This window comes from Phycodurus eques, chromosome 1, assembly GCF_024500275.1.
Source record: "Phycodurus eques isolate BA_2022a chromosome 1, UOR_Pequ_1.1, whole genome shotgun sequence".
Lineage (NCBI taxonomy): Eukaryota > Metazoa > Chordata > Actinopteri > Syngnathiformes > Syngnathidae > Phycodurus > Phycodurus eques.
Genome location: NC_084525.1, coordinates 11,324,717 through 11,395,125, shown reverse-complemented (window position 1 = coordinate 11,395,125; position 70,409 = coordinate 11,324,717). Strand labels below are relative to the sequence as shown.

The window sequence follows — 70,409 nt, the reverse complement described above, 5'->3', positions numbered from 1 at the left end:
ATTCAGATCATTTCAGACGGCAGCTGCAGGAGCAGTGCCGCCACCGCAGGAACCCAAGGCAGGATAGCAGGTGCTGCCAATTGGGAGCGGACCACCCTGCATGCCTTGCTCCAGATCCAATTGGACAATATCCCACACAGTCCCCATTCACAGAGATGTGAATGAGTGTGTGAAAACAAGGATCAATGCTTGTTTGAGCTCCGTTCCGCCACGCAGAAGTTGGTGTTCAATATTTGCTTCACTCTTCACTAATTAAAATGTCATGTCACGTTTGCCCTCAGTTTGTTTTCTTGTGTGAGTTATGGTTTCCCCCTCTGACTTAACACATGAAGCTCTTACATCACTTGGAAACAGCTGACCTCTGGGACCCCCTTATTGCACATTATTCATTTTTCAGTTATTTTCTCTCATGAATCTGCCACAAAGGATATTCCCCCTCCCCAATGCAAGTGTCTACTGGGCCAAAACCTTCCTCCCTTGTGATACCGACTTGTGAGAATTTGACTTTTTAAGTCTCAAGAAAGCTTTGGGAACTGTAGTATCAGCACTTTTCCAGTAATTTGGGCCAGTGCATTTGGTCCAGCACATGTTTGTGCAATAAAAAAAATAAATGACCAATGATGCAGTCAGGATTGAAACTGAAGGAAGAACAAACTTTATTTAATGCAGTTGTATGTTGGTGGTATCATAAGTTTGATGGTTACGTCCGAATTGAGGGGAATTTTCATGTTCTCCCCGTGCTTGTTTGTGTTTTCTTCGGGTACTCTGACTTCCCCTCATATTCCAAAAAACATCAATGTTAGGTTCATTGAAGACTGTAAATTGTCCTTAGGTGGAAATGTGAATAGTTGCTTGTTTCAATGTGATTGGCTGGCAACCAGTTCAGGGTGTAATCCTGACTCACGCCTAAAGTCAATTGGGATAGGCTCCAGTTTACCTGTGAACCCTAATGAGGATGAGCGTCATAGAAAATGGATGGATGGATTGATGGATGGATGGATATACATAGGATTGTTTTAATATTGAATCCACCTTTGCACATACTGTATTTACTATGCGAAATAGTTAAATTTTTTGTTCAATTTATGTTCAGAAGGACTTTGGTGGGTGGGAAAAGGCTTGTACTATATGTTAAAAGTTTAAATGTTAGCCCTGATTTTCTGCCAAATGGGGAAAAAAATCCATTTATCAAGATACATAAAGTAGTCACACTATTTGCTTTAGTAGGCCACATCTAATGATGTGCCGTGCCGGACTCTTGCCTGACTCTTGACTCTTTTGTTGTCGGTGCGAAATCTCTGCAATGTTCTAACTTTGTCTGTTTTCTGCTTCCCTGTAGAGCACAGCAGTTTGTCTCTACTCCAGCTAATTGGAGATCCGCCACCTGATGAGATAGGTCGGGTCATCGGGCCGAGCGGGACCCCGGCCTACATCTTCACTTCTGCCGGTGTGTCGGGCCAACCGGCTCTGGCCCACGTACCCAACCCATTCTACCGCCACTTTTCCCTCCTCTTTCACATCAAGCCGTCCACTTCGGCCGCCTCCGTCCTCTTCGCCGTCACCGATGGGCCCCAGAGGCTTATGTATGTGGCGGTCAAGCTCAGCGCCGTGCAGTGGGGCCGGCAGAGGGTGCGGTTTTTCTACACCGAGCCAGATTCTGAGGCGTCGTACGAGGCCGCCAGCTTCGATGTGACGAGCCTGGTGGGCAAATGGTCTCGATTCTCGCTGTCTGTCTTTGAGGAGCAAGTGACCTTCTACCAGGACTGTGATTCAGCGCCACGGGTGGTAAAGTTTGAGCGGTCCCCGGACCCCATGGAGCTTGATGCAGGGGCCGGGATCTTTGTCGCTCAGGCTGGGGGGGCCGACCTGGACAAGTTTCAGGTTAGCGGTCCAAATTTCACATGTTCATTGAATGTGTAATGGACACTGTTGCCACAGTTATCTTGAAAAAGTAACTTAGTTACTTTACTGATTACTTGATTTCAGAAGTACCTGTTAGAAAAAAGTAACTTTTTAGTTACTTTCAGCAGCTGCCAAGTGGCAGGAATATCACTTATCCACAGTACAAAAAAAGCACGAGCTTAACTGTACCCATTACTTGGTAATGTACACCACACAAGTTACAGAATGATGTCATCAACATGAGCCAATAACTGAAATATTAGTGGAGTTGAAGCCACATTAAATAAGCAACTTAGTGCAGACTTGACTTGCAAAATACAGTAAGTACATTAACTTGGAAACAAGCACACCATTCTCAGTACACTTCTCTAAAGACTATTAACAGATGGATGGATGGATGGATGCCGATTGTGGTCCATAAAGGCAACAACTGTGTGCGTGCGTTTGTGCGTGCCTGTATATTGGGCCTAGAGACACAACACACCATTGCTCCCACCATCATAATTTTGATGCGAAGAGCGAGAAAAGGTGACAAGATTATCCAGCTGTTTAACACGCAAAGATGTGGGTGATTGAAGGGGGAGAAGCGCTTAATTACGTGATGTCAGCCGTGCAGCGCATTAAACCAGCTCACAGTACAGACGACGTTGAAGTTGAAAGTTCTCACTTTTTATTGTAAATATTTAAGCTAAGTATTGTAAGCCAGTGAGCCAGTCCTTATTGTATGACGATTTATGACCGCACACTTCGGTATGAATAATTAACCCACAATGCATTGCACGCTTAACACACCGGTAAAGCTGTATTCTTAATGTGTAAATAAAAAGGTAACAACAATCAAATACAGTTTTTACTAAGGATATTAACAAAAATAGTGTGGCGACAGTGAAATTGTGCATTTCTTTGCACTTTTATGGTACTGTACCATCACTGTGCATTGTAGAATCAACAATCACCTCCCAATTGCTTCATTGGGTTTAATGAATAATGAGCGGTTTGCGTGATTGCTAAAATGTTTATGAACTGCTAGCCTGCTCTTTGTACGAGTCACCATCCATAAATTTGAACTTGGGGAGAGATCTATATGACTCAAAAATAACTATTGTTGTTATGAAGAAGTAACTGAAGTCTGACTACTTTCTTGGGAAAAGTAACGCATTACTTTGCTCGTTACTCAAAATGGCAGCATTTTGGAATAACGCGTGACCGGCATCACTGGTAATGGACCTGCAAAAGTCCGAATGGTGTTTGACCTCTAGGGTGGCTCAAATATTTCTTAACGTTCTTAAATATTACTTTGGGCCAATTAAAAAAAAAATACTCTAATTTGTTACATCTGAATTTATGAGCTTGTCTAAAATTAAATTTATGATTTTGTTCAATTCTTAAATTTTGATTCGATCGCAATCAATAATATCACCTTGCCTTAGTCATAAATGTATATTAACACAAAGTAAAAATAGAATTTATTCTAAAGACTGCAGTGAAGCGATAAGATGAAATATTTTTTAATTTTTTAACATAAAAACATCACATTCAAGCTATTAAGTACTAGCCAATACATGGCGGTCAGGTAATTCTAATTAACCTCAAATAAAGTATATATGATCTAGTTGGGCGGCACGGTGGACGACTGGTTAGAGCGTCAGCCTCACAGTTCTGAGGACCTTGGTTCAATCCTCGGTCCCGACTGTGTGGAGTTTGCATGTTCTCCCCGTGCCTGCGTGGGTTTTCTCCGGGCACTGCGGTTTCCTCCCACATCCCAAAAACATGCATTAATTGGAGACTCTAAATTGCCCGTAGGTGTGAATGTTAGTGCGAATGGTTGTTTGTTTGTATGTGCCCTGCGATTGGCTGGCAGCCAGTTCAGGGTGTAGCCCGCCTCTTGCCCGATGACAGCTGGGATAGGCTCCAGCACGCCCGCGACCCTAGTGAGGAGAAGCGGCTCAGAAAATGGATGGATGGTTGGATGTTTTTTCATTCCTTCTTTTTCACTTCTAACTTCTTTCTTCCTTTTTTCTTTCCTTGATCCCTTTCTTCCCTCCTGACATACCTTCACGTCCTTCTTTTTCCTTCCTTCCATTACTTTCTGTCTTGCTTCCCGAGACGGGATTCAAACACAGAACCTAGAACTGCGAGGCAGACGTGAGAACCGCTTGATTAGCTTACTGTCCCCATTTTCCTATGCTTTACATCACTGATTCCTTTTTAAATTCCTTTTTCCTTGATACCTTTGTTCCCTTCTGCCCTACCTAATTGTCTTTCTTTTCCCTTCCTTTCTTCCTCCTTTCTTTCTTCTGTCATCTTGCTTCTTTTTTTACTTTCTTTCTATGCTTCCTTCCAAAATACAAAAGCAGCCTATAAAGCATTTGTCCATCCTACCAGTAACTGTACATGAGAACAAAAAAGACATTTACCCACTTGAAACAAAGAAATGTCGCCATACGGGATTCCACGATGGACCTAGTATGACATCACATGGTCATGTCACACAAAAACCTTTGGTTTGAACGTAAAAATGCTGTTGCATTTAATTCGGTTCGAAGGGAGACACATTTGCTTTGCTTTTTATTATTTTTATAAAACTAATGTAAAATGCACTTCAGATGAATGGCACAATTGTTTCACTTTTCTCTCTATCAATCTATCTATCTATCAAAGAGTGAGAGTTACTTCTTCCCAATAAATCCTGAGTAGTGTTATATTATCATTAATTATTGCCTACACGTGGGCTCATACAGTATATTTGTCTGTCTTTAGGGTGAAATTGCTGAGCTGAGGCTTGTGGGAAACTCTCGGGCTGCCGAGCGCTTATGTGACGACATCGACGACGACTCCGACGCTGTGAGTATTTGTGCGTTTCCCCCAGGTGAGACTTGACGTCTGAATGCTCAAATGCTACCTGCCTGTCTCTCAGGCCTCTGGCGACTTTGGCAGCGGTGAAGGCGTCAGGAGGCAGACGGGAGGCAAAGTAAAGGTCAGCCATTTGGTGAACAATATTGTTGTTTGCTCTACCTATTGTTATTTGATGTGCCGTAAGTAGTCAAGTAGAAGAATTGATCCGTTTTGAATGCATTATATTCCACCCCCAGACCACACCTGCATCTTTCAGGCCAGTGCCCGAGCCCCCATTGATAGCCTCAAAAGGAGGCAGACTTAAAGAAACAGGTAACTTGAGCTTGGTTGTTATTGCAGAAGAGATGAATGGTGAAATGGCTCCCTCTGTTGAGATGCTTGCACTGCTTCCATTGTTTAATAAGTGAGTTCTTTGGAGGAATTGCTCAATTATATGACAATTGTTTTTCACGGTATTGTTACCTTATTGAAAGGGGGTTAATTATTGATAATATAACACTATTGAGGATTCAGTGGGAAGATGTGAATAGATAGATAGATATATAGATAGATAGACAGACAGACAAAAACAACAGAGAAAAAAAACAGCAGATTAAGATGTTGCATGTTGGTATGTGGTAAGTAATTAACGTTGTCCAATTATGCCATGGTAATATTTGTATTACAGTAAATGTGTGTGAAAAGTTGGAAGTATAATAATATGGACAATGATATATGATACAATGATAAATTACAATACACCTAATATGTACAGTGTATGCACTATGCAACTGTTGATTTGCACAATATGTACGCATAATATTACACATTGTCACTCGTCTTTCAGGTTTAAGTGGTGCTAAAGGAGAGAAAGGTGACAGAGGAGAGAAGGGCACCCTGGGGGACAGAGGCCATGCGGGGCCAAAGGGAGACCCTGGTTCAGGCTTTTCCTCACAAGCTGGAGGTGTTGGCCAAAAGGTGGAATATCACCGTATGCATGTTCGTTATCTGATAGACATTTCCACTGATATAACTACATCAAACAATGTGTCTTTTTAGGGAGAAAAGGGAGATAAGGTCTGTGAAATTTGTCCGATGTTCCCTATATTCAACATTTTTTTTTAAAATGGAAGCATAAGAAAAGTGACATAAACATGCTTCTATGAACTCATGATCACCAGGGTAGTACAGCGTTTGGAAGTAAGGGAGAGCGTGGCGCACAGGGCCTCCCGGGTCCCCCCGGGCCTCCTGGAGCTGCAGCCGAGGTAGTCCGGATTGGGGATGGCTCTTTAAAGCAGCAGGTGGCTGGACCCCTTGGAACTCCGGGCCGAGATGGATTGCCTGGTCCACCAGGAGCTGATGGATTGCCTGTAAGAGAATTTCAGAAATATGATGAATTTCAGCTTTTATTTCTTTATAAATGCAACTCATTGATTGTGAATGCTGTTCTAGGGGGATCCAGGAGAGGATGGGAAAACTGTAAGTGTGTACACTATGTTTTAATAGACACACTGTATGCACAAAAACTTTGACAGAGTAAATTGTGTTTCATGCGTCTCTTTTAAGGGTCCCGCGGGGCCGCAAGGATTCCCAGGAACTCCTGGAAGTCCTGGTCCCAAAGGAGAAGAGGTTCAATTATGTTTGAATTATGATAGAACTTTTCTTTGAAATTGTATCAAACAACATTGATTTTTTGATCTCTGAACTTCAGGGTGAGCGGGGCGAAGGTCAACCTGGACCCAGAGGTCCCCCAGGGCTTCCAGGACCTCCTGGACCAGGAACTGGAAATCGACCAGTATGTCACATCCTCTTACTCACTATATCAGTGTTTCCCAACCTTTATTGTAACAATTCTCACTGTAAATCACCAAACAAAAATCTCACAAAAGTGGATACTCAGGTTAATTATGTACCTTCTGCCATCTAGTAGAAGAGGATTTCATTCTTCTGCCTGTCACAATATGTCACTGGCATCGAGAGTTGAACAAAGATACAATAATTTCTCGCGCCACACCAAAACAGCTCTCAGAGCACACAAATGTTTCATGGCACAGTGGTTATTTGGGAGTCACTGCACTATTACACAGTTTTGCTGTATTTAATTGTTTTCTACCACAGACATTTGTTGACATGGAGGGCTCAGGAGTCCCAGAATGGGAGAAGATCCGGGTATGCAGAAACATTGTCAAACTCGGGGTGCACTCACACTAGCCAATTTGTACTATGCTTGGCCACAGTTGACACCTAAAATCTGGTTCTTTTGACTAGTATCCGTTGGAAGAAGTGGGCCTGGGCATGTCACGATTGCTCATGCACAAAGGGGAGGAGGTGGGAGATTACGAGGGGACGGTAACCTTCCCGAAGCACAGTACAATAAAACTGGACTAGTGGGACTGCACCCTAAATCATAGGATATGGAAGGATTTTGGAATTGATCATCATTGTGGTTTGTTATTCAGGGTCTTGTTGGTCCTCCAGGGCCCCCAGGCCCTCCGGGCCTTCCTGGGGTCCCTGGTACATCAGTTGCACTTGGATCCAATGATCTAGTTGCCTTTGGACCACCTGGAAGGGATGGGGTCCCAGGTCCACCTGTGTGTATCTACCTGTGCTTTGGTTTGAAAACTATCATTCAGAATCAGTTTAGGTTAACATGGCAGGGTAGTGATGTTGAGCTGTACTTTTTCCAGCTGTTTGATTCCGTATACTGTTTCAGGGTTCTCCTGGGGATCGTGGTCTACCAGGTCAACCTGGGCTCAGAGGAGAAAAGGTTCTATAAGAATAGCAAGCATGTGGTCATTTTCTGTATCATAATATAAACCTATTCCATTTTATCTCCAAAGGGCGACAATGGTGAGCTCAACTCTCAGGGAAGAGCTGGCGAGAAGGTGGGTTATGTAAACCTGCAGCCCTTTGAAAAAAATCAATAAAGGAATTCCTTTTTGGAAAGTTTATCCTTTGCTAATACTAGTGTCTCTCTGGTTGTTGTGGTTTACTCTCTTTTTCCCATGTTGGTAATTCCATCATGGGACGAATAAATCCATATTTATCGATCTATACTGCACTCAAAACGTTAGGCATATTGGGCTTTCAGGTGATGAACCTAAAATGCACTTTAACCTTTACATTTTAAACGAATTTGATCTTCTCCAAAGTCCAACTGTTAATTTTTTTAGTAGTTTTTGCACCACTTTCTGTTCCTGTTGGTCACAGCAGGGGTTTGATCCAGGAAATGACAAATAAATTGCCCGGTTCAATTCCAATTGATATTGAAACAGTGCTCTTCATTATGCGGTTCACATTTTGACATCATGAGACCAAGACGACACCTGAAGTGACCACTGAGCTGAGAGTGTCACAGAGTGTTATCAGTGGGTTGCATCATAGATACAGAGAGACTGGAAGAGTCACAGAAGGGCATGAAGATGGACATCCTTGGAAATGTAGTGGTTGAGTCATGGATCAAACACCTCTTGTGAATTTTGCCATTCAGCAATTTTTGCCAAAAGTACTGAAACAATGAACGGCTGGTCATCAAAAGTTTAGAGAAGGTCAAATAAAGTTTACCAGTAAAAGTTATAGTGCATTTTAGGTTCATCCTGAAATCTCACCCCAAAGCCGGAAAGCCTTAAATTTTTGTGAGTGAACATGTCTAACAGGATGTGAGTAACACTTGTTGTTTACCCAAGGGTTCTCGTGGTAACCCAGGACTGCCGGGAACACCAGGACAGACTGGGCTAGCAGGGCTTCCAGGTCCCATGGGCCCAGTTGGACCCCCAGGGCAACCAGGGCCACCTGGGCCGCCATACCCCTTTGGCTCTGTGAGTATAGAGTCAACATTCTCATTTTGTTACTTAGATACGCCAACATGAGGTAACTTCATGCAGTCTTATTTGAGAAACACAAGTAAAAAGTGACTAATAAATTTAAGAGTGCACTCAACAAGGCAATTCATGCACATGTACAGGCTGACCAGGAAGACTTTGAGGGAAATGGTGGATCACGGAGACTCAGTGGCCCACCAGGACCACAGGTACTGAATCATGCCTAAGCCTTCAGTCGCCTCCCTCAAAAACACCATCAATAAATGTTCATTGTAACATGTTTTCCAGGGTCCTCCAGGTAATTTAGGTCTACCGGTAAGTCGTTTTGTCATCTCTTTTTCTCTCTTGAGTCAATAATAAAGTTGTTTTAGGAATTTTCTTAATGAGTTCTACAATTCCAACTTCAGTCGTCTGATGGATTTTCAGGGCAGACCAGGTTTACCAGGAACCAATGGCAACAAAGGAGCAGAGGGAACAAGAGGTCCACCTGGAATTCCAGGTCTGGATGGATTTCCAGGACACCTAGTAAGTTGTCAGATGAATTCCATATTTTTGTTCAGATGCTTTAGTCTACATGAGTAAAAATCCACCAAAACAAAAAACTGAGTGAAATCAACAAATATCTGGCTGTTTTTTTTTTTTTTTTTAATTCAGGGGCAGAAGGGAGATAGAGGAGACAAGGGGGAACAAGTAAGTCAATGATATACTGTACTTTTCAACAATCACATAGAGATGTAAAAGTGGCATATGTTGGTTCACATCACAGGGTCTGCCAGGGCGCGACGGTGGGCCAGCTGGTCCTCCAGGGCCTCCGGGACCTCCAGGACGAATCATTTATCGGAATGGGGATGTGAGTCAGTTCAAAGTGTAATCGTATGACAACACATCATTAACCCTCTTGTATCGCTTAACCCCGTTACTAACCACCACACCTTTGCTTCATTGTGTTTTCACCTTCATACTCACTAACCCAAACATGTCTTGCTGTAGTCTGACAACCTTTATTGGAGTGAAGGGTTGCAGGTGAGTGGATGCAGCCATTGTCCAAGAAACAACGTTGCAAGGTCAACAGGCATTCACACCTTTTTCTTTCTGTCTCTGTCAGACGGGAGCAGGAATTCCAGGCCAAGCTGGATTCCCTGTGAGTTAACCTGCAATCACACCAGACTATATCAGATGTACGAAAACAGAGGTGAGTCCATATGACATGTGTTGTGATTTATTTTAGGGGCCCATCGGACCGAAAGGGGAAAAGGGGGACACAGCTCTGCCAGGATTTGCCCCTAAGGTAAGAAAATCCATCAATTCATAAATTAGGGCTATTCAGCTTTTGGGTACAATTTTGGGATGGACTTAAATGCTCTATTTACCTTTACAGGGGAACTGAATTTGATCTTCTCTAAACCTTTGAATGCACATCCAACTGTTTGTTTCAGTACATTTTTTCCAGAACTTGCTGCTCTTTAACAAGGACAAGAACGGCAAAATTAACAAATCAATAAAAATGGACGTTCACTTTGCCTTTCGGTGACTCTCGTTGCGGTTTTGAAAATCGTTGATGACATTTTGTGATATGCTAAGCTCAGTGGCCACTTTCTGTATGAGGCCTTTTACTGTTGATCAATTGTTAGGTGTTGTCTTGGTCTTATCATGTCAAAATGTGAATAGCATGATGAAGAGGAGTGTTTAAATTCCAATTCTAATTGAACCAAGAAATGTATTGGTCCATCCATGGACCAAACACCTGTTGGGAATTTTGCCGTTCCGCTCCTTGTTAGAGAACTGCATATTGGGCAAAAAGTTCAGAAAAACTGTCCATTTAAAACTTTAGTGAAAGTCAAATGAAGTTCCCCTGTAAAATGGATCGTGCTTTTTAGGTTCATCATGAAATTTCACTTATAAAAACAATATCCTCAACATTTTGTGAGTTGTGTATACTGTATATAAATAAACATGTGATGTGTTCAGGGTGAAAAAGGAGAACCCGGTGTCATCATGGGTCCAGATGGGCGGCCTTTGTACCTGGGGGGCCTGACAGGGAAACCAGTAACTATGACATCATGTGTTCTTCTTTTACATTCAATACTAACACATTCATAGAGGGCTACATGATGTAAATATCATTGTGTGTCTGTTCACAGGGAGATATAGGACCCCCAGGCCCAGTTGGACCTCCAGTATGTATATAGACATACTTACTATACACATTGTTACCTACAGTAATGGCTTTGAATTCTCATGAGTGGCACAAACCTGTATAATCTTTTTTTCGGCAGGGCTCTTATGGTCCTCTAGGTCAAAAAGGAGAATTTGGACTTCCAGGTAGACCAGTGAGTAGTTATTCTGCTTTTAATTGCTTTTTTTAAATGATCACCAACATACAGTATCTCACAAAAGAGACACGATTCACATTTTTGTAAAATATTTTATTTGGATCTTTTCACGGAACCACACTGAAGAAGTTACACTTTGCTAGAATATGTAGTTAGTCTTGTATTAGAGTGTAAATTCCCATTCCCATCAAAATAACACTAATACAAAGCTCCAAACGGGGGCCAAAATAGACATTTTTCCCTCCCAGGTGTCATGTAACTCATTAGGATTACAAGGTCTCAGGTAGGAATGGGGAGCTGGTGTATTAAATGTGGTGCTCTTACACTCTGTCAGACTGATCACTGGAAGTTCACTATGGCACCTGTCCCTTAAAAAGATACAAGAAAATATTTACAAAAATGTGAGGGGTGTATTTACCTTTGTGAGATACTGTACATACGGTCTGTCACTGTGGAATTTATTTTATTTTGTAGGGTCGACCGGGACTGAACGGCATCCAAGGACAAAAAGGAGAGCCAGGCGGTGGGTCTGGAGCCACATACTATGTGAGTATATGTTCAAAAGGTAATTCGGGAGAAGTGGAACTTTGTCGACTTCAGTAACCACACCATGTTTTGATGTAGGGTCCCCCAGGTCCACCGGGCCCACCTGGACCCCCTGGACCACCATCCAGAGTGAGTCAAGATGTAAAACATTGTTGAAGTTGGAACATTCTTCAATATTCCTCATCTACAGTAGACTTATTTTGATTTAAATAGAACGATGTGAGAAATGTAAACATTAAAATCCCTCTCAATGCTATTCTTTTGTCATTCTAGGGGTATGATGACTACTCCAGGTATTATCAAGGTGAGTGTGCGACATATTAGCTCGTTGCCTGAAACAATGGTTTCTTTCGATATATCGTCATCGTTCATCATTCTGTCGTAGCTACTAAAGGAGAGAAAGGTGACTCTGGAGCACCAGGTTTACCCGGCCTACCAGGTAAAGCAGCTTCCACTGGACTTCAAACATTTTCTTTGTGTGTTTGGACCAAGTATAAACTAAACATCTTGCTTGGGATTCAGATGGTGGGTCAGACCGTGACATTTACGCATTTAAGGTAAGCCTCCTCTGTTGACTGTGTCAACACAAAAATGCTTTGACGGTCCACATCAACAATGGGAGTTCCACAATGATTCCGTGTCCAGAATGAGTTGAAGGGTGAAACGGGAGATCCTGGCTCGAAAGGAGAGAAAGGAGAACCAGGTGGGGGATATTACGACCCACGATATGGAGGGAGAGCGGTAGGAGTGCCGGGAGTCCCCGGACCTCAAGTGAGATCATGTTACTGTGATGTTAATTACGTCTGAATTAGGAACAACGCTGTCAACATTAAAATATCCGCAGTGGAGCGATAAGATGAAATATTTTTTAATTTTTTAACATAAAAACATCACATTCAAGCTATTAAGTACTAGCCAATACATGGCGGTCAGGTAATTGTGATTAACCTCAAATAAAGTATAGATGATCTAGTTGGGCGGCACGGTGGCCGACTGGTTAGAGCGTCAACCTCACAGTTCTGAGGACCCGGGTTCAATCCCCGGCCCTGCCTGTGTGGAGTTTGCATGTTCTCCCCGTGCCTGCGTGGGTTTTCTCCGGGCACTCCGGTTTCCTCCCACATCCCAAAAACATGCATTAATTAGAGACTCTAAATTGCCCGTAGGCATGACTGTGAGTGCGAATGGTTGTTTGTTTCTATGTGCCCTGCGATTGGCTGGCAACCAGTTAAGGGTGTACCCCGCCTCCTGCCCGATGACAGCTGGGATAGGCTCCAGCACGCCCGCGACCCTAGTGAGGAGAAGCGGCTCAGGAAATGGATGGATGGATGGATGGTCTCGTTGGATTTTCTGATGTGCTACAAACGAATCAAAGGGTTCTTTAACAAATTATTAGTTACAGTGTGCACACTTAAGGAACCCAATCTGGGGCTTTGTCTTTATCCCAATTGAATTCTACTGTACAAATTGTCGGATTATTTTGGATAGCAGTTCTGAAATTATTCATATTGATTATTTCTATGGCACAAAAAACCTTATTACAAGGCTTTGTAGACTTAACATCAAATTTACCACTTTACATTAAAATATAATGTCCCACCAGGGCCCCAAAGGGGACTCCATTGCTGGCCCACCGGGTCCCCAAGGGCCAACTGGTCCACCAGGAAGAGGCTATGATGGCCGACCTGGACCACCAGGGCCACCTGGACCCCCTGGTGTCCCTTCCTTCCCTGGACCTCATAGGGGCACACACAGTAAGTTGAATAACATAAAATACTGTATTTGTCAATTTCATTAGATCAGTGTAGAGGTAATTCTGCCCTTTGCTTCTTGAATAACAGCTATCAGTATTCCTGGACCACCCGGGCCACCTGGAACACCTGGAATACCAGGACACTCTTCCGGGGTGAGAAATTCCAAAAAAGAATTAAACAAAGCCAGGAGTCTGGTTGCAATCCCAGAGTCTACAAATTCCTAGGACCCCCTTCTATACTGGTCACTGATGGTGTAGTGGTGCATAGGCCTGACTTCAGTGCAGACAGCGTGGATTCAGTTGCAGCTCAGTGACACTGTGAATGTGTCTGCGAATGGTATTCCCTCTCTATGTGCCTTGTGATTGACTGATGACAAGTCCAGGGTGTAGTTTGCCTTTTGTCCGAACTCAGCTGGCTCCTTAGTTAATTTCTTTGCTTGATGTGGCTATCAGTGTGAGCCTTCTGAAGAAGTAACATCTTTTCATGCATTAATTTAGTTCCTTTCAAACTCTATCATAGTGATCACACTCAAATGGAGACTGAGAAAACGGAGCCTCACTGGCTTAACTTCCGTTCAGGTGACAGTGTTGCAGTCCTATGATATCATGACAGCCACTGCTAGAAGACAACCTGAGGGCTCGCTGGTCTACGTCATAGACCGGACAGATCTTTATCTACGAGTCAGAGACGGGGTTCGTCAAGTCCAGGTAAGAACTAGCACTTCGCTTTGAAAAAGAACCAGAGAAACAACTTTTTAATTAACTTGTTCCCTTTAACCTTTTTCAGCTTGGTGGCTATATTCCATTGCCACGTGAGGATGTGAGTGTGCTGCATGTTTTTCTAAAGTTCCTATCTCCCAAATATGGTCGCGTGTGAATATATGATGAACACTATTCACAGGCTAATGAGGTTGTAGCAGCGGAGCCCCCACCGGTCGTTCCGTACTCCCCATACCACATCTCCAATGACTCTCACAGTCATGCAGAGAGGCCGGACCAAGTGAATCCGGACAGTTTTTCTCAGCCTGACCCACGTCAGTCCAGCCAGCTGTACCCTCCATACCAAACAAACCCTGATGGCAGAAACCAAAACCTTCCTGATCCCAGATTATACCACCCTGACACTCGACATACATCTCAGCCAGATCCCCGATACCCTGCCCCAACAGACCCCAGATACCCCAGTTACACAGACCGGGTGAATAACCCAGATGATCGATACCCAGTCCATCCAGCCCATGAACACCCACCTTACTACGCTGTAACTCCTCAGCGAAGGCCTCCCCCACCTGTGGCCCAGACTCCGCCCCACCATCACACATCAGGGCCAGGGGTAAGAGAAGCTGCGGCTTGTCAGCTGCCACTTGCAGCTGTTCTTATTGTTTTGGACATACAGTAACAGCATGTTTTGGGGTTTCTCCAGCTCCACCTTATCGCCTTGAACCAGCCCCAGACTGGATCCATGTGGGGCATCCGAGGTGCTGACTTTTTGTGCTTCACTCAGGCTCAAAGCATCGGAATGAAGGGAACATTCCGAGCCTTCTTGTCCTCAAAACTCCAAGATCTCCACAGCATTGTCCGCAAAGCCGACAGAGAACATATGCCTATAGTCAACTTGAAGGTAGATAAAAAACAAAAGTTATATATATATATATATATATATATATATATATATATATATATATATATATATATATATATATATATATATATGTATATATAAGTGAGAGAGAGATATAAATAGATATACATAGATATTCAATGACAACTTATGACTTGCTTTGTATATTTCAGTGTGTATTAATCGTGCCTGTGCTTTTTAAACGTTAAACATTTTCCTCCCCAAATTGATTGTTTTGTCTCATCAGGATGAGGTTTTGTTTGACAACTGGGAGGCCATTTTTAACGATGGCACAATGAAGGAGAATGTCCCTATCTACTCTTTTGATGGTAAAGATGTTCTCCGCGACAGCACATGGTATGTCCAGTCAGCAAAATCATGCAATTTAACACTTGACAACAAATTTCCTTGATTATAAATAAGAAATACTGACAATTAATCAGCTATCGATTAACCGGTTCAGGGTTACCGGGAAGTTAAATGTCATAATAATTTGGTGTAATTTCATTACATACTTAAAACGTTCTTTTTCCAGGTTGGAATGCTTATAAAATGTACATCAGTGATTTTCAAAAAGAATTTGTTTTTGTATTTTCTCTCATCCACCCAGTGTCAAAATTATGTATACAGTTAAATATGTAGATGCATATTTTCACCTAACTCTTTTGATAAAAGGTGCTGAAGGTTCTGAAGTCTTTTAACTTGACAAGGCCAAGCCGCTTGCAATGTCACATTAGTGATCAAGAGTGATTGGAGCTGGTAGTTTCTTTTTGCCAACATAAAAATTATTTCTTTGACAGCACTCATTGGCTTCACTTAAAGTAACAACAATTGGAAAGTTCAAGTAACTCTGTGATGTTCTCAGAAGGAGAATAGTTTATTTACATGAGTTGGGAAAGTCTATCGGAGGCATTTCTCAATGGCTACAGAATCCAAGTTCATCAGTTCAAACAATTTTATATAAAGTTATATGGATGTTTCACCACTTTGCCATGGTCTGGAAGCAGACACACTATCACCCTCAGATGTAAGGAAACTGGTTAAGATGTTCAGGAACAACTCATTAACCACTAAGGCTCCTCCCAGCCTGCTATGAATTGGAAAGTTCATTGAACCAAGTTTTACATTGACATAGACTGAGAGGGCGCTGACCAAGAAAGAAGCTCCTGCTTACCTCAGTTTTTGCCGCTGCTCTCATGACCGAGCCAAATGCCTTCTGGACAAATGTATCATGGTCAGATGAGACAAAGATTAAGCTGCCTGGCCACAATGTCAAAACATATTGTATGTTTGGAGGATTGAGTCTATGTAAGGCTTTTAAACCAAAGAACACTGTACTAGCTGTCAAGCACGGTGTTGGTAGCATCATGCTCTGGCACTGATTCACTGCACCAAGTGGATGGAGTATGAAGAAAGTGGAATACCTCTAAATTCTTCAAATTCAACTCAAATCAACAGCTAGACAACTGAACCTTGGACAAAACTGGGTGTTCGAACAGGTCAATGATCCAAAACAAATATCAAAATTGGATAAAGCAGATTAATAAACTTCTGAAGTGACCTTCACAAAGGTCCAAACTCAGCACTATTGAACATTTGCAGACTATGCTTAAAGGCCAGGTCCGTGACAGGAAACCAGCAAATTTTAATGGGCTAATTCTGCCAAGAAGAGTTGTCAAGTATCCAGCTAGAATTACGCTTAAAGCTTGTTGGTGGCTACAAAAAAAAAACGCCTGATCAAGGTCAAACATCGACATTTGCTCAGGGGATATTTAGCTGTTAGTGGGGGTGTAAGTACAGTAGATACAATATTTGCTAGTACCTTAACAGAAAATAACTTTGTAGAATATTACTTGAGTGAAAGTTTAGTATCTTGCATTCGCTGTGCTTACGTATCAAGAGTATTTTTCTAACATTAAATGTACTTTACTATTGAGAGTAAAATTACAAGTATTTTAAAAAGCTGATCATTTTGAATTTTGATAAATATATATTTTTTTATTTCTTTAGTTTAGTTCATTGGTGTACACCAATTAAAGTTCTGCGTGTTGGATAATGAGTGAAGTTAGCTAAGCCATCTTAGCCTGGTCACCACATTCACCGTATGCCGAAACAACCTCACGATAACTAAAAGAACATTGACATTTTGTCTGGATTAATATACAGTATATTTATTTACCTAACCTCAATGTGCTTCTTCAGGTTGGATGGGGAGTTTTTGAATGCCAATATTTCCGTCACTTTAGGTAGATATAAGAGGCACTGCATCCAGTGTAGAAAAGGCATTCCATGAAATACGCACACGGGTGTGTACCGTAATCCTTGTTGTGTTATCACTCTCTCGGAGTTCACCATATAGTCGTTTGGGTTGCCATCTGTTGCTGGAGATGCACCCGAGTCAAAAGTTGTCAGATCTCTGCATGGGTAAAATGCGTGACACAATTTCTTGTAATTAATTTTTTGCAGTAACAAAGATGGGCAAATATAGTGGAGTAAAAGTATACATTTCATTTAGGTAATGTAGTGATATACATTTTATTTTGAAAATGTAGTGGAGTAAAAGTGAAACTTGCCAGAAATATAAACAATGACGTAAAATACAAATGTGTGAAAATTCTAATTAAGTGGAGTAATGAAGTATTTGTACTCTGTTACATTACAGGACTTTAGTTTCTTCTGCGACCTGTTTAGGGACTATTTGGCCAGAATTTCACCAAATGCTGACATGTTTAATCGGTTAAATTCCACTTGATCAACAAATTTCTTAATGAATGAAATCAATTATGTAACTGTGATGTTGTATTTTGTGTGTGCGTGTGTGTGTGTGTGTGTGTGTGTGCGCGCGTGTGTGTGTGTGTGTGTGTAGGCCTGAGAAGATGATGTGGCACGGCTCTGCCACCAACGGTCAGCGGCAGGTTGACGGTTTCTGCGAGTCATGGCGCATGAGCAACCACATACTAAGCGGCAAGGCGTCCCCGCTGCACAGCGGCAGTCTGCTCCAGCAGACCTCCAGCAGCTGCTCCAGCTCCTACGTAGTGCTGTGCGTGGAGAACAGCTATATTGGCTATGGCAGGAGATAAACACACACATGGGATTGATAGAAACCTGCTTGGGACTATAAACATGGTTCAATTGTTTCCTTGCAAATACATGACTTTTTATTTTTATTTTTATTTTACGGTGCGACACAAGGTGATCTTATACTGTATATGAAACAGAAGTTTCATGCGGCTCCGAAGAGAAGATTTAAACGTACAGTTTAAGCAAGGAATTGGATGAACAAATAACTGAACAAGAAAGTCAATTTGTATGACTTAACAATAACAGGGCTTATTTACTTTTTTAAAAATGTTTTTTATTTTTAATAAGCGTGCCTTTTCTTTTTTACTGTTGTCTTTTTACAAAAGAACTCTAAATGTATCCAGCTAAAGTTCAGACATTAGCCAGGTTGACATGATTAAAGTTTGCGCACATAAAAAAAAAGAAAAGAAAAAAGATATAACAAAAACACCTGAAAGCTTTTCTCTCTGTCATGGGAACAGTAAATACAGTGCAGTTAGCAACACATTGTAGCCTTTGTCACATACACATGCGATAACTGCACTTGCACATCAGACAATCAACTAATTTAAAAAAAAAACTGTAAAAAAGTAATATCTAGTTTGGCACCTAGGTTTCAAAAGAGGGAACAGAAGAGCTGCTGTCAAAAAAGTGCTTGGCACGAGAATTTAATCCTCATGACAAATATTTTTTTCATTTGCCACTTATCAAACAGCATTGTTGCTATCATGATATAATTAAAGCCCAATTGTCCAGAAAATGTGATGCAATTATTCTGACTATTTGCCCCAACTCTTGTGCTTCTTTAATGAAAAAAAGAGTTGAAATATGTTTATCAACCACTGGCCTGCCCCCTCCACTCTTCTAAAGCAAAGGATCTGTTTGCTCTCGGTCTGCAAGAAGCCTCTACTCCAGCTGCAGCTGCCAACAGGTATGGCCTCTTCTTGGCTTTTCTCTGCTTTGCTTCACACTGGAGAAAGGGATGAGCACATCCTTTTTGATGAGGTGCAGTTTGCAGGTGGGATGTTAGAATTCAAATGACCTCAATATTATCTCTGAAACCTGGGTAAGCTTTAAGATGATTTTATATTCTTTCAAGAAGGAACAACAACTATACAGTAAAAAACAGCATGCACAGTGGTTATTCAAAGAATACTTCTCTGAGCTTCTCGTTCATATATTTCTAAGTCGCAACTATTATCTTCACTAAACATGGACTGTGCTCTTACTGACCATGTGTCTTCTCACAGCCTAGGATGTTGATACCGTCTGACTTTGTCATCCTCTGATTTGATCAAACAGGACATCGGCCCCAATCCCAAACATATACTCCTCAATAGGTCATGTCAGCAATATGAAGCAGACAGTTATCTATGATTGTATACATTTACCATCATGGGGCCAAACAATTAAGAAGTGACTTCTTTTTTTACACATAATTTTGTTACCTTGCTTCTAATTGTCACATTTCCTGTTCATGTCAATAATGACAATTGAAATGAAAGAAGTCGTAGTTATAACTTCACTGCTTTGCTGAAATTTTAATTAACATTTCCATGAAGATGGCTGAGCCTCGCAAATGTAGCGAGTGTCAAGTGTCCCTTTATGGGCAAAAATTTATCCTGAAGGCAGAAATCCCACACTGCATAAAATGCTACGAGACACTGTGCTGTAACAACTGCATCGCATGCGTCCAGCTCATTTGCTGTACAAGTAAGGTAAGTTTCCCACCGTGTACATGACTTCAGCACCAACTGCTTACCTGTCCCCCTCGATCAGGATGTGTCATTCAAAGGCCAACACTGGCATAGTGAATGCTTCCTCTGCAAAAGATGCAACCAGTCTCTGATGGAGCAGCCTTTTGCCACCAGGGATGACGTGCTGATGTGCTCAGATTGCTACAGCAACGAGTTATCAGCAAAGTGCAATGCATGCCTGAAGAATATAATGCCATGTAAATGTGCCTCTTTACTTTTTTTCTTTTTCTTTTTTAAAGCAACAAATATCAATAAGCTTGCAATTTAGAATTTTTTGGGGGGCAGTTATAACAAAAATCAATACCAAACGATTGAGATGTCACCGGATGGTGAACAGAAATACAGCTTTATAATGGCAAAAACAGGAAGAACATTTTCTTTTTTTCCAAGTACTACACAGCTCAAATGTTTGGGGACATCACTATATTTTTTTCATTGTTTTTTCCCCCAATTGATTAAAATATTGCAGAAAATATGAAGTATTAAAAAGTGACTATTTTATCTTCATCTCTCTTGTGTAGGGTGCAATAACACACCTTTATTTAAGTTCTACAGTAACAAAATGTGTTATAAATGTTCAATTGTTCCTTTAAAACATGCTCTACCAGATGCTTGGGCTGAAATCTATGGGAAAAGCATCTATGGTCCTTTAAATGGGGTATTTGCTTCCTTTAATGTGCTCTACTGATTGGTATTATATATTCATTGCGTGTTACAAACCATTTCCTCGAAGGCTCTAAGAAGATGGAGCATAAGGGCAGCAGTTGGCATGAGTGTTGCTTCACTTGCAAAAGTTGCCAGCAGCTCATCGGCACCAGGAGCTTCATCCAGAAGGTTGCCAACAACTACTGTCTGTGCTGCTATGAGAAGCACTTTGCTCTGCAATGCATCCACTGTAAGAAGTTAGGACGTATTACGATTTATATGCCAATTACAGCGGTACCTCAACTTAACAGTGCCCCAATTTACGATTTTTTTTTAAAGTTATGAGCCTATGCTTGGTCAATTTTATTTAATTTTTTTGGTTTGTGTTTTGAGCCAAATTTTCAGTCACAAGTGAGTTTCGAAGTATCGAAGGACAAAATCTGCTGCTGCCTTCTGTTTTGTTTTTTAACTATTATTATTTTATTTTATAGGAACCAGTCTTGTGTTGAATTGTTTGTATATGTTCAGTAAAGTTCATTAAAAAAAATTAAAACAAATAGTCAGCGTTTCCGCTCAGCTGACCCCCAATATGTGGTAGTGTCTTTAAAAAAGTTGAATGTTTCAACAACTGAATGAACTTGTCCACTTTGTAGTGTGGTAATCTTTCAGCCAATCAACATTGGAGGGGTCAACATCCACGACAAGCCCTGGCATAAAGAATGCTTTTGTTTGCACTGGATGCAAGCAGCAACTAGGCAGGCCAACGATTCACTTCTCGAGATGATCTTGCCTACTGCTTCGACTGTTTCTGCAACCTGTTTGCAAAGAAATATGTTTATTGTACCAACCATATCAGCGGTGAAGGTCTTCTGTGCGCAACAAATAATATAATTAATGTTCTGCAATAGTAGCTATGATTTTATTTATTTTTTTGAAATTATTGCTGTAACAGTGATTTCAATTAACCAATTAGATCACTGCCTCCTGCCTGTGACACATGCTTCCGTTTGATTCAAAAATATTCAATTACAACAAGCTCATACCGCTCCACAAATTTGCTTTTGTTCCACGCAGGTCTTAAAGGCAGCAAGTACATCTCGTTCCGGGAGCGCCAATGGCACAACGACTGCTTCAACTGCAGCATGTGCGTGTCCCTGGTGGGCCGAGATTTCCTGACTTGCAATGATGACGTCTTCTGCTCGGACTGTGGCAAAGACGTCTGATGGAGCGGTTGTGAAACAAACATAAGCCAAAAGTCTTCGACCCTTATATTTGCATTTATTACTGTGTGCTATTGCTTTCTTTCACATTAAGGCCTGATGACTTGACCTGCATGCATCGACAGAGGTCAATATAAAAAGACGTGTTTTGTTGCAAGTTCCTTTTTAGATTATAATCAGGATGTTTATTATGTTCTCTGAAATTATAAACCAGATATAAACTACGGTGTTCTATTCATTATATAATTGTACGGTGTTCAACTGCATGCAGCACAATGTGGCAGCATCCTTGGTCTTTTGGTTTTCCATCCATACATGCGCTGACCACTTTGACCTCCCCAGTTTATCGTCACCATCGACATGGAGCTCAAAAGTGCAGGGACCTACGCGAAGATCCTGTTCGTGGACTTCAGCTCAGCGTTCAACACCATCATCCCTGAACTCCTTTCAACCAAGCTTCTCCAGCTCAGCGTCTCACCTGCCATCTGCCAGTGGATTTACAGCTTTCTGACGGGCAGGACACAGCAGGTCGGGCTGGGGGAGGCCACCTCATCCACACGCAGCATCAGCACTGGGGCGCCCCAAGGTTGTGTCCTCGCTCCGCTGCTCTTCTCTCTCTACACGACTGCACCTCAGTGAACCCGACTGTCAAGCTCCTGAAGTTTGCAGATGACACCACTGTCATCGGCCTCATCAAGGACGGTGACGAGTCTGCATATCGACAGGAAGCGGAGCGGCTGGAGCTGTGGTGCGGCTGACACAACCTGGAGCTGAACACGCTCAAGACTGTAGAGATGATCGTGGACTTCAGGAGGTATCCTTCGCCACAGCTGCCTCTCACGTTGTCCAGCTGCCTTGTGTCAACCGTCGAGACCTTCAAGTTCCTGGGAATTACAATCTCTCAGGACCTGAAGTGGGCGACCAACATTAACTCCGTCCTTAAAAAGGCCCAGCAGAGGATGTACTTCCTGCGGCTTCTGAGAAAGCACGGCCTGCCACCGGAGCTGCTGAGACAGTTCTACACAGCGGTCATCGAATCAGTCCTGTGTTCTTCCATCACAGTCTGGTTTGGTGCTGCTACAAAAAAGGACAAACTCCTACTGCAACGGACAATCAAAACTGCTGAACCCCCTACCCACCATTGAGGACTTGCACGCTGCCAGAACTAAGACAAGGGCGTGCAAAATCCTCTCGGACCGTCTGGACCCCGGTCACCAGCTCTTCCAGCTCCTTCCCTCAGGTAGGCGCTACCGATCAACGCAAACTAGAACTAGTAGACATTCCAACAGCTTCTTCCCTCTTGCGATCAACTTCTTAAACACCTAACCTATAATTCCATTACAATAAGCTGGCAATTTTTTGACTTGAGTTCGTTGTCACATTTCTGTGGGGCCAATTATGTATCACTCGTGCACTCACTGTAGTTGTCTCGCCATGCTGCACTATTTGCATATACTGGCCACTCATGCCACAGTAGCATCTGCTCCATTTGCACACTGATTGAGGAGTATCTGTAACATTTGCACAACCAACATTGTCCCAGATGATCGCACTACTCGTCACTTTAAACCGCATACACTCCTTGAAGTTACAGCGCCCTTTGCACAATGGTCATTGCACCGGACTATTGCAATATTAGTCATTCGAACTATTCTAAGTGCTAGAGGACTCTGCATCTTTTTGCATAATTGTTTTTTTGTCAATGTCTTTATGTCTCCAAAGTGTTCTGTAAATTGACTGTCTATTGTACTAGAGCGGCTCCAACTACCGGAGACAAATTCCTTGTGTGTTTTGGACATACTTGGCAAATAAAGATGATTCTGATTCTGATTCTGATTCTGAAAATGCGTGTGTCATATCTACCTATGCATACCTGTGGTGCCTCTTGTCTCACAGAACTATGTCGTCCGGGAGGTTGTGCCCTTAGTGGCCGCCAGGCTGACTTCCATTACGTGGCAGCATTTCTCTCTCGCAGTTGTTTTGGGAATTTTTTGTGTTTTGTGTTTGCAGCATTTTTCTTTTACTGTTGTTTTCTGTGATTTTATCTTTTATCTTGCAGCATTGTTCTTTTGCAGTTGCTTTCTGTGATTGCAGCATTTTTGTTTTGCAGCATTTTTCTTTTACTGTTGCTTTCTGTGATTGCAGCATTTTTGTTCTGCTGTTGTTTTCTGTGATTGCAGCATTTATTATTATTATTATTTTTTTATCTTGCACCGTTTTTCTTTTGCACTTGTTTTATGTTTTTCGTCTTGCTATGCAGCATATGGCCGTTTGCAGCGCATTTGGCCCTGTTGGCCACCACTATAACGTGCTAATTTCACTATGGCAGGGAAACTTGCTGTAAAAATGTCAGTACTGTAATTGTTGATACTAATTTCCAAATGTACTGTATTTGTGTGGCCACCAATTTGAATATAGGATCATCAAACCCACAAAGCGTCTGCCTGAATAGACGATCTTTGACTTGGAACGGAAGTGGGCCGCTGTAGTGACAGGAAGTGGCTTCTGCCGATACTTGTTCGTCCCTTTTATTTGCAGAATAACAAGCAGCAGACGGTAAATTTCTCCAAACAGCGCATTTACATCACAGCACATTTTAACAAGGGGTTGTGCAATATATTTAATGTTTCGCTGCTACTGACGTTCGCGTCGTTTCAGCGCTGTCGAGCTAGCTGCTGTATCAACTCGCTTGGCTGCTAAACGCGTTAGCAAGGCATTGTTATAGATACTACTGTCTGTAATCATTTATAACAGCTACTGCTACCAAACTGCTGTCGTTAGCATTAGTGACTGCTCATGTTCGATTACAGGTCTCTGGAAGACATTGTATCAGGTTTATTTTTCATCTTATCTGTTCAAAATTAAATGAGCCGAAATTAGTCTCACCTGCACGATCATGTCATTACACGTTACTACACTATTGCACGCTTTTACATGCTTGCAAACATACATTATTAAAAAAAAACCAAGTGTTTTTGCTTTTCCTGCACCAATTAACTGTTTCGCAAGCTTCCGTTATTCATTTATTCGTTATTCAATTACATTCATGATATACGCCCTCTTGGGTAGGATGTTTGGTAAACTGCCGACAGGGGGCGCTTGTTTGCTTACCGTTGCGTAAGATTATACACGCAGGGGTGTCCATTAAGTCATTGTAGTTAAGGGGCTACATCCAACCGAATTTGATGTCAAGTGGGCCCTTTGTTTTCACGCAAAGAAATACAAGTACATTATTCAAATCCTTATTTTTATATTAGGGATGCACCAGTATTACTTTTTTGTTCAGACTTGAGTACATGTATTTAGATTTGAGTACATGCCAATACCAAGAACTGGTACTTGATAATGCCATTATAGCAATTATTTTAGTTATTTTAAGCAAATAATATTTAAAGACACAAATGTTTCTTGAAAAGGCATAAATCAAACAAAAACAAAAAGTGCAGGAAGTTCCCAGGGTCAACAGCAGCTCTTTATAAAGTTAACTGAAAATAGATAGTTCCCTGAAGTTTACCCAATTTTAAATTGATGATTGAATGGTTATCGGCCGGTGGATTAAAAAAAAAAATGCTGCTGATATGCGCCAAAATGCCTGCTCCAATAATTGGCCCGGCTGTAACCTGTAACACAAAGCATTTTAATTCTAAAATAAAACTAGCAGGACAACTGAAATGATAAACACACACTCACACCATCGCTTACTTTTCTTTACTCTTGACTCTCTATTAATAAAGTGAGAGGCTGGGTCTTTTTTATGAGGAGTGTTATCTATTAGCTCTACTGTAGAATTACCAGTTATCCAAGTAACACCAAGGGACTTAAATGAACCTTTACAATTTCAGTATCGGTGTTGTCATATTGGAGCATTTTTACAAGTATGACTACTTGTTAATTAGGCGAGTATCACAGTAAATCTGTTACATGGGCTGATTCTTTTTTTTTTTTTTTGACATCCCTGTTATAAGACTTATACAGTACAGTAATAGCATGTTTGTTTGTTTTTTTCGTACTAAATACCTTTAATTATTAAATACCCATTTTGGTCTTCAGATTTATTTCACTATGAGTGCTGTTGTACCCAACCATCGAAGGACCAAGCCTGGTGGTAATAATACAAATAAATCCGTTTTCTGGCTCAACGCTAACATTTATCGTACAGTTTGGAACAAATAGAAGTGGTCGATTCATTGCAGGAATAAAGCCAGGAGCGGCGGCCAGTGGTGTGACGGGACCAACCTCTCAGATCCCTGGTCTGTCCCAGACTGCTGCCGAAAGCACACCTGTTGAGAGGATCAGTGGACGGCGGGTTGGCATCTTTGAATCCGATTCGGACTATGTTAAGCTTGCAAAGCAAGGGGGGCATAAAGGTAATAATAATTTGGTGACGATGATCGAAAGGCTGTTTGAAATATGATAATTTGTGTGCCGCAGGGCTTTTGAGCCATGACGCTGATGTGGATGACAAACCGAAGATAGCCTACAATCCCAACAACTGGTTTGCAGGTGACGACTCAAACGGGTAAATGAACACAAGCATCTTGGCACTGGAGTCTCCTTGGCTCACCATCTCAACTGGGGAAAAACAAAAATGTTGTTTTTTGTATTTGTTTTTTTATCAGACTGATAGCTACAATAAATAGATATTAAAATGCAAATTGTATGAGAGATAACCTTGTATGAAGCATCCTTATGTCACAGTCTGGAGCATCAGTTAGCTCGAGATGAGGACCCCAATCGCATGTTGGCTGGCAATGCTGGTCTGCTCATTCATGACATTTCCGAGCCGCAGAATGCGATGTGCGGCTCATCGTTTGTCATGGTGGTTTTGTATTTACAGCGGCAGCAAAGCAACATCTCCCAACAGCCAGGCGAAGGGCGGCAAGCAGCTGCTTGCACCATTTGGCACTGATAACAGTTCATCCTGGGAAAGGGAGACTGATATATTTACTCATGATAAAGATAAGGTGAAAATGTCAAAAAAGTCAACCATGCTTTGTTATTTTTCATTTGCCCCCCCCCTCCCCCCACCCCTCTTGCCTTCTGTTTTTTTTTTTTTTTTTTGAGGGTAATATGAGTTTTCTCAATCATCATGGTGTCATCAAAGGCTGTTTCCCATTTAATTTCATTTGTAGTCAGTCACTTCATCATTCGTGGTGCACCACCCTTTTCCAACATGAAATATGTCAGTGAAGTGCTTGCATGATTAGCTGGCTCACCTCTCCATCCTGCAGATGTCTCCTGATGATGCTGCCACTCAGGTGGAGGGGCTGCCTGTGAGCAACAACTACAAGAGAACGTGAGTATATCTCAAAACGACACGGGTGTAGATGACATGATGAAGAGTTGGCTGACGTTTCGCCTTCTTTGTTGTCTGCGCAGGTCTCACAATAAGAAAGTGGCCCCTGTCAGCATGTCCAAGCTGCTGAGTCACGGCTATGTGGAAGACAAAAAGAAGTCTCCCAATGATGACGATGCCTCAAGTATGAAAATATATACAGTATTAAGACACACTGGGCTGGAATTACTAAGATCCAAAATAGGCCTGTCACGATAATTACGATATCAACTTATTGTTCGATAAATAAAATCGACGGACTCAATACCTTGTCATTGTTGTGGTGTGTGTGTGTGTGTGTGTGTGTGTGTGTGTGTGTATGTATATATATATATATATATATATATATATATATATATTACTAAGTTTGGTGAAAAGCCAGCAATTGTTTAAAACGTCAGCGCTTCTCCGGGTTGTTTTGTGTGTTAGTCCACAATTGACACAAACACGGGAACGTTAAGTGTTTATTAATCATAACCTCAGTGACACACATTATTCAGCCATGACTTGACTCCAGCAAACGTCAACGTGTATTTGATTGACAGGTGAAGGGCTCGTCTTCAGCGGACCAACCACACACTAGTCGAGTTTACGTGGAGGCCTTTTTTTGTCATTCCGATTGAAATTATTTGGATTGAAAATCTCTGGTCAACTGTTTACATGTGATGTGATTTATTCCGATCGGGTGTACACATGTGCACAACATTTAATCGGAACAGCCATGTGACGTGCACTTCTTCGTGAACGTCACGTCATTTATCAAAATGGAGGTCCGTCATCTATTCGGCACAGTAGTTGGGATTGTTTGTATACGTTAATTTAAAAAAATGCTTGATAAATACAACCTATAAGTAATAAAACACAAGATACCTGTCGCATACTAGCTCCCTCTGCAGCCTCCATATTTAAGCCGTGCGTAAACGATGACATCACCGCGCATTTACGTCGAGACGAAGCATGCACAGACAGAGCTTTTCCCGGCTCTATTCTCAATGACTAAATGGGAAAATTTTCCTTCTGATCGGTTTGGCAAAAGGAATATTCCACCCCTGTGAAACTAAATGAAATTCCGTTTAGATTCGGCCTGTTATTCCGATTGAGGTTTTTATATGGAGCATTTTCATTCGGTTTGGGGATCCAAACCGACTATAATCGGAACAGAAGGTTCCATACAAACCAGGCTAGTCTTGTAGCTTGTTATTCTTTATTTCAGACCCAGGGGTATCCATATCACAGAGTAAAGAACAACAATTTAATAGAGAAACAAGAAAGGAAATTATAATAATATCAAAAATAATAACAACACTGATTTAAAAGCAAAAAATAAAGAAAATAAATAATAAAAAATAATAAGGGTGGGCCTTTTCATGATTTTAGAGGCATTCAAAAAACTAAATTCAAAAGAATATCGTTTATCTGATAGTTTTGGGGAAATTATATCATGTTAAAAAATTGTTATCATGACAGGCCTAGCGGGTGCTACATTTCATGTTCACTCTTAACTAGGCTTTACACAATCAGGATTTTTGGGGCCGATCACCGAGTTTAAAAAAACGATCACCAATCCGATCACAAGATGGAGCAATGTGTCTATTTAAATGACCTGTTCATTTACTGTATATACTTGTGTACTTAATTGCTAAAATTATATTTACAATAAATAATGTATTTTTGTTCATCTATTTATGCCAATGCGGCATAGTGAAAGACAGAACAAATGAATGGTCTTCTATTAGATGGCAGGAAGTACATGCATTAATTAACGTGTCTACTTGTTGTTACATTTTTGTTTGTTGGTGTGCCGTGAGATTTTTCAATTGTAAAATATGTTTCGTGGCTCCATAAAGGTTGGAAATCGCTCCTCCAGTCAGGTCATGTATTCTAATCAGTCAGGTCAAACAACATGACAGAAATAATGGGTGTTAACTTACTATAATTAAATTACTTTATCCATCCATCCATTTTCTGTACTGCTTTATCCTCACAAGAGTCGTGGGCGTGCTGGAGCCTATCCCAGCTATCTTCGGGGGAGAGGCGGGGTACACCCTGAACTGGTCGCCAGCCAATCGCAAGGCACATATAAACATACAACAATTCACACTCACATTCATACCTATGGGCAATTTAGAGTCTTCAATCAACCTACTATGCATGCTTTTGGGATGTGGGAGGGAACCGGAGTGCCCGGAGAAAACCCACGCAGGCACGGGGAGAACATGCAAACTCCACACAGGCGGGGCCGGGATTTGAACCCCAGTCCTCAGAACTGTGAGGTAGATGTGCTTACCAGTCGTCCACCGTGCCGCCTAAATTACTTCACCCACACCGAAACATCAGAGCATGATTCGACAGAACGGCAGCATGTTTACGCACAACCGTTAGTGCTAGCACCAGCTTGCTCGGCTACATATCGTTTGGTTGTCTGCTTGCGAGCTGTATCGTATTAAAAGTACGGGAACATACGTCAAGCAAGCCTTAAACGTCCTCTCCTGAGCACCGGTGACCACCAGCACACGTTTTTCCTGATTTTGTTCTTATAATACAGTCAGCGCGATCCACTCTTGTTGTCGTCGCCACGGTAGGGAGTGTATCCGGTCGCATTTGAGTTGACAAGATAAAGCTCAATGATCATAAAAAACGGAATGCGGTGGTATTGGGATACAAGATTTTATTGCAGTAGTCTGACATAGTGCAATCTTGAAAGAGCAAATGTGTCTCTTAGTCATTACGTGTTGTCTGTCCCACACCGCCGACATGTTTTTTTTTTTTTTTCATAACTTTATTGGCCGTCAGATATTTAAAGTACTATGTCAAAAGACACGCGACAAGGCTAAAAATAAATTAGCTTTTGGATTCAAATATACTGTGCGCGATGGCGACGCGGAGTAAATGTCTTTTGACGTCATTGATCGGATCGGCGAATTATGACATTAAAGCCGATCGGCATAAAATGCTAAACATCGGCCGATACCGATCAGGCCGATCAGATCGGTGTAAAGTCTACTCTTAACAGACTGTGCGGGCTGTTGCTAAGATTGCCGTCTTTTACTTAGATCCAAAATAGCGGGCGCCAAATTCCATGTTCACCCAGTGTAACAGATCGCGCGCGCTGTTGGCATCAAGTGTCATAGTTGTGGAGACCGCCGTATTTGAAAGGATTTTGCTCTTTGGCACTGACAGTTTTTGCCATGGTAAATTTGGGAAAACACTGCAAGCGCAATATTACATTTGAAGTGATGAAATCGGAAGTGTTAGTGGAAAAGGCGAACAAATATATTACTGAGTTAGGTGAAAAGCCAACAATTGTTTCAAAGCCATGTTTTGTTCTGTTGAACTTGTCCCGATTGTGTGGCAGTTGGATGTATCTGCCCATCCTGTGTACCGCTGCGTTTAAAACTTGGGACTGCAAACCTGCAAAACTGCTCTGAGAGAGGAAAGCAGCAATTGCTGCAATGCACTAAAATGTCTCGCACACAAGAATGCCGTGCTAAAATGAATTTTGTCATTGGTGATATGGTGTTACTCCTTCATGTGACTCGCTCCGAGTCTACCCTTAGATTATTGGGGAAGCCCCAAAATTGCATGGACCATATGTTGAAATAATTGTTGTTTTCTGTTATTTCAAAAAAAAATTCACGAGCGGAAAAGATCCATTCTCCCTGTCCCCTATCTTTTATGCGTACGCCTCCTCGCCACAGTACTCACAATCATGGTTACAGCAGTGCACCTGCCGTTCACACACCTTTTTTAAAGACGCAATATCAGCCATCACATTTCGTCTCAGGTTTGATAAATCACATTGCACGTCCTAGATTCAGCTATTTACATGTACTCCTCCCAAAACACACCAAATCAACTGCGTGGCAATTTTGCCCGTTTGGCAGGCTGCACCCAGTTCGTAGATCAGCTTCCACATCTGTTTGTGGAGGAAATCAAGTTTGCGCCTGTTTTTGCACATGCAAGCCTTTAGTAAATTATGTATGCGTGTATAGTGTAAGCAATTGCAATTTCCCGGTGCTGATGTTTTTTTGGTTGTTTTGCAGGTGTGACCTCAGAGCAAACTAGCACCGTTGCGACTGAAGATGTGGACGACCTGGAATAGTGCCACAATTTGCCGTTCTCACATTCACTCACTCTTCTTGCACATCCACTGACTGTACTCGTTTATGCAGAGGGATGAGCCCTTCCATTGATTTGCTTTGGTTTGGATAAAGCATTTAATTGAGTAGATGTGACGCTGTTGTTTTGTTTTTGTAACGCAATTGCTCGATTTTACTGGTAACTTGCGAGCCATGTGGAAAACTATCTGGTTCTAACATGTTTCCACCTTTAAGCATGCTTTTGAGCTGCTCAGTTTGCCAGCCTTACTGTGTGAAGATCGAGCAAGTCAGTTCTTATAGTGTTTGTGCTAATTTATTTAAGTTTAAGTGAAGTAAAATAAAATCTGTGTTTGAGCTGCAGGTGCGAGCTGACCGCAAAGTCGCTCTTACGAAGTGATGGTTAGATTGCGATTCCGCAAAGTATTTGTTCAATACTGTATTCCCCTGATGTCTCATGTTCTATCTGTAAGCAGAATAAAAATGAGTCAAATTGCAGTTGTAGATATGCCTGTGCCAAAGATTTAACGGCAGCCTGGTGTTACTTATTAATTATAATAACCAACCACTGATGAGACATTCTTGGGGATATTTTGCAGACAAACACGCTAAACATGCATTGAAGATCCCTGTAAGCGCGGTTGAAACTTGAAAGTGTCTTTTGAATGTACTAATCAAGCAGATGGACCCTGCTCATGCAGTGTTTGGATTTCATAACAAACCTTCCATCCAACCACATGCTTCCTCTTCGGATGAGAGTAAATCTGGAAAGAGGCCACTTATACATAATGCAAGTATACTTAGACTATCCCAAAACATTCCTAGATTTCTGTCTTTTCTCTTGAGTCACATTGACTGCTTTTAATTTTCTTCAAGCGTCAATGTATAAACCTGCCAGTGATGAGAACATCCAAATTCTGCCAGGACCCTCAATGTTCAAATATAAAAAAAAAAAAAGAAGCCTTTTTTGAAGACAGAAAGGAACACAACTGTCATGTTATTAAAAAGTGCGTCTGTATGATGTTGTGATGCCACGGGTTTCAGCCATACAAGAATGGTGAAGTTTGGCCACTTCTGATACTCTCCTTTGAAGCACAGTTCTACTTACTGTTCATGTATATCGCCAGTTGAACTCTTAAGAAGTTGGCGCTTTAGGACCAATTTGTCTATCAGTGGATTTTGGTCTGCTCACACTTGTTAAAGGAAATGGAAGAAGACAGTGTTTAAATGGCACACACATTCCTGGAGGGATACAACTTAGTGTGATACCCTGCACACACACATTTCATTTCAATAAATGGGCATGTGCATGTACTGTTTTTGTTTTTTATTTCTCCGTTTTTCTCAGAGCATCAGTCACATTTGGTGTTTCTCAGAACTAAATGGTCACAGTGTGATTTGTAAGATTAAAGCATTCACATTGTTATTCTCCAAACATGCTAAATTTGTTTCTATACAGTAGTACCAAATCAACAGCACAGCACCTTTCATATGGAACAAGATGAGGACGACGGGTAGATGTAAGAAATCTACACGCTCAGTTCAAAACCTAGGTTGTCATGATTAGAAAAAATGAGCCTCATTTCAAAACATTTTCCAATATTAATATGACCTATAACCTGTACAAATAAGTTGATTTAAAAAAAAACCTGGGAGAAGTAATAAATTAACAACTGAAATAATGTGGTTGCACAAGTGTGCACTGATCATAACTGGGGACGTGGCTGTTCAGAATTAACCACATTCAAAGTCATATGGGAGTCAGCACACCTGGCTGTCACCACGTAAATTGCTTGTGATTAACCTTAAAAAAAAATCTGATGTTCAAGTAGGCTTTTCCAGACATTCAAAGTTGTTTTTACTTCGCAAAAATTTGAAATCTCTCAAACGCATGTGGGAAAATGTGTAGTCCTAGTCCATCTTTTCTCACTGACATGACACCATGTGTTTCAGTCAATGTTTGTGTGGAGCTTTGGTATTTTTTTGGTACGGAAGACTTGTTGCGCCTGGCTTGCTTAATTGCCACTAAACGAGGAGCTAAGTGCATCTCCCAACATAGAAAATAAAGGAGGGTGGGGGCTCTGGGTTTCCTTTCGGCAGGCGACCGAGCCTGCACGGGATCAGAAAAAGATCCATCGCCGCATGGTGACGTCACGCCGTTGATCGGTAACACTGGCTCGGCGGTTGGTGGGCGGGCGGCAGATTTCCGCGCGGACGCCAGCAGAGGTTGAAGTGCACGCGTGATTATTCGCGATTCACAGCCGCTCTGTCTCAAAACATTTGCAATAAGGCACAAAGAGCGCGCGACCTTGTGGATGCTCTTTTTTGTTGTTATTTTTTGTTGTTGCCATTTTGGAAATGTAGCCGCTCTCACGGATGTGGAGGATGACGCGAAGAATGGATGCCTAACAGGACGCAGCGTGCCAGGTGTGGCCTGCTTCCAACGGCAACATCTGGCCGGTGAGTCTCACCGAGAGGCAGACGCTCGGCGGCGTGTGCGTGTGCAAGCACCCGGGGAGAGAGGAGGGAGCCTCCGTTCCACCACCGCAGGCGCCTTCCTCGCGTCGGTCGGGTGAGTCGGTGGCGACCTCGTCCTTGCTTTGCCGGAGGACACGGCTCAGCAAACAAAACGCCCTCTGTGCGCTGTGCATGCATTGGGACGTCATGCTTTCCATTTAGTCAAAATCAAGGATGGACTTTAAGGGGCCAATACTGCTTGCTGTATGGGTCACAATCAGAAAATGACATCTACGTTTCAGTTTCTTTGTATCGCAATGAAGATTTGTTGGCATACAGTAAATGGATAATTCGGCAGTGGTCTCACATCTTTTTCCAGAGCTGGATGTGATCACGTGTGTCACTGATGATATAAACCTGCTGGGATGTAAATAATTAAGTGTTTTTACACATGAAGTTTATCAGTCAGTCAGTTCCTAGATTTATTTTCTGAACATGTCCAAATGAATCCCATTATGACAGTCGCTAAAATCACAAAATGGTCCCCGCTCTGTGGAAACACAAACATGACACTGTCCACGTGTTCTTTCGGTTTCCCAGACTCCACCTCAGCAGCAGCCCAATACTGGACTCTATAGGGTCAAGGTAGCGGAGATGGAGGAAGTGGACTCACAAGGAGACGGGTCAATGGCGGTCAGAGACGGGCCGAGCGGCCGCAGCAAGCCGTCAGACACCGCGGGCAACACCACCACCAACTTGCTGGCTTCTGTCAAAGAACAGGTGGGATGGCGACACACCCTTGCTGTGCATTTCCTCCGTTTGACTCCCTCACTGTGTTGATGATGATGAACTCAAGTTCACATTTGGATGGTTTGAATCCCATATTTTGATACAACTTCACTTCATATGAGGCTATTGGGTGTTTTGTGTAAAGAAATGTTCTCAACATGTTCTATCTTCCTTCCCCCAGTTGCTCAATTCTTCTTTCCTCTTTCCTGTTTTCTCTGATCTATCTGCCCTCGGGCCCTCTCCTCTGTCTCTCTATCGCAACCCAACCGTCTGAGACAGATGGTTGCCCCACAGAGCCTGGGTTCTGTTGGGGTTTCTTCCTTAGAGGGAGTTTTTCCTTGCCTCCATTGCCAAGTGCTTGCTCATGTGGCATTCAGTTGGTTTTCTTTAATGTATGACGTGTGTGGTTCTTGACCTGCTCAATGATTAAAGGGCCTTGAGATAACTTGTGTTGAGAATTGTTGCTATATAAATACAATTTACTTGACTTGATTTAAAGGGGCGGGACGACTGGTTAGCACGTCTGCCTCACAGTTCTGAGGACCGGGGATTTGAACCCCCGGGGATTTTAACCCCCGAAGTTTGCAGAGTTTGCATGTTCTCTCTGTGCCTGCGTGGTTTTTCTCCGGGCACTCCGGTTTCCTCCCACATCCCAAAAACATGCTTGGTAGGTTGATTGAAGACTCTAAATTGCCTGTAGGTGTGAATGTGTGTGCGAATGGTTATCTGCTTATATGTGCCCTGTGATTGGCTGGCGACCGGTTCAGGGTGTACCCCGCCTCTCAGCCGAAGATAGCTGGGATAGGCTCCAGCACGCCCGCGACACTTGTGAGGATAAAGCGGTACAGAAAATGGATGGATGATTTAAAGGATAAAAAGGATCAGTTTTGCAGCTACTATTCAAGACAAGATTTACAAGGTGGTCTTTGGTGTATTTATTGGCAGCCAATCTTTGCTTTGGAGCGTATTGAACGTGGGACTGCACAAGCTGTGTTTTGAGTTACACAATCTTTCTCTTTGGCTTTACATTTTTGGGTTGTATGATGTATTATGTATGTATTATTAGTTCCTCCAAGGTTCTGAAGATTGCTGCTATATCTCTGGTTATTATCACTACTTGTGGGGTAGGTTAGTCATTTCCATAATGTCGCCATCATTCACTAGAAGTCAATATTTCACTCCGCTCGCATAAACCAAATCCGGTAATCTTTGTTGTGAAGAAATTAAACAGGGGTACTATCAGACGGCCAGCATCCGCAAGCTGATATAGACCAGCTCTGCAGGGTTCAGTGCACAGTCACAATGTAAAAATAAGATGCACAGTGCTTTGAAAAACAACATGCACACTCAGCAAAACCTCTTGAGGGGGTTCAATAGACCACACCAGGGTCACGTCAGCGCTCGGATCCTTGACCTTACTTGAACTGAGCTGGATGATCGGGTCTGACGTCCCGCTGCAAATGACAGCTTCCTGCTGATTCAAGGTCACAAGACCTTGTCAGTCTGTGGAGTTCACCAAGGTGTACTGTCACCGCAGGTTACCTGGCGCCAGAGGTGCTCACTTGGGAGTGAGTTACATGTGCTAAGTTACAAGTAACTCTCAAGTCTTAACCTTCAAGTTTCAAGCAAGTGCCAAGAAAAAAAATCAAGCAAGTCATGCTGAGTCCCCACTAAAATTCAAGCAGGTGCACTCAAGTTATTACTTGAACAAGGATTTATGTAGTCATTTAAGGGCCCAAGGCAAATCCTGTGATGAGGACATCCACATCCATATACTGCACTGACACGAATGATCATGGGTGGAAATACAGTAGATACATGAGGTACACGGACATATTGAAGTTGTCTGCGCTTATCACCAGCTCGTAGTGTATTTAATCACGTCGTCTTTTGCCACATCGGTCAAGAGCCGTGACAATGCTCCAGTCACGCACATATCGCTCTTCCGCAATGAGATGTCGCCATGCGAGACTCATGCGCCACATTTTAAGGGACTGATAGGAGCCGCTTTGATTGGCGACGACTGAAGTCGGCTGTGTTAACTCCCAAAACGCTGGATGCGCGCATCTGCCAAATTACAAAAACCTGTTCTAGCCCGCCTCCACGCAGAGTTACACCACACGGCACGCCTGGTTTAAGCCATCCTCAAAAATAGAGACCAAGGTCTTCAACGAGAAAGTATTTAAAATCCCAGAGGATTATTATCGAACAAGTGAATAATATCAGGCGGGACGGTGGCCGACTGGTTAGAGCGTCAGCCTAACAGTTGTGAGGAGCGGGGTTCAATCCCCGGCCCCGCCTGTGTGGAGTTTGCATGTTCTCCCCGTGCCTGCGTGGGTTTTCTCCGGGCACTCTGGTTTCCTCCCACATCCCAAAAACATGCATTAATTGGAGGCTCTAAATTGCCCGTAGGTGTGAATGTGAGTGTGCATGGTTGTTTGTTTGTATGTGCCCTGCGATTGGCTGGCAACCAGTTCAGGGTGTACCCCGCCTCCTGCCCAATGACAGCTGGGATAGGCTCCAGCACGCCCGCGACCCTAGTGAGGAGAAGCCGGCTCAGAACATGGAAAATGAATAATATCAACACTTCAACTGTAATATCGGTCACACACATCCGATGTCGCCCATGAAAAGGGTTGAAACCTTTGGTAGTTTTGATCAGAACGTTTTGTTATCCTCTCACCTTCTCTTCTTCACTCCACACAGGTAACTTTGATTTAGATTCCTCAAAACTGCGTTAACAAGTTTGCTGCTACCGCCTTCCTGAACCAATTCTGCACATGCGAGTTAGGAAGATGGAATAGTCCATTGCATGAGAAGAGAGGGGGAGAAGTCGAAAGCATTTCATATTTTGCTCAACTGAAAACCTGTTCAAAATAGAAACCGATAGCATGATAGTCACTAGCATAAAGAAGAAAATCATATTTAGGATCGAGGAGACAGATCAGAGAATACTGACTCATCTTATAAAATGTATGCACTTGTTTGTTATCTGCTGGTCAAATAAATTTGTACACAATGTGTAAGTAACGTGGCTAACGAAGAATTATATTGAATAGTAAACATTATCCATCCATTCACTTTCTGTACCGCTTTATCCTCACAAGGTTCGCGGGCGTGCTGGAGCCTATCCCAGCTATCTTCGGGCGAGAGGCGGGGTACACCCTGAACTGGTCGTCAGCCAATCGCAGAGTAAACATTGTCCTTGACATAAAAATGTGCTTTTTGACACAACTCCCTTACCTCCACCTGGCACATCCACTTACTGACTTCTACCATTCCTCAAAATGCCTTTTGACCATGTTCAGTGAGGCATACCTGTTGCTTTCCATTAAAAGGTGGGTGTGTGGAAATCAAACGCTTGAGTGCATCATTGGGTCATGTTTGTGGGTGGAAAGACAGGAGGGATAGCAAAGCACAAAGCAGGATGTGTGGCATTCTTCTCCATCAAGGTGAACGTGGGCGACAAAGCTGCTTTTCCTCTCGTGATTTCTCCCATTACTGGATATTTATGATGAACACAAACAATACATACTGCTGCTGTGTCCAGGCTAAAAGGGTTCAAAAGTGAATGACCCCAAGAGTGGATTCCTTGCAATGCAGTGTGATGAGCAGACACAGGAGTGGAAAAATACTCATACTCTGTACTAAAGTAGAAATACAAATATATATTGAAAGAAGACTGGTAAAAGTAGAAGACCTGAATCAACTCCTGTACTTGAGTGAAAGTAAAAAGCTAGAGCTTGTACAAAAGTTAGAAGTTTTTTATTATTATTTATTTATTTATTTTACACTGTCAATTTTATGTAATGCTCATTTTGATGACTGGGCACAATAAATTAGAATTATTATTATTATTATTAATTTCCATAGGCAGCACGGTGGCCGACTGGTTATAGCGTCAGCCTCACAGTTCTGAGGACCCGGGTTCAATCCCCGGCCTCGCCTGTGTGGAGTTTGCATGTTCTCCCCGTGCCTGCGTGGGTTTTCTCCGGGCACCCCGGTTTCCTCCCACATCCCAAAAAACATGCATTAATTGGAGACTCTAAATTGCCTGTAGGTGTGACTGTGAGTGCAACTGGTTGTTGGTATGTGCCCTGCGATTGGCTGGCGAGCAGTTCAGGGTGTACCCCGCCTCCTGCCCGATGACAGCTGGGATAGGCTCCAGCACGCCCGCGACCCTAGTGAGGAGAAGCGGCTCAGAAAATGGATGGATGGATTAATTTACATTAATTACAAAATCATGTAATATGTCGCCTATTGTGTAAAAAGTAACGAAATAACAAATACAACTCACTCACAGTCTGTTTGCCGGTCATTCCAAAAGAATTTGATGGGCTTGAGGTCAAAGAGGACTTCCACACCAAACTCTTCCAAGTGCGCCTCGATGGACCTTACTTTGTGTATCGGGGAACAGAAAAGGGCTCTCTCCAAACTGTTGGAAACATAGAATTGTCAAAAATGTAAACTGATCAGATGAAGAATTAAGATTCAGGGGGAACTACCGGGTTTAGTTCAACCTTTGGTTAATTAATAGGTGTCACAGTATTTTTGTACTTAAAGTGTCCTTTATATATAACAAACAAAAACATTATCCCTTATACAGACTGTTCATGAATTGAATTTCCTTTCAGGGGTCCGAAATTTGATTAGAGTTGTGCTTGTCTGTAGGTGTTTTCTTTTCCACATGACCAACAACTGGATAATAAAACACTCATTTGATCGGACATAACAGTTGATTTTCACTTAAAACATGGAAAAATTTGTTTTAAAAAAAAAGGCATGCCATTAACTCACTGCCAGCTTCCACTTAAAAGGTACATACGTGTGAGACGGGGGCTACAACAACTGCACGCACAATGTCAAGGTTGCATTTATCACATGACCAGCTGACCCAAATACAACAGTGCTTTTATCCAGAGATGGAAAACGGATTTAGTTTCTTTTTGTACTTTTGAAAGCACTCACATCAGGCGGCTATGTAATTATCAACTGAAACTTCTGAATTTTTCTTTTTTTAATGAGCTCTGGGCCTTCAGTTGCCCAAATTCCAGAATGGTTTATTTGATTTAATTAATTCTAAACACAGTACACAATTTATATATAGTATTTCTTTGGGTAGCTTATTCTGTATGGCAACAAATGCTTGAATTCCACCCTCTGCAACAAAATATGGCAATTGGGAATGGTTGTTGTCTGCCTCCTGAGCACTGTCAAGGTGGCATTGAGCTTTGCACTGAACGCCCAAACCACAACATCGACAGTTGCCTCTCCTTGACTGCATATCTGCATTGCTTTTAAGGTTCTTTGTGCATGGTGTCATGCGTGCATTACATATATGTTATAAACTTTACTTCAAATCACCCAAAATACACAAACTTAAAAATATTGAAAATTCTCCTTCTTTTGGACAGGTGCTAGACAGTTTGTGTACACTGAGGCCATTCCCTCAAATGGACAGCCTACTAAAATAGATTTTAGATTTGTGTGCTGAATCAAGGCTAATGGTGGTCATGGTGGGAATCTTGAAAGTTTATGTGCCATAAACGTGTGTATTTTTCATGGGACAGTGGTAACACTGACAAAGAGGGAGCTTAAAACAGTCCCGAGAGCTGAGCTGCCGCATTTGCAAAGGTTTCCACAGGAACATGCACCGGTTGGTCTTTGAAGGGTTAAGGGACAATCTCGAAACAGAAAAAGAATCCAAGGCTCGTGTGCTGTTTCTGTATTTTTACAAGGACAGTGGAGACAGCGTTCACGGAGGAGTTTGAAACTGTCACGAGAAATCTCTGTATTCCTGCAGAAATATGCTCTTGGTCTTTGAAGGATCACGGGGGAATCCCGAAACAGTGGGAGAGTAAAACAGTACAATAATTATCATACATAAATGTGACGTTTGATGTTTTTATTCAGAAACAAGTGGTATCAAGCATTAAGTTCCCATCCGGCGGCACGGTGATCAACTGGTTAGAGTGTCTGCCTCACAGTTCTGAGGACCGGGGTTCAGTTCCCAGTCCCGCCTGTGTGGAGTTTGCATGTTCTCCCCGTGCCTGGGTGGATTTTCTCCAGGCACTCCAGTTTCCTCCCACATCCCAAAAACATGCATGGTAGGTAAATTGAAGACTCTAAATTGCCCGTAGGTGTGAATGTGAGTGCGAATGGTTGTTTGTTTCTATGTGCCCTGCGATTGGCTGGCAACCAGTTCAGGGTGTACCCCGGCTCCTGCCCGATGACAGCTGGGATAGGCTCCAGCACGCCCGCGACCCTTGTGAGGAGAAGCGGCTCAGAAAATGGATGGATGGATGCATGGATGCATGCTCTTAATACGTTTTAAAAAGGTCTGTGGTTCATAACTTGATATAGACAATTTTTATGAAGATATTCTTAGTCTGGGTCAAAATTGATCGGGAGCATACTATGTGTGCATTGAAAATGAACAGTATTTATGTAAGTATTAAACAAAATAATAACTGGCATCAATTGGGTCTTAACAAAGAGGCTTACAATGCAGTGGCGGGTGTCACAGCTGCGGATGTGTGCCCACAGGAGCTGCAGTTTGAGCGGCTGACGCGAGAGTTGGAGGAGGAGCGTCAGATAGTGGCGAGCCAGCTGGAGAGGTGCATGCTGGGAGCCGAGTCGCCGGTGGCAGATAGCAGCAGGTAAGTACTTATTGGATGACTTTTTCAGGGGTAAAGTAACAAGTCCAGTGGAACCTCTGAGGCTAAACAAAATGTGTTTTGGGATGCTGGTAGACCATACATTTGGTTAAATTTAGAATATATATATATATTTTTTCCGGTGGCACGGTGGACAACTGGTTAGAGCGTCAGCCTCACAGTTCTGAGGACCCGGCTTCAATCCCCGGCCCCGCCTGTGTGGAGTTTGCATGTTCTCCCCGTGCCTGCGTGGGTTTTTTTCCGGGCACTCCAGTTTCCTCCCACATCCCAAAAAAATGCATTAATTGGAGACTAAATTGCCCGTAGGCATGACTGTGAGTGCGAATGGTTGTTTGTTTCTATGTTCCCTGTGATTGGCTGGCAACCAGTTAAGGGTGTACCCTGCCTCCTGCCCGATGATAGCTGGGGTAGGCTCCAGCACTCCCGCGACCCTAGTGAGGAAAAGCGGCTGAGAAAATGAATGGATGGATATATTTTTTCCCCCATGGGAAATAATGGGAATATAAATAATTAATTCCTGGGTCAAACTGTCACAATCAAAAACCTTTGATTATTCCATTCCATTCCATTTTCTGAGCCGCTTATCCTCACTAGGGTCGCGGGAGTGCTGGAGCCTGTCCCAGCTATCTTCGGGCGGGAGGCGGGGTACCCCCTGAACTGGTTGCCAGCCAATCACAGGGCACATACAAACAAACAACCATCTGCACTCACATTCACATATACGGGCAAGTTAGAGTTATCAATGAACCTACCATGCATGTTTTTGGGATGTGGGAGGAAACCGGAGTGCCCGGAGAAAACCCACGCAGGCACGGGGAGAATATGCAAACTCCACACAGGCGAGGCAGTCGCTCTAACCAGTTTCCACCGTGCTGCCACCTTTGATTATTATTTTTATTTTTATCCATCAAACACATGTAAAAAGAAGATGAGAAAAATTAAAACTTGCTAAAAAATATGCAGTTTTGTGTAAAGTACCTGAAAGAGATACTTGGGTAAAAGTGCAAATATCTTAACAGTAAATAAGTGGTTTGAGTTAAAGTCACCTTTTAGAATATTCCATCTATCCATTTTCTGAGCCGCTTCTCCTCACTAGGGTTGCGGGCGTGCTGGAGCCTATCCCAGGCGGGGTACACCCTGAACTGGTCGCCAGCCAGTCGCAGGGCACATACCAACAACCAGTTGCACTCACAGTCACACCTACAGGCAATTTACAGTCTCCAATTAATGCATGTTTTTTGGGATGTGGGAGGAAACCGGAGTGCCCGGAGAAAACCCACGCAGGCACGGGGAGAACATGCAAACTCCACACAGGCGGGGCTGGGATTTGAACCCCGGTCCTCAGAACTGTGAAGGCAGAAGTGCTAACCAGTCATCCACCATGCCACCCTGTACCATACTTAAGTATCATAATTATTTTTCGGTTATTAAATGTACTTAAAAATATTAATTGATTGATTTTATTTTGTGGTAAAGAGTAATGAAGATGGTGGGGGAAATGTATCGAAATAAAAGTATGCTCTTTATTTAGAAAATGTGTTGGCGTAAAAGTGAAATACCAGAAATATAAATAACAAAGAAAGAGAAAGCTATGTGAACATTCTACTCAAGGACAGTAACGAAGTGTTTGTACTCCGTTACATTATAAGATTGACATATTGTACTGAGTAGTAAGGACAGAGACGTGTAGTGATTTTGGTAAATTTACAGTTCACTCTACCTTTGGCTATTACTGGTCCCCTTCTGCGGTGGCATGTTTACCACTGTGTTACATCACCTTTTGTTTTACAACATTCAATAAACATTTGGGAACTGAGGACACTAATAGTTGAAGCTTTGTAGGTATAATTATTTCCCATTCTTGCTTGATGTACAGCTTCAACAGACATGTTTGGACTGCAGGCAGGCCAGTCTAGAACCCGCACTCTTTTACTACGAAGCCACACTGTTGTAACACAGTGCAGAATGTGGTTTGGCATTGTCTTGCTGAAATAAGCAGGGGCGTCCATGAAAAAGACATTGCTTGGATGGCAGCATATGTTTCTCCAAAACCTGTATGTACCTTTCAGCATTAATGGTGCCTTCACAGATGTGTAAGTTACCCATGCCATTGGCACTAACGCAGCCCCATACCATCACAGATGCTGGCTTTTGAACTTTGCGTCCATAACAGTCCGGATGGTTCTTTTCCTCTTTGGCCCGGAGGACATGACGTCCACAATTTCCAACAACAATTTGAAATGTGGACTCGTCTGACCACAGAACACTTTTCCACTTTGCATTAGTCCATCTTTGATGAGCTCGGGCCCAGAGAAGCCCGCGGCGTTTCTGGGTGTTGTTGATAAATGGCTTTTGCTTTGCATAGTCGAGTTTCAAGTTGCACTTACGGATGTAGCGCCGAACTGTATTTACTGACATTGGTTTTCTGAAGTGTTCCTGAGCCCATGTGCTGATATCCTTTTCACATTGATGTCGGTTTTTGATTCAGTGCCGCCTGAGGGATCGAAGGTCACTAGTGGACTCTGCATCAATTTTTGCACAATTGTTTTTTGTCAATGTCTTTATGTCTACAAAGTGTTCTGTAAATTGACTGTCTGTTGTACTAGAGCGGCTCCAACTACCGGAGACAAATTCCTTGTGTGTTTTGGACATACTTGGCAAATAAAGATGATTCTGATTCTGATGTTGGTTTTCGGCCTTGCCGCTTACATGCAGTAATTTCTCCAGATTCTCTGAACCTTTTGATGATATTATGGACAGTAGATGTTGAAATCCCTAAATTCCTTGCAATTGTACATTGAGGAACATTGTCTTTAAACTGTTCGACTATTTTCTCACACGCTTGTTCACAAAGAGGTGAACCTTGCCCCATCTTTGCTTGTGAATGACTGAGCAATTCAGGGAAGCTCCTTTTATTTCCAATGATGGCACCCACCTGTTCCCAATTAGCCCGTTCACCTGTGGGATGTTCCAAACAGGTGTTTGATGAGCATTCCTCAACTTTCTCAGTCTTTTTTGCCACCTGTCCCAGCTTTTTTTGGAACGTGTTACAGCCATAAAATTCTAAGTTAATGATTATTTGCTAAAAACAATAAAGTTTATCAGATTGAAGATAAATAGCTTGAAGATTAAATAGCTTGTCTTTGTCGTCCATCCATCCATTTTCTGAGCCGCTTCTCCTCACTAGGGTTGCGGGCATGCTGGAGCCTATCCCAGCTGTCATCGGGCAGGAGGCGGGGTACACCCTGAACTGGTTGCCAGCCAATCGCAGGGCACATACAAACAAACAACCATTTGCACTCACAGTCACACCTACGGGGAATTTTGATTATCCAATCAATGCATGTTTTTGGGATGTGGGGGGAAACCGGAGTTCCCGGAGAAAACCCACGGAGGCACGGGGAGAACATGCAAACTCCACACAGGCGGGGCCGGGGATTGAACCCGGGTCCTCAGAACTGTGAGGCTGACGCTCTAACCAGTCGGTCACCGTGCCGCCTTTGTCTTTGTCGTGTATTCAATTAAATATAGGTTGAACATGATTTGCAAATCATTGTATTGTTTTTATTTATGTTTAACACAACGTCCCAACTTAATTGGAATTGAGGTTGTACAAGCCCTTCGACCGTGGAGGTTTCACTCTTTTATCGAAACACTTTTTTGTTTTGTTTTGTTAGCAGAGTAATAATGTGCTTTGACGCACATTGACAACTTTTCTCTGTCTTTTTACACAAGCTCGTCTGAGAAGTCGTTTGCTTGGAGGACTGCGGGTATGAATTCTTCATTTTTATGTAACATTCATCGTAATATTTTTCATAAAAGATATGATCCGCTAAGGCTCTGTATTTCGAAATATTACTGTCACGTAGCTATTTTACAGTCGAAAGACGAATCAAATACAAATAAAATATTCAGCTGTTGGAAAAGACAAAACTTTCTTTCTGATTAGTAGGATTCAGACTATGAGGTGGAAATGCAACACGACACAAAAATGTTTATGTAAAAGAAGTGGCTTTTTGGACCTTGAATTATTGCATGCTTTTGCAGGAGACTCGCAGGGCACGTCGGCATCTGCATGTCAAGGTCGTCACATGGAGGCAGAGGAGGGACTCTACCCGCCTGAAGCGGACCGAGCATCCCTGCATGACAGTGAGGGTCTGTCACTTGTGCACACATGGTCACACTAGAGGAGAAATCTGAACCCTGAAATCTTAAATTAAAAACGGACATAGGCCTTTCCAGTCCATTTTTTGGGGCCCCGCCAAAAATTATTCACAGCACCCATAGTATTTAAGAAATAAAAAATATATATATATTTTCTTTCTTTTAGGTTGTATTTTAACAACCTAGAAAAGTGTAAAAAAAAAAAAAAAAACCCTACAGCACTTGGTGGTAATGGAATATTTTAACAACAAAATTACAGCACCACCCACATTCCCTCAAAAAAGGTTTGTGCCGCCCAGTACCTCCCACCTCTCCCAGACTGGGCTCTGAGTGCTCTACCTGCACAGAGAAATACGCTGCATTCCAGTGATATGGAATACATACCTGGTTTAAACCAGGATATTTGGCACATTTCTCAACTTCAGCCACTCAATACCGACACAATATTATCATTACAGTCCCGATTTTTGCTTCACTTAATCGTACGTCACTGATTATAATGTCAGCTGGTAGGAGTTTATGCCAGCCATATTTAAAGCAACAGACAACCAATGAAGTTTCACACTACAGACGTACGTTAGCAATACTTGCACATTTTCATCTTGCTTTGACACAATGATGTTTTCTCTAAAGATTAAGGAAAGGTGGTATAAAGGTTAGGAGATTTGACTTCCTGAGGCCCCCATACTTCCTTGGCAGAAATATACTCAATCACGTACACCATTTTCAAATACCTTGGCTCCGTGATTGGAATGGATGCAGATTGTACCCAGATTAGCAATGGCACAATATGCCACCAATTAGATCATTGGTTTGTGGAGGACAAAAGAGATTGTCCTGAAACAAACAAAACAACTGGTGAAATCTTTAGTCTTGAGTACTGCCCTCCCTATATGATGGGGGAAATACGGACTTCTAGGCGCAAAATGCTTCAGTTCAGATGGTAGGACAAGAAGATCAAATCTTTGGTTTGCCAAAGTGTAGGAGTAACAGAGAAAAGGTCTACTTACTTGTACCAGTTAAAGAAGAGGGAAGCCTGTATATACAGTATGCATAAAGTCACTGGAAGCGACATTCAGATAGTTTAGAACAGATGACCACAGGCGGTGAAGTTGAAGGAAAGGGTAGGCCAGGGAGAAGATAACATCAGGAGGGGGACAGGCGGAATCATTATGGCAGGAGAATGCCGACGGTTCTTCGAGGACTACGGCAAATCAGCAGCAAGAGTAATGTCTCGTGTTTGAAGATCTCCGGTTGTAAATTTTGGGAGAGCCTTTGAACAGCCTACAAAAAGCGATTACCGTATTTTCACCACCATAGGGCGCACCATATTAAAAGGCGCAGTCTCAATTACGGAGTCTATTTCTGTATTTAACACATACATAAGGCGCACCGTATTATCGGGCGCAGGCATGGTAAAACATACGCATGCATGCACGCTAAAACAACGTTTTTAAAAAGGCAGCGGGAGCAAAACTGAGTTCGGTTGTACTTTAATGAAGTATTTAACAATGTACTCACGTTATTTTTTGATCAATCCTCATCCACAAATCCATCAAAGTCCTCATCTTCTATATCCGAAATGAACAGCTGGGCAAGTTCTCAAGCAAACACGGCAGGTTCGAGTCAGTCTCATTGCCGTGCGACTCCTCAGAAAGGATGTTGGCTTTTACGAAAGCTCGAACAACAGTGCAAGCAGACACGTTAGCCCAAGCATCCACAATACATTCACAAATGGTGGCGTAACTCGCCCGGCGCTGCCTCCTAGTCTCAGTAAAACTGTATTCGCCATCTGTCATCCATCGCTTCCACGCCGCTCACAACTTCACTTTGAATGCCCTGTTTACACCGATGTCCAGCGGTTGGAGTTCCTTAGTCGGGCCTCCCGGAATGATGGCAAGCTTCCTAACTCACACTCACACGCTTCTCCCGGCTGTTCTTTGCTCATTAATCCATTTCTCGAGTTGGTGTTCCAACTCGGGCCACCTCGCCTTGTTTTCGCGTTTTCTTTTTCTTTTTTTTTTCCGCGGAAACTCTGCTTTGTCTTCTTGACTTGGCGAAGCTCGTTTTCCTACTTCCTCCACTTGCGAACCATGGATTTGTTGATCTTGAATTCTCTCACGGCTCCACGTAACTGACAGCTTGCAGCTTAAACTGTGCTTCATAAGCGTGTCTCTTTGTGGGAGCCATTTTCAGGGGTCTTTCGCCAAACCGATGTTGTTTTGCACAATGCACACCCCGGCGCTATATACCTACTGGGGTCGTGGCTTTAGCGTCCTCCTTCATGCACCCTTCCCCTGTCCTCAGCCACGTCCGCTGTTCCTCTGTGTAAGCAGTGTATCGGCAGGAAATGCTAAAAAAAAAAAGTCAAGCGGAGCGCTAATCACACAACATTTATAGATGTTGGAACTCGGTGCACACATAAGGCGCGCCACATTATAAGGCGCCACGTCCATTTTGGAGAAAATGTAAGACTTTTAAGTGCGCCTTATGGTCGTGAAAATACGGTAAACAGATTTTTGAATAATTTCATCAGATTTCAGCATCATGGGACCCTCATAGGTTGATCATAAGTAATCATACAGCATCCAAGCAAAGCTTTGATAGCACATTTGCTCTCATTTTACTCCTTGCTGAGTCTGAAAATAAAAACATCCCCCGCAAGCTTACTCCTCCTTTTGCTCCAGCAGAAAGTAGGCCAGCGATGAAGCTGTCTGCACAGTGCATATTGTTCCTGTAGAAGCATCAAGGCTGAATGCAGATATCCATGTCGCGTCTTTCTATTCATAATGCCTTTTAACAAGTTTAAAGCCAAGTGAGATCAAATGCAGATGAGTAAAACACAGGGACTAGTGACTGATGCTGTCTGAGCGATGTTTCTTCATCTCCTCGCAGACTCGGGGGGCCACTCCGCTCACATGACCTCCTATTCAGACAGTGGCTACCAGGACAGCAGTGTCGGTTACTACAGCAACCAGAATGTGGTGCGTTCGGAGCCCCGTGCTTCCGTTTCGAGAAGCCCAAGAGCTGAGGGTCAAGCGTCTGGCCAGGTAGGATAGGTCTGACTGGTATTAAGGCTTGTTTGATTTTTCTATGCTTTCAGTTTGTTCCCGGCTATTTTAGGGCATATGTACAGACATACAGTTATTACCTAACATGAATTCTTCTCATTAGTATCAAATATTCAGTTCATTTAAATTTGTAACCCTTCAAATTCCAGTTTGTTTGCACAATACGCTCGTTTTTAAACATAAACAAAGTGATGATTTTCTTTTACTCAGTACCACCTGTTTTTTTCTGAAAATCTTCTTTTTCCATTTGGCTTGTCCCGTTATGCATGTGTGATCCCGTTAGGATGACACAGCACATCATCCTTTTCCATGTAAGCCTATCTCCTGCATCCTCCTCTCTAACACCAACTGCCCCTATGTCTTCCCTCAGGGCATCCATCAACCTTCTCTTTGGTCTTCCTCTAGCTCTCTTGCCTGGCAGCTCCATCCTCATCACCCTTCTACCAATATACTCACTCTCTGCTCTCTCTGAAGTCTGCTCTCTCTGACTTTGTCTCCAAAACATCGAACCTTGGCTGTTCCTCTGATGCGCTCATTTCTAATTCTATCCAACCTGGTCACTCCTAGAGAGAACCTCAACATCTTAATTTCCGCCAAATGCAGCTCTGCTTGCTGTTCTCTCTTCAGTGTGTTCATGCTTCAGAGGGTTCATCCAAAGAATTCCACACGGAATGGTCGTCTCCCAGGTTAACAACATCCACCACCGTTTTTTCTTAAATTGCTAATAGTAAACTCTTTCTACAGCCAGCAAAGAGAGTGTCCAGTTCTTAAATCATAATCTAATTCTTCTTCATGGTCAGCAGAGAGTATGTCAACCTCTTAAAGTCATAATAATAATTCATTTACTCCATTACTCCACCCACTAAACACATCTTTTGGAAACTAAGACTATTAGATGACAGTGCTCCCTTGTCCAAACATTTATGCTATCTGGTAGAAAACAGAAAAATAATAATTGTTGAATCTAGAATTAAACAATTTCTTACCCAAATTATATGATTCAATCTAATAAATAACAAAATATTAAAAAAGAAGGATTAGTTTCACCTGGCCAAAAGTGGCCATAACAGAGCCAAATTATAAAATCAGACAAAAATCGAAATCCTTGGGAAGTTAAAAAAAGTAGTATAAAAGAAGTAAAGAAGTAAAAAAAAAAAAAAAAAAAAAGGGAGCGAGGTGGGCACAAAAGACCAGCATAGATCCCACAGGGTAAATGTGGCTTTAAAAATCTGAATCCTGTTTTTTCTCTTCTCAGCCATCTGGCCGGATGCTGCGAAGGATGGCATCCCTCCCATCCAGGAGCCAGTCTCCCGCCTGTGCCACGGTCTCACCCTCTCGGATTTCATTGCGAACATCCCAGGGCAGCACCTATGACTCGCCCATTCTCTCAGAGCCCAAATCGCTGGCCACAGTCTTCCCCGGAACCAGCATGCCACCCTCCTGCCCGTCACTCTCCTCCCCAGGTGACGGCACGCCGGCCTTTGGCGGCAGGGGCGTAGGCAGCAGTGGCCGTCTGGGCTCCACTCTCTCCCTCATCGAGGGGAGGGGTTTGCTGGGGTCACCCCTGCGCACCGGGATGACTGCAGTACCCCAGCATTACGGCTCCACGCTGCCCAGACAGAGCCAGTCACTGGCCTACGGAGCTGACCCGTATGGACTGTACCAAAGGAGTGCCCTGCCCCGCCCTGACAGCCTCATAGGTTAGTCACGTTTTAAAAATGTCTGTTATGCCCGCTAAAATAAAACTTAAACCGAGACAAATTGTCGCTGTTGCTGTTATCATGGGACTATTAGTGTTGTTTATATGACTGTTGTTGTGCCCATTGTTCTCTCGTTGCACAATCCCTCTATCCTGTTTTCTCTATTGTGTTTGTCTCTCCTTTTCAACACAAATGATTGAGACAGAAAGACAGACAACCTATTATCTACTATACAGAGCCAGGAGAGGGTTTTATGCAAGTACAATCAGATTATGAGGATAACAAAGTTGTCCTTTTTAAGTATACAACCTTCTGCGGGTGGTGATTGCAGAGAAGTTGTAGCATTGTGGATGCTGCAACAACACCCATTTACTCTTTGGTCACATCACTAAGCCTCTCCCACTGACCCACATAGCGAGGTCTCTATCACAAAGCCATCAGCTGATAATCATCTGGCAGCAGCCAAAGGCTTTAGACTCCCATCAGCATCTGCTTTATACTTGATTTTTAACTGAGGCACTCTTCTTTTTCACATTGTGTCTGTCACTGACGAGTGCACACACACTCATGCACCCTTTGTATACATTTGTTTTGCTTGAGCAGGCGAAAAGAGAAGAACGATGTTCAAGAGTGTGTACCTTTGAGAGGCAGTGAACTACAATTAAATGCCTCCTGTTCTCCGGCTGAGTAGTTTTCTGCTAAGTGGCCTAATACGTCACCCAAATCCTTATTCATTCTTAGTTACCTACGACATCCAGCGTAATCCCAGATTACAGACAGATGAGCAATAGATGGATGCACATAATTAGGATGGTGCTTAGCTCTGGTACAGTAAATTAGGTATTAAGGTGGTGAGCTGCCCAAGAAAATTGACAGTATTTTCGTATCATTAGCCCAACAGCGTAAGTGCATAATCGTGGTACAACTACCAATATGCTTGCTTAAAATTGTGTTTTTTCTTTATGTCTGTTTAGATTCTCAGTCATCCAGGTCATAGTAATAAGCAAAGTTGAATTGAGGCAACTGGACTCTTCTTGTTTGTTATATTTGTTATGTTTGTTCTTATTTACCGAAAATGTTTAAAAGTGATTTAGGCAATTATGCTGTCAGAATGACGATATTATTCTCTGTAGCACATGCTACGATAAGGAGTACACTCCCCCTCCAAATTAATTGGAACGGAGTGGTCAATTCCTTAATTTTTGCTCTAGTCTGAAAACATTTGGATGTGACATTAAAACTTAACTCAACTTTATCAATGAGCACTTTAATAAACAAACAAAGTGCTGTACATGAAAAACACACAGACGAAATTAATAATCTAGTCTTTACAGGAAAAACTCTAACCAGAAACTGAACGTAGACATTCTGTGCTACAGTGGTGCCTTAAGATTCGAGTGACCCAACTTACATGATTTTCGAGATACGAGCTATTGTTTGGCCAATTATTATTTTTTTTTGCTTTGACTTGCGAGCACACATTTGAGTTTTGAGCTCTGTATGGTGGCAGTGACCTCAACATAACTCCCTTCACAACATGCAGCATTTTGGCAGATAGTGAAAATTGTTTCCCAAAAAGAGGCTTCAAGCTGTGTAATGACACGGCCAGTTGAAGTTTATGGTCAAACTAAATATAAAACAAAGAGAATTACATGACATGTATTTAAAACGTCGCCTTAAAGTCCTCTACCTTAATGCTAACACATAATGGGAAAGGCCATAGACGAGCTTATAAATAGCATCTGTGTTGCAGCGTTATAACCCTTTAAGCAATGGATATTTGAACACAAACGATGACGTAACACATGTAGACAGACAATATAACAGTGCTCACAGGCATACTGTATATTCTTTGCGAAGAACGACTCATATTACTGTGGCTTACTGAGGAGTGACCGTGCCATTTATATCCGTATGTCTCATTTACTGTCCCACGGTGGTCAAGGGGGAAGAAAGAGTAGCACCATGTCCATGGAGTTGAAGGAAAGAATGTGGAAAAAAATGTCAATTAATTTCCTTACATTCTATTTAATTATATCTTCACTATACGTTCTTATACATCACAATATTATGGAATTCTATGTTTCTTATTAAAAAACACATTACAAATATATATATATATTTTTTTTTAGAGGGGGCTGTAATGGATTAATGGCTATTCCATTCATTTTGGTGGAGAGAGATGGTTTAAGATATGAATATTTTCAGTTACTCGCGTAGCCATGAAACGAATGAAACTCTCATCTCAAGGCAGCACGATATTAATTGTATGAATGATCAATGTAATAGGACACACCTGTTTGTATGATCCCGTTTACACGCAGAGTAAACAAATCTGTGCATCTGCAGGCCTTCACAGCGCCTATGCTGGTCAGTCAAGCCAGATTGAGCCAGAGCTGAGGGCAGCGTTTTCTCCAGATTCTCACATGGCACCAGTTTTCGATGACCCCACCTTCCACAGCCCCTTGTTTCACAGCCCCTCGCAAGAACTGCAAGGCTCTCTCTATGGGACAGGTGCAGGTACTGCAACGCTATAAATCTCATGGAACCTCTAAAATAGAAAACTAAATCCATTCCGGCATGCTGGTCGAAATCTGATTTGGTCAGATTTTGAATTTGATTCCCCATAGAAGAAGAAAGGGAAAATAGAATTCTTGCTTTCTAGCATCAAACTATGACATCATCATATAAGTTATGGGAGAAGATGAGAGAGACAAATAAAATTTGAAGTGCATTTTGACACCAAATGTTGTCATTAGCTTGGGGGGGGGGGGGGGGGGGGTTAGATTTTAAAGAGTCTTCTGTTATTGACTTGAAGTTATAGTTTAAGATGGTTTGTATTACATTGCTTGTACTTGTAGTACTAACAGCAAAAAACAGATCTGCTGACACAAACCTAATTAAATAATTCTGGTTGATTAGGCATGTGACTTTGAACTGATTTCTATTATCCTGCATAATTATATAAGACTTAACTTTAGACTCCCCTGAAAAGCATGATGAGGGAAATTCCGGTTTACATACACAAGAATTCTCCCAAAAGTCAGAACTTAATGACTTGATGGTGTTTGTATGACTTTGTTTTTAGAAACATAAACAAGAGAATTTTCAGAGCTTCTTATTAAACTTTTGAGTCCCAAGAGAGGCTAAACTCGCCTTTCTTCTAAGTCTGGAGTATCCTCGTTTCATATCTTCCAGGTGTGGGGACCCTCCGTCGAACCACAAGCCATTGCAGCACTCTGCCGTACCAAAGAAGCAGCTATGGGCTAAACAATGCAACTATGTACGTCGACTCCTTCAGGGTCCCCAACGAGCCAGTCTACTCACACCAGCACTCGGAGCTGGTGGAGCGGATGGTCACCCGCACGCCATCCATCGAGAGCATCCACAAAGACCCCAGGTGCACGAGAATAAGCGCATACATTTTTAAAGGTTTCATTTGAAGATAGCCATTACCTCTTGGCTCCAATATAGAATACCATGGTATCGTGGCTCATAGGTGACCCAACTTAAAGTTTTTATAGCCATGAACCATTGCTTTGTCGAATTGTGGTGTAGGCAAAAGGTTGACTTAGGAGTCAGTTTCAACCACTCCGCTATCAGAACTTCACAACATTTGGCCACCATCAGTTGTGAAAGTGAAAGTATGGGTAACTGTTGCGTTTTGTGTTTGCATTTTCCATTTTTTGTGCAGGTATTTTGCCAAAATTATTTTTTGCCAACTCTGCGTCTTAAGACACTCAGTGCTGAAATCAGATTGAAATAATAGAAAACACAGAGCAAGGTCTGCCTGTAGTCGACTTGGTGAAGCAATACTAGCGTAGTACTTCTATGATAAAGTATTTACTGTACTGAAGCAGAAGGAGTTGGTAAAGGCTGTAATGCCAGCTAAAGGTGTTAAAATCATTTCTACGCTGCAAACCTCTGTCCATGAAAAGATGGAGAAGCTGTTGAAAGCGAGGAAAGCGTGGCAAAAAAGGCAAAAAAACCAAAACATTAAAGAACGTTATGTTCCAAGAAAGTGAAGTGAAAAACATACCAATTAATGGAAAGCATTTATTTATTTACATTCTATTTTATTATGTTTTTACTGTACATTTTGTATGCATTACAATGCTGTATTAAAATTACAATGATTAACAATTACAATACTTCTTATGGAAAAAAAAAAAATAATTTTTGGAACGGATTCATGTCATTTCTGTTCATTTCAAATGGGGAAAGCTGCTTTGAGATACGAGTGATTTGAGTTCCGAGCATGATCACGGGACGACTTAAACTCATAAGCTAGGGTACTGCTGTATTAATGAATAGAGCTAATTTCACAGGTGTGGAACGGAGATAAAGAGGAACTCAATTTGTCCTTTTGCTCTAACTCCCCACCAAGGGAGTTTGCGTGGCGAGACCCCGAGCTGCCAGAGGTCATCCACATGCTGCAGCACCACTTCCCGTCCGTGCAGGCCAATGCTGCAGCTTATCTGCAGCACCTGTGTTTTGGAGACAACAGGGTCAAAGTGGAGGTGAGACGTCAGGCACCAAGAGGAGGGGGGGCACATAACGTTTCACATTCAAATTTAGCTGCATTGTTTTTTAGCGTGTTTGATAAATTAGAGTTGAAGGATGTCAAAGTGGCCCTTGCATTCTTCCATTTTTCTGTATGCAGCCCTCAGTTGGAAAAGTTAAGGCACCCCTGCCTGCTCAATCAGTTGATATTAATGATTAAAAACTAATAATAGTTAACTATTCAGATGGAATGCATGTACAATAATCAGGGGTGTCAAACTCAAATTCACGGTGGGCCAAAATAAAAAATTGGGACAACGTCGCGGGCCAAACTCAATATTTAATGAAAAATAACTGCAATGTGCATGTTTCCCTTCTCTCCAGAAATGTAGCGTTAAAGTTTATCATATGACAACGAACTTACATTTTGCTTAAACACTGAATCTGGAATAAACAAACTTTAATATTATAAACACGAGATATCAAATTTGCGATAAAAGACATCAGTGGTATTTGTTTGTTGTTTTGTATTTATATAGATAACACGGGCGGCACGGTGGACGACTGGTTAGAGCGTCAGCCTCACAGTTGTGAGGAGCGGGGTTCAATCCCCGGCCCCGCCTGTGTGGAGTTTGCATGTTCTCTCTGTGCCTGCGTGGGTTTTCTCCGGGCACTCCGGTTTCCTCCCACATCCCAAAAACATGCATGTAATGGTAGACTCTAAATTGCCCATAGGTGTGAATGTGAGTGCGAATGGTTGTTTGTTTGTATGTGCCCTGCGATTGGCTGGCAACCAGTTCAGGCTGTACCCCGCCTCCTGCCCGATGTTAGCTGTGATAGGCTCCAGCACGCCCGCGACCCTAGTGAGGAGAAGCGGCTCAGAAAATGGATGGATGGATAGATAACATGAATTCTCCTGCCTCTCCATCTTTAATTTATCCATCTCCAACTACCTTTCTTTTTTATGTAAATCTTTTTTCAAAGGCCAACAACAAAACAGCCCAAAAAAATAAGAATGTTCTTCAATAAAAATCCAAACTTCAAACTAGTAACAGTCCCTTGCCTAGGAGTTGATAAAGGGGATTAAAAAAAAAAACATTAATTCAATTATGTTATATTCTTTGTTACTGCCATGTTGCTCTGCACACAACAAACAGGTCTGTCTTTTACTTTATTGAACAGACAATCTACCTCCCACCTGTCTTGGAAGTTAACCATTTTCCATCCTTCGTTTGGCCATTTTTGGGAAGGGGAAGTGTACATTTGCTCGAGGAGACTGGTAGCAAAGTTGCTAACGACAGCATCAGAAAGGGAAGGGGCGCTCGCCGGTCAAGACTGATGGGCCAACACACTAGCAAAACATTCTGGGATTTGTAATATTAGTGGCGCATGTGCTATATACTGGTGGGCCGCCTCTAATACACTTTTGATATGGTCTTGTAGGCCAAATATAATTATATTGTGGGCCAAATTTGACCCCCGGGCCTGAGTTTGACTTATATGATGTACATCATGACATGGCTTGTCTGTTATCCCATAAGTACATTCTCTGCTCAAGCTTTTTTACTTTTGTGAGATGCTGGCACCCAAAATGAGCCAAAGCACCATCTGCTCCAACTCAAATTTAGAAAATATGGCTGCCAAATGTTTCCAAGCTCTGATACTCTTCTCTTTAATCTCATTCCTGTGCAATAAATAACTGCAGCACAATGGCATTGTGTGATGGGACACTCCATTGGGTGTGTTTTGTTGTTGGATGATGTCTGATGTGGCCTGAGTTGCCATAGGAACAGAGAGAGATGTTTCAGACATAATGGAATGGAGAATCAAAGAGTTGTTCTATGTTTTGAGACCGCTTTATTTTGAGCCCTCAGAAGACTGCATCTGTATCGGCCAGTATGTCCAGTTTATCCAGTTTATGCCTTCATACAGGTTCTATTTAGAGTCAATGAGAGGTGGGAAACTTGACTTGAGTCACTCAAGTGACAAATTTTTAGACTCAGGACTTTCTTGGCTAAAACTTCGGAAAGCCTCGACTTGACTTTGACTTGGTATTCAATAATAAAGATGTAGAACCATCTCAAGGATGATCAAAAGAAATGGACAGCACCCGAGTTAAATATATGAGTGTCACAGCAAAGGGTTTGAATACTGGCTGTGTGATATTTCAGATTTTCTTTTTTAATAAATCTGCAAAAATTTCAACAATTCCGTTTTTTTCTGTCAATATGGGGTGGTGTGTGTACATTAATGAGGAAAAAAAATAACTTAAATGATTTTAGCAAATGGCTGCAGTATAACAAAGAGTGAAAAAATTAAGGGGGTCTGAATTTTTTCCATACCCACTGTATGTGACTTACTCTGGAGAGAATTCCTCCACTTTTATGTGACAACCCTCTGTTTCCTCATAAGAGGAGACAAGCTATCAGCATCTCTGATTGGTCCTCGGTTGCTGTGCAGGTGTGTCACTTAGGAGGGATCCAGCACCTGGTGGATTTGCTGGACAACAAGGCAGCCGAAGTACAGAAGAGTGCCTGCGGGCCCTTGAGGAACCTTGTGTATGGAAAAGCCACAGACAACAACAAGGTGGCGCTGAGGAACTGCGGTGGCGTCCCTGCACTGTTGCGCCTCCTCAGGAAGACAACAGACAACGAAGTCCGTGAGCTAGTGACTGGTATGTCTGGACCATCAATGGCTTCATCATCACCATATTTGGAAAATATTTGCCTTGTCTGGGCGTCTGAATGGATTTTTTTGGAGCATCTTTAAGGCAGTTGTTCAAATACTGCCTGTGGGGTGTTCCGAGGCATGGGTGTACCCATAACGTTTTCATGTTATTTTTATTTTTATGTGTTAGTACAGAATCAGTACTTGCTCCATAAAAAAAAAAATATGACAATAATCGGATTAGCGGCACTGGTTAGAGCGTCTGCCTCACAGTTCTGAGGACCGGGGTTCAATCCCCGGCCCCGCTTGTGTGGAGTTTGCATGTTCTCCCCATGCCTGCGTGGGTTTTCTTCGGGCACTCCGGTTTCCTCCCACATCCCAAAAACATGCATGTAGGTTAATTGAAGACTCTAAATTGCCCGTATGTGTGAATGTGAGTGCGAATGGTTGTTTGTTTATATGTGCCCTGCGATTGGCTGGCGATCAGTTCAGGGTGTACCCCGGCTCTCGGCCGAAGATAGCTGGGTTAGGCTCCAGCACGCCCGCGACCCTAGTGAGGATAAGCGGTACAGAAAATGGATTTAAAAATACAGGCAGAATTCCTCACCATGTTTTTAAGGAAGGTCGAAACTCCTCCGTGCATGGGTGCATAGCACATCCACCTCACAGTTCTGAGGTTAGGGGTTGGTTTGCATGTTCTCCCTGTGCTTGGGGGAGTTTTCTCCAGGTACACCTGCATGCATGTTAGGTTTATTAAGGCTCTAACTTGTCAGTCGGTGTAATCGTGAATGCTTGTTAGTGTGCCATGTGATTGTCATTGTCATTTTTCTCCTTACTCAACTTGTGTGGTGAACCTTTTACCGCTTTTCCATCTTTCATTTTCAGAACTTGACCATCTTATGGAGAGAAAAAATGTTGCCGTGATGCCATGGAAACACAATTTTTACTAGAAAAGGCTTTGAGTGGCTGTCAACTATTTTTTTTTATGCGGGGTGTTCTTGTGTAGAATGCCTTGAAATAACCTTCTGTTGTGAATTGGTGCTATTTGAATAAAATTTACTTGATTTGTACAACAGGGGTCCTGTGGAACCTCTCCTCCTGCGACGCAGTGAAGATGACCATCATTCGTGATGCCCTGACTACACTGACCAACACGGTGGTCATCCCCCACTCAGGCTGGAGTAGCGTGTCACACCGTGATCAACATAAGATCAAGTTTCAATCGTCCCTACTACTTCGAAACACCACCGGCTGTCTGAGGTGAGACACACATCACTCTATCATAAACATAGAAAATCGCCTGCCATAGTTAAAAATGATAGCAGTGATTTTATTGTAACAAGCTAGAATTTGAAGGGGTAAAAAAAACAAAAAAAACAAATTAATTGATATTTATACTAATAATATAGAACTCATGTTAGTTAAAAACCTAACCCTTAAAAACACACAAAAAAACTAATTAGATTACAGTAGGCAGGTGGCCAGAAATGGCCACAAAACAAGCTGAAAGGGAAGTACAAATCACACAAGGCCTGAAGCTTGATTAACCCTTGCAATCACATAACACCCAAATATAAAACGTTAAACAAGTAAAGTGATGCCTTGATGCTGCAGCATTTTGCCAGCAGTGCACTACAGCACTGTGGTCTCATAGTCATGTCAGCTCGATGTTTAGCCACGGCTGAGGATTGCTATTCGAGGATATGCTCGCTGTCTTGTACTGTATCCAGGCAGTTTTGAAGCCCCCGTGTGGGGGAAGTCGCTCATTGTGCCCACAGCAATTTAAGAAAAGGAAAGAAAACAAGACAATCATTTATTGATGCCCATAGGGGAAATTCAGGTGTTACACCAGCACACAGCAGATTTGAAAAGCAAAATAAAAAAATAAACATATAGGGTGTCTAATTTTGTTTTATGAATGTTTTGTGTTCTGTCCAAGCAATTTATAAAGATTGTGAAATTTTAAAGGTGTTACATAAATTAAGCTATGATCAAAGATTAATCAAATAATCAATTATCAAATTAATTGACAAATATTTTGATATTAAGTTAATAATTTAGAGACCTTGACATTTTCAAAATCCTGAGAATTTCAGTCTCTTAACACAAATATTCTGATTGATTATGTTTGTGTTGAATCAAAAAAAGACATTTTACTTTGGAAAACATTGAGCAACATTTTCTACTGTTTTCAATTTATGTTTGTGCATTTTCTGCACTGTGAATTTGAAATAATTGTTTTTTAATATAAGGATGGAAATTTAAAAAAGTTTTTTTTCATCTAATTCATCAATTAATAAAAAAAAACAGATTAATCAGTTATTTAAATAATTGTTAGTTGCAGACCCAGTTATTGTTATTATATACAGCAACCTTTTGAAAGGGCCAATTAGATATATTTTGAGCCACAGATATAAACAGCGTTTGAGTCTATGAATGAGTATTGGTTGAGGTTGGTGGTGAAGGGGTGTAGTAGTGACTAGTTGAAGCATGACATAATAAAAGTACAAAATGGTCAAAAAGGGGAAAAATACAAATAAAGGATCAAGTTAATGGAGCTGCTTTAGCATGTGCGTACGTGTGTGTGTGTGTCAGGAACCTGAGCTCGGCAGGGGAAGAGGCGAGGGGTCAGCTGCGCTGCTGTGAGGGTCTGGTGGACTCACTGTTTCACATCCTCAAAGCCTGCGTCAATACCTCTGACTATGACAGCAAGGTGATGCAAACATACACACACAAACACGCATGCCCAGTCGCTTTTACTCAATGGAAAGCTCAAACTTTATAAAAGAGGGAAGAAAGACTTGGAGTAATTCTGCTTTATAGGACATTTCACCATGACGTCACACATACTTCACGTGCACTCCATGGAAAGAAAACCTTCTGCCATGTCACCAAAGCAGAGCAACTGAGAAAACAGGGGACATAACTGCTACCTAGTGTTTAAAAACACATGATCAAAAGGTCTATTCAACCTCAGATTGTGGAGAACAGTGTGTGCACACTGAGGAACCTCTCTTACCGGCTGGAGGTAGAGATGCCATCCTCTCGTCTCCTCGGCAACCAGGAGCTGGACAGCCTCCTGGGATTCTCTTCCACGGCCAAGGAGCTTGACTACATCTGCTGGGGGAAGAGGAGGCGTGGTAGGAAGAGGACCGACTGGCCAGATGAAAACGTAAACAGTGAAAACAACATGGTTTAAAAAAATTATAATAGGTTGTTACAAGTTTGTTTGAAATAGTTTCGTTGCATTCTTAAATGATTTTTATAGAAAGCAAGCAGTATCTTCTTGTGCGTGTGTTGTGAGCAGTGGGACGGCATTGGACCCATCCCAGGCTTTTCTCAGAGTCTGAGGGGTGCCGAGCTGCTGTGGCATCCGACGGTGGTCAAACCGTACCTCAACTTGCTGGCTGAAAGCTCAAACGCTGCCACACTGGAGGGGGCTGCCGGCTCGCTGCAAAATCTGTCTGCGGGAAACTGGAAGGTCTCCTAACACTGATACAGCATCTGAATTATCTAAATATATTCATATTCAGTAGCACCTTTACAGGTGAGCTTAGACCGCTAAACATTTGAATGCGGTTTGAAGTACTGTTGATCAGTTGATAGATAATGGACTCATAATGTCAAAATGTGAACATCATGATGTAGAGGACTGTTTCGACACAAATACTAACTGAACCTGGAAATGTATTGATTCATTATTGGATCAAACACCTGTTGTACATTTTGCCATGCAGCCGTTTGTTGGAGAAGGTTGTAATTTTTAAGCAGGTAAAATTAAGTTCACCTCTGAAAGGTTGAAAGTGCATTTTAAGTTCTTCCTGAAATTTCACCTAAAGGTCCTCCCTCCCTAACTTTATGTGAGTAGTGTAATTTAAATCCACATTGAAAAAAATGTCGACTAAACATGCAATTACAGTTAGGAATGTAAAAGCACAATCGGAGCATGAAAAGGTGTGTGAATATTTTCCTTTGTCTTGTTGCGCATGTCCAGTTCTCGGCCTACATCCGAGCAGCAGTGCGCAAGGAGAAAGGTTTGCCCATCCTGGTGGAACTGCTGAGGATGGACAACGACCGCGTCGTCTGCTCCGTCGCCACTGCCCTGCGCAACATGGCGCTCGACGGACGCAACAAGGAGCTTATAGGTACACCCAAAGCAATTGATGATTTTTGGTCCCTCTATTTCTGTCACTATTATTAATCATTCTTACATACCCAGTTACGGTTTTGAATCTCAAAAGGTAGCATATTCAGCTACATTGCAACATTTCAATTGAAGCACAGTGGGAAAATACCTTATTGCAAACATTTAGCTTTGTACGTAACTCTGTTCTTCCTCAATACTCCAAGCTCTGTTGACTGTTAATTGCTCTTAGGGGGTCAGGTGTTTAGGTGGCTTATGCCTTGGGTGGACGCACCCACAAATGAGTCAGTGAGCTTGCGTGTGTTTGCCCTGTGTGTACAAAAAAAAGGCTGTGTCATCCCACAGGAAAGTACGCCATGCGAGATCTGATTAACCGGCTGCCTGGTGAAAATCCATCGGTGCTGTCAGATGACACGGTGGCGTCCGTCTGCTGCACCCTGCACGAGGTCACCAGCCGCAACATGGAGAACGCCAAAGCTCTGGCCGACAGCAGCGGCATCGAAAAGTTGGTGGATATCAGCAAAGGACGAGGCAAAGGGTGCGTTATAGCAGGAGAGCGTTACGATGCTGTTGTGACGCAAGAAAGAAAATAAAATAAATAAAAGTGTGACGTGTGTGTATTTTTCATTGTGGTGCAGGTACTCAATGAAGGTTATGAAAGCAGCTGCTCAGGTCTTGAACACACTGTGGCAGTACAGAGAACTGAGGAGTCTCTACAAACAGGTCAGACGCTTGAGTGGGAAATAAAACATGTTAATATCACCATAACTTGCCTTTGAGACTTCCCCATTTCATCCCCGGAAATCTGAGATTTTCCAATAAATGTCATTCTATTAAGTAGATGTTGTGCTGTTAGAAATCCATATTGCTAAGGCTCCCACACTGTTTTTTTTTTTTTTTTAAATATATCAATTAGACAGGGTGCTGACTGGGTGGACACTTGGCTAATGTTAGCATTTAATGAGCACATGATGGACCTTAACTTAGCAACATGATGCAATTAGCATGCTGACTGTGTAATGTTTGATAAATATATTTTGAATTTCTAGAAGGTTTTCATATCAATTGATATTTCATTATGGGAGAGTGGACACATTTACCTACATGAGGAACATTTGAATACGTACTCTGCAACTAGTCACCGTTTTAGTTTCCATTGAAGGAAGACAATATTCTGGTAGTAATGTCACTGCAAACATCAAAGGATTTCTTAACGGGGCAGTTACCCCAATAATGACAGCATGGACAGCAAATTCAGGGACACGTGCAAAATGTTCCATATGATTATGAAAATAGAATATACATGATCAAAATGACTCCTTTTAGCAAATAAATTGTAAAATATTTTTGATTTAGTATCATTTAGCCACTTATTACACACACTGTAATTAACATTTGAAGCGACGTATCATTGTTATGGTATGTGTGCCAATGTTTGGCCACTTATAATAAGACAAAGTTTTATTATTTTGCAAAATTTTCATGATCGAGTGATTCTGATGAGGAGACAATTCATCATGATAGTAGCCCTCACCACATTGGTTAACAGCAGATGTGGGGGGACCCAGTCACATGACTCTACTTTGACCAGTATTTATTTATTATTTTAACGGTCCCATAATTTGGGTATTTACACTTCCATAGAGTGACTCTCTAACATGGTCTAACTACAACCCCAATTCCAATGAAGTTGGGACGTTGTGTTAAACAGAAATGTTTAAATGTTAAATAAAAACAGAACACAATGATTTGCAAATCACGTTCAACCTATATTTAATTGAATACACTACAAAGACAATATATTTAATGTTCAAACTGATACACTTTATTGCTTTAAGCAAATAATCATTAACTTAGAATTTTATGGCTGCAACACGTTCCAAAAAAGCTGGGACAGGGTCATGTTTACCACTGTGTTACATCACCTTTTCTTTTAACAACATTCCCTTAAATGATGGGAATTGAGGACAATAATTGTTGAAGCTTTGTAGGTGGAATTCTTTCCCATTCTTGCTTAATGTACAGCTTCAGCTGTTCAACAGTCCGGGGTCTCCGTTGTCGTATTTTACGCTTCATCATGCGCCACACACTTTCAATGGGAGACAGGTCTGGACTGCAGACAGGCCAGTCTAGTACCCGCACACTTGTACTCCGAAGCCACGCTGTTGTAACACGTGCAGAATGTGGTTTGGCATTGTCTTGCTGAAATAAGCAGGTGCGTCCATGAAAAATACTTTGCTTGGATGGTAGCATATGTTTCTCCAAAACCTATATGTACCTTTCAGCATTAATGGTAATGGTTGATGTGTAAGTTACCCATGCCATTGGCACTAACACAGCCCCATACCATCACAGATGCTGGCTTTTGAACTTTGCATCCATAACAGTCCGGATGGTTCTTTTCCTCTTTGGCCCGGAGGACACGTCGTCCACAATTTCCAAAAACAATTTGAAATGTGGACTCGTCGGACCACAGAACACTTTTCCACTTTGCATCAGTCCATCTTAGATGAGCTCGGGCCCAGAGAAGCCGACGGCGTTTCTGGGTGTTGTTGATAAATGGCTTTTGCTTTGCATAGTAGAGTTTCAAGTTGCACTTACGGATGTAGCGCCGAACTGTATTTACTGACATCTTTGCTTGTGAATGACTGAGCAATTCAGGGAAGCTGCTTTTATACCCAATCATGGCACCCACCTGTTCCCAGTTAGCCTGTTCACCTGTGGGATGTTCCAAACAGGTGTTTGTTGAACATTCCTCAACTTTCTCAGTCTTTTTTGGGCACCCTGTCCCAGCTTTTTGTGGAACGTGTTGCAGCCAGAAAATTCTAAGTTAATGATGATTTGCTAAAAACAAAGTTTATCAGATTGAAGATTAAATAGCTTGTCTTTGTAGTGTATTCAATTAAATACAGGTTGAACATGATAAGCAAATCAATGTATTCTGTTTTTATTTGTTTAACACAACATCCCAACTTCATTGGAATTGGGGTTGTATAAAAGTGTCAATTTCATTTTAAGAAAAATACCTTAGTTTTGTCATACGAGTGTCCAGAAACGCCCCCCCCCCCCCCTCCCCGACAGCTACTTCTGTTTGACCCAGTTTTGTATCCACTTTGACCATATTTGGCTAATACCGCCCCCATTCGTCTGACTGGTTGCCGCCTTGTAGAAGACCCATTTGTGATAGCACACTTGTTTGTTATGGTGACAGTGCTGGCTCTTGACCAGAGAGGCAGCCGGAGATCTTCACTAATAACGTAAATAAGCTCAAGAAATTTGAATGACCTGATTTCAGGCCTTTCGCCAGAAGAACGTCTGGAACTCGGGAATGCGTGGACAATTTAAATTAATATTTCACATCTTTACGGAGGCCCCATAGAGCCAATATAACTCCCAAATACTAGGAAAGGTTGGTTTGGTAAAACATGGGACCTTTAAAACACAAATATCTGTGCTTAAGTTAAGAGTGTAAGTACTTTTGCTACATCTGGTACCTTGCCACTGCAAGGCCTCAACCAGGATGTTCTCTCAGGGAAGTGGCCACTGAGCTTAGAGTGTCACAGAGTGTTATCAGCAGGTTGAAACAGAGATACTGAGAGACTGGAAGAGTCAGAAAAAGACAGATCTGGACTTTCCTCCAAACACCTGTTGGCAATTTTTATGTAGAGCTCCAGTTGTGCAAAAAGTACTGAAACCATTGAGCAGTTGGATGTGTGCTTTCAAAAGTTTACAGAAGGTCAAATTAAGTTCACCTGTAAAGGTTGTAGTGCATTTTAGGTTTATCCTGAAATTTCACCCGAAAGCTAAATATCCCAAACTTTTTGCTGCGTACAGTTTGTTGTGACTGAGATGCTTTGCTATTGCTATACTATACTCAATATACTTGCTTAACCCAAGTAATGACTCCACCAGACGTCCTTGATTTTTGCCACACACAGTAAATAGTTGAGACTTCCTCAAAACTTATGATTTCCGCCATCTGTCTTTGGAATGGGTGTAAACTATGTGTGCAGGATGGATGGAACTACACCCACTTCGTCACACCAGTCTCTACTTTGGAGCGAGACCGCTACCGCTCGCAGCCGACGCTCCCCACCAGCCCCATTCACATGTCCCCCGTCATTCAATCTGGTGAGAGAACTGCCTCTCTGTAGAGATGCATTCCCGTTGACAGATCAGGACATCATCTACTGTACATCTTCTAATCTTCCTCAGGTGGTAGCGCTACATCCTCACCGGCGATGCTCGGGATCAGGAGGCACAGCTCCAACTACCCGAGAGCGCAGTCGTCTATGCAACTCGACACGTACTACGGAGATAACAGTTCACACAAACATCAGTACACAGGTTCGTATTAATTTGTGGGTAACAGGGAGCACTTTGGTATTCATATATCATTTCATTTGTGCTATTATGGTGGCAATTTAACCCCGGAATGTAAAAACTGATGATGTCACACATGCTCCCTTCTGGCAAAAACCTCACTGTCGCCTATTGTTGGCAACCATTATGAAAGGTCTGCATGAAAGGGTTAGGTCTACAATGATTCTACCTGTATTTTCTCTGTGGCCCTTTTTTCAGTTGTATTTCTTATTGTACAGCCCTCTATCGGTTTCATCAGATGACATGTAAAGTGTGTATTTATGATTTTTCAGGGTCAGAGAAGAAAGCTGCATATTTTATTGGCACATACAGCTCACAGTTTGGAGACGAGCTGAGAAGGGCCCAGGTAAGAACACAAAAGGTTTCTCATTCAAAGGTTATACAGAGGGTCTTCAGTGCACGACGGAGTTTACCTATAACACAGAAGTAAATTTAGAATTAGAGAAAATATTTGTATGAAGAACCCTTTCAACCAGAAATATAAAACAATGAACTTAAAAACAGTAAGTACGACAGTAACTTGAGTGTGCCGCGTGATAATCCTGCCTTGAGATACAAGTAACTTGACTTATGAATTTTGAGATACGAGCGATCGTTGTTTTTTTTTGCTTTGATTTGAGTGCAAACTTCAGATACGAGCGCTATACGGTGGCAGTGAACTGAACTCATCTCAGAAGCAGCAGTTTGGCAGATAGAATTAGTCAGCAATTCTCCCAAATAAAGGCTTCAAGCTGTTTATTACCACTCCCAGTTGAAGTTCACTGTCAAACAAAACAAAGAGAATTGCACATTGTGTATTTAAAACAACCGCATAGCTTAGCCTTTAAGTCTGCTGACTTAATGCTAATCCTAACACATACAGGGATATCTCAATAAATTAGAATAGTGTCAAAAGCTGAATTTAGTTAAGGTAGTTCAATTTGAAAAGTGAAACTCAGAGATCCACTACACACACTCCGTGAAATATTTCAAGATTTTTTTTATATGTATAATTTTGATAATTGTAGCTTACAGAAAATGAAAACCCCACATTCACAATCTTTAGATACTAGAATATTACAAAACATATGTTTTCCCAAGTGTTTCATTAAACAAAAAAGAGTGACAAAAAAAGTTAAAATTCTTTACATTTAATTATGTAATTACTGTATGTTTTTATCAAGTACAAAATCGCTGAGGTCCGGACTGTCATAAATTGAGGACTGAGTATTTTTTACACTGAGTCTTTATTGGCGTTGTTATCATGGGACTTGTTGTTGTGCCCATTGTTTTCTTGTCGCTCAATCCCTCTGTCCTGTTTTCTTTCTACCCTTTGTCGGTCCATCTCAACCCAACAGTCACCCCACAGAGTCTGAGGTCTGATTGAGGTTTCTTCCTTAGAGGGAATTTTTCCTTGCCTCTGTTGCCAAGTGCTTGCTCATGCGGGTTTAAATTGGTTTTCCTTAATGTATGAGGAGTGCGCTTCTTGACGTGCTCAATGTGAGAAGTGCCTTAAGATAACCTCCGCAGTCAATTGGCACAATATAAATAAAATTGACTGGCGTTGAAACATCCATTTGCTTTTCCAGCACCCAGAGCCATTGTACGATGAAGCAGACAGGAAGAACTACAACAGACTGTACCTGTCATCCCCGCAAGACTACGGAGTGGAGCGGTACGAGGACGACCCAGTCCACCTGACCCCGTCATCCCCTGATGGCTACATCGGACAGCCACTCCCATTCAAAACCAACACCAACTATGTGGACTTCTACTCCACCACACGAAGGCCTTCAAACAGGTCCAACAAGTTCACCGGATCCCCCGACTCCTGGGTGTAAAAATAAAATATTTGCCTGTGAACATCTGTGGTTGAAAGGTGTGCAAGAGTGCTAAGAAATCTGGGCTTGAAATATCAGCTAATATTAAACCACGTTCCTTAGACTAGTCCTAAAATATGAACCATAATGGCATCAGGTAGCATCTGTCTCACGCTGTTGAGCTTTAGAAGTAAGGAGCCAGTTACCAACTGATGTCCAAAAAGCTTATTTCTCTGAAGTCATTAGGCTCCAATGAGGGTGTCGGTGGAAGGTACGCTTAGAAAGCCGAGCCTGACATCATGTTTGTCTAATGCAATCATTTTCTCTGCGGTACAATTGTGCAGTCTATTGGTTTCATAATCTGAATATAGGTGGGGGTGACCCAGGACAATTAGGTGGAATTTAAAAGGGGATTCAGCAGCATCATTCATGTGACGCTGTCATCACCAAACTTGATAAGAGTCATCCCAAAAATATTTAATAATAAAGGGTTTCAGACCCAGGTTTGAAGACGACAAACTCACTGATGAGCGTCCTCACTTTGGGACCTAAAAGCAGAACTCATCGCTTTTATGTCTGTTGGCCAAAGGTGCAGTAGTATATCATTAAATATGTGGAAAAATATCTATTTGTATAGATACAATGTTGGAACCGTCCTGTTGAATTGTTGTATTTAATCTGTAAAACTTTATATGTGACCATGTGAGGAAGATTTTTATATTATTTATGAATTATTTATTATTGATTTACCTGTGACTTGACCAAGCTAACAAAGCTGTCTGTTCTGTTCAAATCACTGATGAAGATTATGTGCAATGTTACAAATGGAAATACTGTATATGATAGAGGAAAAAAGATGTGATCAAATGATAATAAAAACCTCTAAATTATTTCTTTGCCTAAACCTTAACAGTTTCGTGCACTGACTCCTCCTCATCATCATAACGGCCCACGTTTGGTCATCATGGTGACTGCAGTTCAAGATACCGAGTTCTTTTCCAGGAACATCTGGATCAACAATTCTGACGCATAATATATCTTCGATAAAAGATGGGGATTATTATATTAATAACAAATGATGTACTCTTAGGCAATCATCTCCATGTCATGAAGCTTGACAGTTTAGCAAACCTCTTCCAAGGCAATGTCACATAGAATTTGGCTAAGAGGTCCCAGGGATAAACTAGTTCGCTGAAACTTTGGAAAGAGCTGCAGGACACAAAACAGAGAAACTACCGGGTAAGTCCTGAATTTCAAGACAATGTGTAGGACACACGAAAGCTACAGAAAGACAAAACATAGCGGAAGTCTTGAAGCTTAGATTAGCTCCCTTGGCGAGCGGAACAAGGTAATTTTCTTGGTGCTTATGTTGATTTGTGCTGTTTTTTGTTTTTGTTTTTTTTACAGTGTATGGTGACTGCAAATGGGGTCAGTTGGTGTGAAAACGACACCTGTTTAGTCAGATGAGGGACAGCTACAGTAATTAACATTTATCATGCTGGAGCCGTGAGAATGCTTTTCCCCGGCCTCATTTTGTCATGTGGGTACTCATTACACCTGACGCTAGAACGCAGCGGCTTTTTATATAGAATGCAGTGGGGCCATGAGACTCAAACCGATTTCAGCAAGACAAAAAAAATATGGTGTTTATAGTTGATTAGAGTTCTTGAACCTAGAGATATCCACCAACAGACATCACCCATCATTTTTAAGATTTTGTTTCTTTTAATGTACTGTACTTTCTTTTCTCACGGCTCCTTTCCAGCCACAGAAGCTGCCTCTGAGTCGGCATAATGACCATAAGCCATGCGGCAGGACAATTTCCCCTCCTTTGAAATTCAGCGGGACAACGCGCTCCTGAGGGAACCAAAGGGTGCACCAGAGCCGCACAACTCGCACCGGTCCCCGTGGATGAATTTTACACCATTTCACCACGTGACGTGTGGCAGGCAAAAGGCTGACAGCCGCCCGTTGTTGTGCTGGACCTCCGCCGGCTTGTCTAACTGCTGTCGGGCTGGCAATGGGCTCGGTTCGACTTTAAACATTACACTTCACAGATTATGTATTTCTGCCAAATGGCCACAGCACCAAATAAAGGCACTTGGTGTGCAGGCCCCCACCACGTGAAGTCATGGGGCTAGTTCTTAACCCCGCCCACAAAATCAGGAAAATTTAGAAGGAAGTCATATCTCAACAATTCCGTACTATATTGTTCGCAGTCTTTGTTTTCAGGACTTCAAACTTATTTGATGTATTCAGAAACAAGACACAAAAATTAGTTTGGTTGCACTTCAAATTAAAAATGGAATCCTGTGCTGTATTTCTTCATGAACATCTTAAAATTTAAATTGCTTCATTCACTTGCTCCATGTAATGCAGCCCTATGGGGGGCACAAGTCAGTACAAACTGTAGGCCGGTCCCAAGCCCGGATAAATGCAGAGGGTTGCGTCAGGAAGGGCATCCGGCTTAAAACTTTGCCAAACAAATATGAGCGTTCATCCAAAGAATTCCATACCGGATTGGTCGTGGCCCGGGTTAACAACGTCTGCCACCGGCGCCGTCAACATGCAGGGCGCTGTTGGAAATTCAGCTACTCTGGGTCGAAAGCACAGAGCCTTGAACTGAATGTGGGGACTTTGAATGTTGGGACTATGACAGGAAAATCTCGGGAGTTGGTTGACATGATGATTAGGAGAAAGGTTGGTATATTGCGTGCCCAGGAGACCAGGTGGAAAGGCAGTAAGGCTAGAAGTTAAGGGGCAGGGTTTCAATTATTTTACCATGGTGTAGGTGGGACGAGAAATGGAGTAGGGGTGATTTTAAAGGAAGAGTTAGCTAAGAATGTCTTGGTGGTGAAAAGAGTGTCAGATCGAGTGATGAGGCTTAAACTTGAAATTGAGGGTGTTATGTATAATGTGATTAGTGGGTATGCCCCACAGGTAGGATGTGACCTAGAGGTGAAAGAGAAATTCTGGAAAGAGCTAGACGAAGTCGTTCTGAGCATCCCAGACAGAGAGAGAGTCGTAACTGGTGCAGATTGTAATGGACATGTGGGTGAAGGTAATAGGGGTGATGAAGAAGTGATGGGTCAGTACGGCATCCAGGAAAGGAACTTGGAGGGACAGATGGTGG

General features: G+C 42.2%; 3 protein-coding genes and 1 pseudogene across 8 annotated transcripts in view; all 4 read left to right on the top strand.

Annotated features, from left to right (window-relative positions):
• LOC133402783 (collagen alpha-1(XVIII) chain-like) overlaps positions 1–18,628 on the top strand; it is a 31,943-nt gene extending 13,315 nt beyond the window's left edge. For 2 of the 4 annotated variants that reach the window (XM_061676938.1, XM_061676909.1), the window contains exons 2-41: positions 1,340–1,881; positions 4,663–4,746; positions 4,820–4,879; positions 4,995–5,070; positions 5,585–5,715; positions 5,797–5,814; positions 5,919–6,107; positions 6,190–6,216; positions 6,304–6,366; positions 6,449–6,532; positions 6,856–6,906; positions 7,197–7,328; positions 7,451–7,504; positions 7,578–7,622; positions 8,424–8,555; positions 8,702–8,767; positions 8,847–8,873; positions 8,985–9,083; positions 9,213–9,248; positions 9,325–9,408; positions 9,549–9,581; positions 9,664–9,699; positions 9,787–9,846; positions 10,527–10,604; positions 10,700–10,735; positions 10,835–10,888; positions 11,366–11,437; positions 11,516–11,566; positions 11,711–11,741; positions 11,823–11,876; positions 11,960–11,994; positions 12,083–12,208; positions 13,038–13,188; positions 13,276–13,340; positions 13,767–13,895; positions 13,975–14,007; positions 14,089–14,520; positions 14,611–14,808; positions 15,056–15,165; positions 17,675–18,628. In XM_061676938.1, the coding sequence (XP_061532922.1) occupies positions 1,340–1,881; positions 4,663–4,746; positions 4,820–4,879; positions 4,995–5,070; positions 5,585–5,715; positions 5,797–5,814; positions 5,919–6,107; positions 6,190–6,216; positions 6,304–6,366; positions 6,449–6,532; positions 6,856–6,906; positions 7,197–7,328; positions 7,451–7,504; positions 7,578–7,622; positions 8,424–8,555; positions 8,702–8,767; positions 8,847–8,873; positions 8,985–9,083; positions 9,213–9,248; positions 9,325–9,408; positions 9,549–9,581; positions 9,664–9,699; positions 9,787–9,846; positions 10,527–10,604; positions 10,700–10,735; positions 10,835–10,888; positions 11,366–11,437; positions 11,516–11,566; positions 11,711–11,741; positions 11,823–11,876; positions 11,960–11,994; positions 12,083–12,208; positions 13,038–13,188; positions 13,276–13,340; positions 13,767–13,895; positions 13,975–14,007; positions 14,089–14,520; positions 14,611–14,808; positions 15,056–15,165; positions 17,675–17,888 (3,998 nt within the window). In that variant the 3' untranslated portion in view covers positions 17,889–18,628. The remainder of the gene's footprint in view (positions 1–1,339; positions 1,882–4,662; positions 4,747–4,819; positions 4,880–4,994; positions 5,071–5,584; positions 5,716–5,796; positions 5,815–5,918; positions 6,108–6,189; positions 6,217–6,303; positions 6,367–6,448; positions 6,533–6,855; positions 6,907–7,196; positions 7,329–7,450; positions 7,505–7,577; positions 7,623–8,423; positions 8,556–8,701; positions 8,768–8,846; positions 8,874–8,984; positions 9,084–9,212; positions 9,249–9,324; positions 9,409–9,548; positions 9,582–9,663; positions 9,700–9,786; positions 9,847–10,526; positions 10,605–10,699; positions 10,736–10,834; positions 10,889–11,365; positions 11,438–11,515; positions 11,567–11,710; positions 11,742–11,822; positions 11,877–11,959; positions 11,995–12,082; positions 12,209–13,037; positions 13,189–13,275; positions 13,341–13,766; positions 13,896–13,974; positions 14,008–14,088; positions 14,521–14,610; positions 14,809–15,055; positions 15,166–17,674) is intronic. The other 2 variants (XM_061676928.1, XM_061676918.1) reach the window with 2 other exon arrangements.
• Positions 18,629–19,430: 802 nt separating this feature from the next.
• Positions 19,431–21,493, top strand: LOC133403807 (four and a half LIM domains protein 2-like; annotated as a pseudogene).
• A 2,470-nt stretch (positions 21,494–23,963) lies between these two features.
• On the top strand, positions 23,964–31,420 carry c1h7orf57 (chromosome 1 C7orf57 homolog). Its single transcript, XM_061676897.1, has 8 exons — positions 23,964–24,046; positions 25,541–25,595; positions 25,684–25,857; positions 25,922–26,009; positions 26,328–26,454; positions 26,722–26,786; positions 26,870–26,970; positions 30,869–31,420. Exons 2-8 carry the CDS (start codon positions 25,553–25,555, stop codon positions 30,925–30,927), a joined length of 657 nt encoding a protein of 218 aa, XP_061532881.1. The 5' UTR covers positions 23,964–24,046; positions 25,541–25,552; the 3' UTR covers positions 30,928–31,420.
• A 1,692-nt stretch (positions 31,421–33,112) lies between these two features.
• Positions 33,113–68,166, top strand: LOC133402758 (plakophilin-4-like). Of its 3 annotated transcripts, none has more exons than XM_061676875.1 (22): positions 33,113–33,382; positions 33,980–34,159; positions 40,715–40,827; positions 44,581–44,615; positions 44,893–45,000; positions 47,905–48,059; positions 49,336–49,780; positions 52,130–52,300; positions 52,979–53,180; positions 54,168–54,300; positions 56,744–56,957; positions 58,027–58,210; positions 59,546–59,663; positions 59,928–60,122; positions 60,258–60,431; positions 60,945–61,095; positions 61,440–61,632; positions 61,733–61,817; positions 65,108–65,225; positions 65,310–65,441; positions 65,750–65,823; positions 67,046–68,166. In XM_061676875.1, exons 2-22 carry the CDS (start codon positions 34,034–34,036, stop codon positions 67,295–67,297), a joined length of 3,378 nt encoding a protein of 1,125 aa, XP_061532859.1. In that variant the 5' UTR covers positions 33,113–33,382; positions 33,980–34,033; the 3' UTR covers positions 67,298–68,166. The 3 variants fall into 3 exon arrangements, with proteins under 3 accessions (XP_061532859.1, XP_061532869.1, XP_061532850.1); XM_061676885.1 differs by having other exon boundaries at positions 33,113–33,494; positions 44,893–44,994; XM_061676866.1 differs by having other exon boundaries at positions 33,113–33,494.
• The last annotated feature ends 2,243 nt before the right edge of the window (positions 68,167–70,409 follow it).

Bases quoted from the DNA above. Each gene is read 5' to 3' on its own strand.
- LOC133402758 (XM_061676875.1), top strand. From the start codon at position 34,034: ATGGAGGAAGTGGACTCACAAGGAGACGGGTCAATGGCGGTCAGAGAC. The intron at 34,160-40,714 runs GTGGGATGGCGA...GTGTGCCCACAG, and splicing joins TGGCTTCTGTCAAAGAACAG to GAGCTGCAGTTTGAGCGGCT. The intron at 65,824-67,045 runs GTAAGAACACAA...TTGCTTTTCCAG, and splicing joins ACGAGCTGAGAAGGGCCCAG to CACCCAGAGCCATTGTACGA.
- c1h7orf57 (XM_061676897.1), top strand. From the start codon at position 25,553: ATGAGTGCTGTTGTACCCAACCATCGAAGGACCAAGCCTGGTG. The intron at 26,010-26,327 runs GTAAATGAACAC...TTGTATTTACAG, and splicing joins GCAGGTGACGACTCAAACGG to CGGCAGCAAAGCAACATCTC. The intron at 26,971-30,868 runs GTATGAAAATAT...GTTGTTTTGCAG, and splicing joins CAATGATGACGATGCCTCAA to GTGTGACCTCAGAGCAAACT.